The sequence below is a fragment of the Arachis hypogaea genome, chromosome 16 (assembly GCF_003086295.3).
Source record: "Arachis hypogaea cultivar Tifrunner chromosome 16, arahy.Tifrunner.gnm2.J5K5, whole genome shotgun sequence".
NCBI lineage: Eukaryota > Viridiplantae > Streptophyta > Magnoliopsida > Fabales > Fabaceae > Arachis > Arachis hypogaea.
In genome coordinates this window covers 36898676-36970764 of record NC_092051.1, presented here as the reverse complement: position 1 = coordinate 36970764, position 72089 = coordinate 36898676, and the positions used below count along the sequence as shown (strand labels likewise).

The 72089-nt window shown below is 38.6% G+C and overlaps 2 non-coding genes across 2 annotated transcripts; one reads left to right on the top strand and one right to left on the bottom strand.

Annotated features, from left to right (window-relative positions):
* Positions 1–21171: 21171 nt before the first annotated feature.
* Positions 21172–21279, bottom strand: LOC112761561 (small nucleolar RNA R71). Its single transcript, XR_003181951.1, has one exon. It is a non-coding gene; the product is annotated as a small nucleolar RNA R71 (small nucleolar RNA).
* A 21065-nt stretch (positions 21280–42344) lies between these two features.
* LOC112760887 (small nucleolar RNA R71) lies at positions 42345–42452 on the top strand. Its single transcript, XR_003181303.1, has one exon. It is a non-coding gene; the product is annotated as a small nucleolar RNA R71 (small nucleolar RNA).
* Positions 42453–72089: the final 29637 nt, after the last annotated feature.

The window sequence follows — 72089 nt, the reverse complement described above, 5'->3', positions numbered from 1 at the left end:
ACCTTAATCTATGGAGTGTAGAAACTCTACCATTGAAAATACATAAGTAAAAGGTCCAGGCATGGCCGAGATGGCCAGCCCCCAAAACGTGATCAAAGGATCATAAGGTAATCCAAAGATGGTCAAAAAGACGTCTAATACAATAGTAAGAGGTCCTATTTATAATAAACTAGCTACTAGGGTTTACATGAGTAAGTAATTGATGCATAAATCCACTTCCGGGGCCCACTTGGTGTGTGTTTGGGCTGAGCCTGAGTGTTCCACGTGCAGAGGCCATTTGTGGAGTTGAACGCCAGTTTTTGTGCCAGTTTGGGCGTTCAACTCTGGTTTTGGATCCTTTTCTGGCGCTGGACGCCAGATTTGGGCAGAGAGCTGGCGTTGAACGCCAGTTTACGTCGTCTATTCTTGGCCAAAGTATGGACTATTATATATTGCTGGAAAGCCCTGGATGTCTACTTTCCAACGCAATTGGAAGCACGCCATTTCGAGTTCTGTAGCTCCAGAAAATTCACTTTGAGTGCAGGGAGGTCAGAATCCAACAGCATCAGCATTCCTTTTTCAACCTCTGAATCTGATTTCTGCTCAAGTCCCTCAATTTCAGCCAGAAAATACCTGAAATCACAGAAAAACACACAAACTCATAGTAAAGTCTAGAAATGTGAATTTAACATAAAAACTAATGAAAACATCCCTAAAAGTAACTAGATCCTACTAAAAACATACTAAAAACGATGTCAAAAAGCGTATAAATTATCCACTCATCACAACACCAAACTTAAATTGTTGCTTGTCCCCAAGCAACTGAAAATCAAATAGGATAAAAAGAAGAGAATATACTATAAATTCCAAACTATCAATGAAACAGAGCTTCAATCATATGAGCGGGACTTATAGCTTTTTGCCTCTTGAATAGTTTTGGCATCTCACTCTATCCATTGAGGTTCAGAATGATTGGCATCTATAGGAACTCAGAGTTCAGATAGTGTTATTGATTCTCCTAGTTCAGTATGATGATTCTTGAACACAGCTATTTTATGAGTCTTGGCCGTGGCCCTAAGCACTTTGTTTTCCAGTATTACCACCGGATACATAAATGCCACAGACACATAATTGGGTGAACCTTTTCAGATTGTGACTCAGCTTTGCTAAAGTCCCCAATTAGAGGTGTCCAGGGTTCTTAAGCACACTCTTTGCTTGCTTTGGACCTTGATTTTAACCGCTCAGTCTCAAGATTTCACTTGACACCTACACGCCACAAGCACATGGTTAGGGACAGCTTGGTTTAGCCGCTTAGACCAGGATTTTATTCCTTTAGGCCCTCCTATCCACTGATGCTCAAAGCCTTGGGATCCTTTTTATTTGCCCTTGCCTTTTGGTTTTAAGGGTTATTGGCTTTTTCTGCTTGCTATTTCTTTTTCTTTCTTTTTTTTTTCGCCTATTTTTTTTCTTTTTTTTTTCTGCAAGCTTTGTTCTTTGCTGCTTTTTCTTGCTTCAAGAATCATTTTTATGATTTTTCAGATTATCAAATAACATGTCTCCTAGTCATCATTCTTTCAAGAGCCAACATATTTAACATTCTTAAACAGCAACTTCAAAAGACATATGCACTGTTCAAGCATACATTCAGAAAACAAGAAGCATTGTCACCACATAAATATAATTAAGCTAAGTACAAGGATAAATTCGAAACTCATGTACTTCTTGTTCTTTTGAATTAAAACATTTTTCATTTAAGAGAGGTGATGGATTCATAGGACATTCATATCTTTAAGACAAAGTTACTAACTACTAATGATCATGTAATGAAGACACAAACATAGATAAGCACATAACATAGAAAACAAAAAATAGAAGAATTAAGAACAAGGAATGAATCCACCTTAGTGATGGTGGCGTTTCCTTCTTGAGGAACCAATGATGTCCTTGAGCTCTTCTATGTCTCTTCCTTGTCTTTGTTGCTCCTCCCTCATTGCTTTTTGATATTCTCTTATTTCATGAAGCATGATGGAGTGTTCTTGATGTTCCACCCTTAGTTGTCCCATATTGGAACTCAATTCTCCTAGGGAGGTGTTGATTTGCTCCCAATAATTTTGTGGAGGAAAGTGCATTTGAGGCATCTCAGGGATCTCATGGAAATGAGCTTCTTGCGCCTCTTGAGCTCCATGACTGGGCTCTCTTGCTTGCTCCATCTTTTTCTTAGTGATGGGCTTGTCCTCTTTAATGAGGATATCTCCCTCTATGTCAATCCCAGCTGAATTGCATAGGTGGCAAATGAGGTGAGGAAAGGCTAACCTTGCCATAGTGGAAGACTTGTCAGCCACCTTGTAGAGTTCTTGAGGTATAATCTCATGAACCTCCACCTCTTCTCCAATCATGATGCTATGGATCATGATGGCCCGGTCTATAGTAACTTCAGACTGGTTGCTAGTGGGAATGATTGAGCATTGAATAAACTCCAACCATCCTCTAGCTATAGGCTTGAGGTCCAATCTTCTTAGTTGAACCGGCTTGCCTTTGGAGTCAATCTTCCATTGAGCTCCTTCTACACATATGTCCATAAGGACTTGGTCCAACCTTTGATCAAAGTTGACTCTCCTTGTGTAGGGGCGTGCGTTCTCTTCCATGTATGGCAAGTTGAATGCCAACCTCACATTTTCCGGACTAAAATCTAAGTATTTCCCCCGAACCATTGTAACATAGTTCTTTGGATCCGGGTTCTTACTTTGATCATGGTTCTTGGTGATCCATGCATTGGCATAGAACTCTTGAACCATTAGGATGCCGACTTGTTGGATGGGATTTGTTAGAACTTCCCAACCTCTTCTTTGAATTTCATGTCGGATCTCCGGATACTCATTTCTTTTGAGTTTAAAAGGGACCTCAGGGATCACCTTCTTCTTGGCCACAACGTCATAGAAGTGGTCTTGATGGGCTTTGGAGATAAACCTTTCCATCTCCCATGACTCGGATGTGGAAGCTTTTGTCTTCCCTTTCCCTCTTCTAGAGGATTCTCCGGTCTTAGATGCCATCAATGGTAATGGAAAAACAAAAAAAGCTATGCTTTTACCACACCAAACTTAGAATATTGCTCGCCCTCAAGCAATAAACAAAAGAATAGAAGGAGAAGAAGAAGAAATATGGAGAGGGAGAGGGAGATGTGTTTTCGGCCAAGAAGGGTATAGAGGGGTTGTGTTGTGTGAATTTGATGAAGAATAGAGGGCTTTATATAGGGAAGGAAGGGGAGGTTAAGGTTCGGCCATATGGGTGGGTTTGGGTGGGAAATTGGTTTTGAATTTTGAAGGTAGGTGGAGTTTATGAGGTAGGTTTATGGGGAAGAGTGGATGGATGTGAGTGGTGAAGAGGTGATGGGGAAGAGAGTTTGAGGTGATTGGTGAAGGGTTTTTGGGTAAGAGTGTTTATAGGGTTGTGTGAAAGAGAGTGGTGAGAAGAGGTGAGTGGAGGTAGGTGGGGATCCTGTGGGGTCCACAGATCCTGAGTGGATCCTGTGGGGTCCACAGATCCTGAGTGACAGATCCTGAGGTGTCAAGGATTTACATCCCTGCACCCATTAGGCATGTAAAAATGCCTTTGTACACAACTCTGGGCGTTCAGCGCCAGGTTGGTGGCCATTTTGGGCGTTCAACGCCCATTTGTGTGCCATTTCTGGCGTTGAACGCCAGAACCATGCCTGTCTTGGCGTTCAGCACCCAGAAGCTGCCCATTTTGGGCGTTCAGCGCCAGAACCATGCTCTGTTCTGGCGCTGAACGCCAGACAGATGCTCCTCCAGGGTGTGATTTTTCTTCTGCTGTTTTTGATTCCGTTTTCAATTTTTATATTTGTTTTGTGACTCCACATGATCATGAACCTAAGAAAACATGAAAAACAATAAAAATAAGAATTAGATAAACATTGGGTTGCCTCCCAACAAGCGCTTCTTTAATGTCAATAGCTTGACAGTGGGCTCTCATGGAGCCTCACAGATGTGCAGAGCTTTGTTGAGACTCTCCAACACCAAACTTAGAGTTTGACTGTGGGGGCTCTGGTTGACTCTGCTTGGAGAGAAGCTTTTTCTGCTTCCTCTCCATGGTTGCAGAGGGGGATCCTTGAGTTTTAAACACAAGGGAGTTCTCATTCCATTGAAGGAATATTTCACCTCTGTCAACATCAATCACAGCTCTTGCTGTGGCCAGGAAAGGTCTTCCTAGGATGATGGATTCATCCTCTTCCTTTCCAGTATCCAGGACTATGAAATCAGCAGGGATGTAAAGGCCTTTAACCTTTACTAACACGTCCTCTACTTGTCCATAAGCCTGTTTTCTAGAGCTGTCTGCCATCTCTAATGAGATTTTAGCAGCTTGCACCCCATAGATTCCCAGTTTCTCTATTACAGAGAGGGGCATGAGGTTTATTCCTGAACCAAGGTCACACAGAGCCTCAAAGACCATGGTGCCTATGGTGCAGGGTATTATGAACTTTCCAGGGTCCTGTCTCTTCTGAGGCAATGTCAGTTGATCCAGATCACTTAGTTCATTGATGAACAAGGGAGGTTCAACTTCCCAAGTATCAATGCCAAATAGTTTGGCATTCAGCTTCATGATTGCACCAAGAAACTTGACAGTTTGCTCTTCAGTAACATCCTCATTCTCTTCAGAAGAGGAATACTCATCAGAGCTCATGAAGGGCATAAGGAGGTTCAATGGAATCTCTATGGTCTCTAGATGAGCCTCAGAGTCCTTTGGTTCCTCAGAGGGAAGCTCCTTATTGATCACTGGACGTCCCAGGAGGTCTTCCTCCTTGGGATTCACGTCCTCTCCTCTCCTCACAGGTTCGGCCATGGCGCTTATGTCAATGGCCTTGCACTCTCCTTTTGGGTTCTCTTCTGTATTGCTTGGGAGAGTACTAGGAGGGATTTCAGTGATCCTTTTATTCAGCTGGCCCACTTGTGCTTCCAGATTTCTAATGGAAGACCTTGTTTCATTCATGAAACTTACAGTGGCCTTAGATAGATCAGAGACTAGATTTGCTAAATTAGAAGCATTTTGTTCAGAGTTCTCTGTCTGTTGCTGAGTTGATGATGGAAAAGGCTTGCTATTGCTAAACCTGTTTCTTCCACCATTATTAAAGCCTTGTTGGGGCTTTTGATCCTTCCATGAGAAATTTGGATGATTTCTCCATGTTGAGTTATAGGTGTTTCCATAAGGTTCACCTAAGTAATTTACTTCTGCTATTGCAGGGTTCTCAGGATCATAAGCTTCTTCTTCAGGAGAAGCCTCTTGAGTACTGTTGGATGCAGCTTGCATTCCATGCAGACTCTGAGAGATCATATTGACTTGCTGAGTCAATATTTTATTCTGAGCCAATATGGCATTCAGAGTATCAACTTCAAGAACTCCCTTCTTCATAGGCGTCCCATTATTCACAGGATTCCTTTCAGAAGTGTACATGAACTGGTTATTAGCAACCATGTCAATGAGTTCTTGAGCTTCTGCAGGCGTTTTCTTTAGGTGAATGGATCCACCTACAGAAGTGTCCAGTGACATTTTTGATAGCTTAGATAAACCATCATAGAATATATCCAGGATGGTCCATTCTGAAAGCATGTCAGAAGGACACTTTTTGGTCAACTGTTTGTATCTTTCCCAAGCTTCATAGAGGGATTCACCTTCTTTCTGTCTGAAGGTTTGAACATCAGCTCGAAGCTTGCTCAGCTTTTGAGGAGGAAAGTACTTGGCTAAGAAAGCCGTGACCAGCTTATCCCAAGAGTTCAGGCTGTCTTTGGGTTGAGAATCCAACCATAATCTAGCTCTGTTTCTTACAGCAAAAGGGAAAAGCATGAGCCTGTAGACTTCAGGATCTACTCCATTAGTCTTAACAGTATCACATATCTGCAAGAATTCAGTCAAGAACTGAAAATGATCTTCAGATGGAAGTCCATGAAACTTGCAGTTCTGCTGCATCAGAGAAACTAATTGAGGTTTCAGCTCAAAATTGTTTGCTCCAATGGTAGGAATGGAGATGCTTCTTCCATGTAAATTGGAATTAGGTGCAGTAAAGTCACCAAGCATCTTCCTTACATTATTATTATTTTCGGCTGCCATCTCCTCTGCCTGTTCGAAAATTTCTGAAAGGTTATCTCTGGAATGTTGTATTTTAGCTTCTCTTAATTTTCTCTTCAGAGTCCTTTCAGGTTCTGGATCTGCTTCCACAAGAATGTTCTTATCCTTGCTCCTGCTCATATGACAAAGAAGAAGGCACATAATAATAATAATAATAATAATAATAATGGAGATCCTTTATACCACAGTATAGGGATTCCTGTGTGAGTGGAAGAAGAGGGGGAGACAAAGAATGTAATATAATGGAAGAAACACAACTATGAGGATGGAAGAGAGGTGAGATGAGATGTTAGGATATGAATGAATAAATAGAATGAGATGGGGGAGGGATAATTTTCGAAAATTATTTTGAAAAAGAGTTAGTGATTTTCGAAAATGGTTTTTGAAAAATGTTAGTAATTTTCGAAAATTTTTGAAATCAAAAATAAAAAATAAAAATAATTAGTTAATTAAAAAGAAATTTTGAAAAAGAGGGAAGATATTTTCGAAAATTAGAGAGAGAGAGAGTTAGTTAGGTAGTTTTGAAAAAGTTAAGAAACAAACAAAAAGTTAGTTAGTTAGTTGAAACAAATCTTTAAGAAGATAAGAAGTTAGGAAGTTAGAAAAGATATTTTGAAAAGATATTTTTGAAAAAGATAAGATAAGAAGATATTTTTGAAAAGATATGATTGAAATTAGTTTTGAAAAAGATTTGATTTTTAAAATCTCAATTAATGACTTGATTCATAAGAAATCACAAGATATGATTCTAGAACTTAAAGTTTGAATCTTTCTTAACAAGCAAGTAACAAACTTCAAATTTTTGAATCAAAACATTAATTGTTTATGTTATTTTCGAAAATTTGATTAAAAATAAGAAAAAGATTTTTGAAAAATATTTTTGAAATTTTCAAAAATAACTAAGAAATTTGAAAAAGATTTGATTTTTGAAAAAGATTTTGAAAAAGATAAGATTTTCAAATTGAAAATTTGATTTGACTCATAAGAAACAACTTGATTTTAAAAATTTTTGAAAAAGTCAATCCAAATTTTCGAATTTGATGAGAGAAAAAGGGAAAGATATTTTTTTTTTATTTTTGAATTTTTATGATGCAAGAGAAAAACACTAAAAAGATGCAATGCATGAAATTTTTAGATCAAAACAATGAATGCATGCAAGAATGCTATGAATGTCAAGATGAACACCAAGAACACTATGAATGTCATGATGAACATCAAGAATATATTTTTGAAAAATTTTTAATGCAAAGAAAACATGCAAGACACCAAACTTAGAATTCTTTAATGCTTAGACACTAAGAATTCAAGAATGCATATGATAAACATTATACAACACAAAACAAAAAATCATCAAGATCAAACAAGAAGACTTACCAAGAACAACTTGAAGATCATGAAGAACACTATGAATGCATGAAATTTTCGAAAAATGCAAGATGCACATGCAATTGACACCAAACTTATAACTTGACTCAAGACTCAAACAAGACACACAAAATATTTTTGATTTTTATGATTTTCTAATTTTTTTGGATTTTTATTTTATATTTTTCGAAAATTATTTTAAAAAAAAGAGAAAAATAAGGATTCCAAAATTTTTAATATGAATTCCAGGAATCTTATGCTCTAAAGCTCCAATCAAAGGGTCAGGCATGGCTTAATAGCCAGCCAAGCTTTAGTATGTAACTCAGACATGACACGCCTGACATACTCATTCCCAAAGGAATTAGACATGGCTTTACAGCCAGCCAGGCTTCAACATGCTCCATGAAACACTAGAATTCATTCTTAAAAATTCTGAAGACAAATATATTTTTGAAAACATTTTTATTTTTATTTTTTTTTCTTTTTTTCGAAAACAAAGGAGAAATTTTTGACAGATTTTTGAAAAATTTTTGAAAAGAAAATAAAAAGAAAATTACCTAATCTGAGCAACAGGATGAACCGTCAGTTGTCCAAACTCAAACAATCCCCGGCAACGGCGCCAAAAACTTGGTGCTGTTGCCGGATCAAACTTGGCACTGATGTTACCGGACCAAAAGCTTGCCGAAAACTCAAACAATCCCCGGCAACGGCGCCAAAAACTTGGTGCACGAAATTGTGATCTCCAGGCTCAAACAATCCCTGGCAACATGAGCAAAGCTTGGTGCTCTGATCTTAATTCATAATTGTCACAACTTCGATACAACTAACCAGCAAGTGCACTGGGTCGTCCAAGTAATACCTTACGTGAGTAAGGGTCGAATCCCACGGAGATTGTTGGTATGAAGCAAGCTATGGTCACCTTGCAAATCTCAGTCAGGCAGATATAAAGTGATAATGGAGTTTTCGAAATTAAATAATAGAATAGGGATAGAGATACTTATGTAATTCATTGGTGAGAATTTCAGATAAGAGAATGGAGATGCTTTTCGTTCCTCTGAACCTCTGCTTTCCTGCTGTCTTCATCCAATCAGTCTTACTCCTTTCCATGGCTAGCTTTATGTGATACATCACCACTGTCAATGGCTACTTTCGGTCATCTCTCGAGAAAATGATCCAATGCCCTGTCACGGCACGGCTAATCGTCTGGAGGCATCACCCTTGCCAATGGCTTCATCTTATCCTCTCAGTGAATAATATGCTCACGCACCCTGTCACGGCACGGCTATTCATCTGTCGGTTCTCGATCATGCTGGAATAGGATTTACTATCCTTTTGCGTCTGTCACTAACGCCCTGCAATCGCGAGTTAGGAGCTCGTCACAGTCATTCAATCATTGAATCCTACTTGGAATACCACAGACAAGGTTTAGACCTTCCGGATTCTCTTGAATGCCGCCATCATTCTAGCTTACGCCACAAAGATTCTGGTTAGGAGATCTAAGAGATACTCATTCTAGCTTATTTCATGTAGAACAGAAGTGTTTGTCAGGCACGCGTTCATAAGGGAGAAGGATGATGAGCGTCACACATAATCATCACCTTCATCACGTTCTTGGGTGAGAATGGATATCTTAGAAGCGAAATAAGAAGAATTGAATAGAAAACAGTAGTACTTTGCATTAATCTTTGAGGAACAGCAGAGCTCCACACCTTAATCTATGGAGTGTAGAAACTCTACCATTGAAAATACATAAGTAAAAGGTCCAGGCATGGCCGAGATGGCCAGCCCCCAAAACGTGATCAAAGGATCATAAGGTAATCCAAAGATGGTCAAAAAGACGTCTAATACAATAGTAAGAGGTCCTATTTATAATAAACTAGCTACTAGGGTTTACATGAGTAAGTAATTGATGCATAAATCCACTTCCGGGGCCCACTTGGTGTGTGTTTGGGCTGAGCCTGAGTGTTCCACGTGCAGATGCCATTTGTGGAGTTGAACGCCAGTTTTTGTGCCAGTTTGGGCGTTCAACTCTGGTTTTGGATCCTTTTCTGGCGCTGGACGCCAGATTTGGGCAGAGAGCTGGCGTTGAACGCCAGTTTATGTCGTCTATTCTTGGCCAAAGTATGGACTATTATATATTTCTGGAAAGCCTTGGATGTCTACTTTCCAACGCAATTGGAAGCACGCCATTTCGAGTTCTGTAGCTCCAGAAAATCCACTTTGAGTGCAGGGAGGTCAGAATCCAACAGCATCAGCAGTCCTTTTTCAACCTCTGAATCTGATTTCTGCTCAAGTCCCTCAATTTCAGCCAGAAAATACCTGAAATCACAGAAAAACACACAAACTCATAGTAAAGTCTAGAAATGTTAATTTAACATAAAAACTAATGAAAACATCCCTAAAAGTAACTAGATCCTACTAAAAACATACTAAAAACGATGTCAAAAAGCGTATAAATTATCCACTCATCAAATAACAACAACAGACAGCAGAATCAGAACCAGCCTTACAAAGCACCTCACCTAAGACAATCTCAAGGATCCCAGCATAACCAACAAGTTCCTCAGATCACCTATCTTAATTCCTCATCAAATGACGAGATGCTAAGTTCTCTTGCACAAGGACAACAAGACATGCATACGCAGCTAAACTCTACTTTAAATGGTCTGAATGCCACTTTACAAGCTCTCACCTCCAGGATAGATTCATTACCTAATTCCACTAACCAACCTTTAAGCTCCAGTAAAATTCCTTCTCAACCCTTACCTAACCCCAAGTGTGGCATCAATGCCATTACTTTGAGGTCCGGAACCACACTGCCAGAGAGGAATCAAGAGGAGCCAAGCCCAATAGTACACGCCCCAGCTGAGGATGTGATAGAAGTAGAAGATGCTGAAATAGAAGACGTTGAAGAAGAAGATAAGGTACAAGACAAGGTTGAAGAAGAAATAGCTCCGCAAAGGAATGGACCACCAAAGGATACAGAAGCTGTACAAGACGTCGTTCCTATCCCATTGCTGCACCTTGCAAAAAAATCTAGAAAGCAGATGGAACTTGATCCCAAAATGGTAGAAATATTCAAAAAGGTTGAGGTAACTGTTCCCCTTTTTTATGTCATTCAGCAGGTACCTAAATACGCAAAGTTTCTAAAGGATTTACGCATTCATAAAGATAAAATTAATGAGTTAGAAACTATTCCTTTAGGTAGTTCTATATCTGCTTTAATGGGAGGTATACCTAAAAAATGTAGTGATCCAGGTCCATGCATGGTTAACTGTACCATGGGAGGTGTAATATTTTCTGATTGCATGTGTGACTTAGGAGCGTGTGCTAGTATAATGCCATTGTCTATATATGATACTTTGAGGCTCCCTCCCTTAAAAAGGTCGGCAGCTCGTTTTGTGTTAGCAGATAAAAGTATTATTACAGTAGTTGAAATTGCTGAAGATGTATTAGTGAGCATTAACGGACTCACATTTCCTATTGACTTCTATATCCTGGAAATGCCCCCTAATGACTCAGGCAGACCATCATCAATCCTATTTGGAAGACCATTCCTGAAGACTTCAAAGTTCAAGCTGGATGAATTCTCAGGAACTTACTCCTTTGAGATAGATGGCAGAGCAGTGAGTTTCAGTTTAAATGAATCTATGAAGCACCCTTGATGGTGGCGGAAATTGGCAAGTTAAGAATGATTATAAAATATGCGTTGCAAGTATAGTTCTCAACCAACCAGAAATTTGCTTATCAATTTAGAAGGGTGTCACAGAAATTAAAATTGAAATACTGGGAGTATGAATCCCAGGTCGTCTCCCAACGAGTTGCAGAAAAGTGTGCTATTTTATTAATCAGATGTTTTCAAAAAGGTTTGAGTTGAATGGCAGAAAATTAAATTAGAGAATTTATATAAATTTAAATAAAAGCCTTGACTGGGAGTTGATTAGCTGGAAGCCCTATTCTTGTTGGAGTACTCTCAAGATTAATTGACAATTGAGGGTTATTATGTTTAGTTGTCCCTCACTAAGTAAGGGAAAGTTAAACAAGTTGGAATGCTGTTTCTATCCACAAGTTCTAATTCGCTCTTGGGAGGATTGGTGTTAGTGACTAGAGAGCAATCCAACTATAAACCCAATTACAATCTTTCTCTTGAGCATCCCAACTCAAGGGTTCCTTTCAATCAACTCCCCATCAAGTTAGGGAACTACTCGCTCATTGTAAATGTAAAATTCATAACATAAGAAAGGGAATTAAAGAAAGACATGATAAATAATGATCAAAAGATTAATTAAAAATAAAAGTAATTCTTGTATTAATAAATGCTAAAATAATCCAATAGTAAAATTAAGTAAATTAAGGAATATGGAAGAGTAAGAGACAAGTAAAGAGAACGAACTAGAATGTCGAAGTCTTGATGAGGCAATAACTCTTCTCAATATCCCAATGCAAAAATAATGAAAATAACAAATCCTAAAAACTATGAATGTGTAGAGAGAAAACCTAGAGAAGAGGAAAACTAGATCTCCAAACTAAAACTATGCGGAATGAATGTTGTTGTTGGTTTCTGCATGTTTCCTGGCTCTAGTCTGCTTTTCTGGGTCGAAAACTAGGTCAAAATAGGGCCCGAAATCGCCTTCAGCGATTCTGCAGATTATGCAGATCGCGCACGTCACGCGATCGCGTCATTCATGCGGACGCGTTACTCGGTGTTTTGCTTCTCCACACGGACGCGTCGTCCACGCCTCCGCGTCACTTATGCTATTCCAATCCGCGCGGTTGCGTGAGCCATGCGGCCGCGTCACTGCAATTTCCTCTCTTTCGCACGGTCGCGTAAGCCTTGCGGCCGCGTCGCTTCTCGCTGGTCATCTCCTCAATTTCTTGTGTTCCTTCCATTTTTCGCAAGCTTCCTTTCCAATCTCTAACTCATTCACGCCCTATAAAGCCAGAAACACTTAACACACAGATCACGGCATCGAATGGAATAAAGGAGAAATAAAATACATAATTAAAAGTCTCTAGGAAGCAAGTTTTCAATCATGCAATAACTTTAGGAAGGAATTATAAATGCATGCTTATTTAATGAATACGTGGGTAAAGATCATGATAAAACCACATAATTAAACACAATATAAACCATAAAATAGTGGTTTATCAACCCTCCAGAAGATTATTCTATCTTCCAGTGTGACATCATTGATGAAACTGTAGCTGAAGTTCACCAAGAAGAAATAGAAGAGAAACACATGGAGCAAGGTCCAAGTGTGGGGACACCCTCTGAACACAATAAGGACCCTTTACCATTATCATTAGCTCAAGATGATCCAGAACCTAGCCAAGAGCCTAAATCAGAATTAAAGCCTCTTCCTCCACACCTCAAGTATGCTTACTGATGAACGGATAATTTATACGCTTTTTGGCATTGTTTTTAGGTAGTTTTTAGTATGTTTTAGTTAGTTTTTATTATATTTTTATAAGTTTTTAAATAAAAATCACATTTCTGGATTTTACTATGAGTTTGTGTGTTTTTCTATGATTTCAGGTATTTTCTGGCTGAAATTGAGGGACCTGAGCAAAAATCTGATTCAGAGGCTGAAAAAGGACTGCAGATGCTGTTGGATTCTGACCTCCCTACACTCGAAGTGGATTTTCTAGTGCTACAAAAGCCTAATTGGCGCGCTCTCAATTGCGTTGGAAAGTAGACATCTTGGGCTTTCCAGAAATATATAATAGTCTATACTTTTTCTGAGATTTGATGGCCCAAACCGGCGTTCCAAGTCAGCATAAAAATTCTGGCGTCAAAACGCCAGAACTGGCATAAAAGCTGGAGTTAAACGCCCAAACTGGCACCAAAGCTGGCGTTTAACTCCAAGAAAAGTCTCTACATGTGAAACCTTCAATGCTCAGCCTAAGCACACACCAAGTGGGCCCGGAAGTGGATTTCTGCATCATTTACTCATTTCTGTAAACCCTAGGCTATTAGTTCTTTATAAATAGGACCTTTTGCTATTGTATTTTCATCTGATCATGGATCAATCTTGGTTATTCTGGTTCCTCCTCTGGGGCTGAAGCCAATGAACACTATTTGTTCTTATGTATTTTTAACGGTGGAGTTTCTACACACCATAGATTAAGGTGTGGAGCTCTGCTGTTCTTCATGAATTAATGCAAACTACTATTGTTTTTCTATTCAATTCAAGCTTATTCTTATTCCAAGATATTCACTCGCACTTCAACCTGATGAATGTGATGATCCGTGACACTCATCATCATTCTCACCTATGAACACGTGCCTGACAACCACTTCCGTTCTATCTGCAATAGCTTGAGTGTGTATCTCTTAGCCTCCATTCCGAAAAATCGGAGTCTTCGTGGTATAAGCTAGAATTATTGGCGGTCATTCCTGAGATCCGAAAAGTCTAAACCTTGTCTGTGGTATTCTGAGTAGGATCTGGGAATGGATGACTGTGACGAGCTTCAAACTCGCGAGTGTTGGGCGTAGTGACAGACGCAAAAGGATCAATGGATCCTATTCCAACATGATCGAGAACCGACAGATGATTAGCCGTGCAGTGACAGCGCATTTGGACCATTTTCACTGAGAGGATGGGAGGTAGCCATTGACAACAGTGAAACCCAACATACAGCTTGCCATGGAAAGGAGTATGAATGATTGGATGAAGACAATAGGAAAGCAGAAGTTCAGGAGGAACAAAGCATCTTCATGTGCTTATCTGAAATTCTCACCAATGAATTACATAAGTATTTCTATCTTATTTTATACTTTATTCATCTTTTAATTATCAATTCTCCATAACCATTTGAATCCGCCTGACTGAGATTTACAAGATGACCATAGCTTGCTTCAAGCCAACAATCTCCGTGGGATCGACCCTTATTCACGTAAGGTTTATTACTTGGACGACCCAGTGCACTTGCTGGTTAGTTGTGCGAAGTTGTGAAAAAGAAGTGAGATTACAATTGTGCGTACCAAGTTGTTGGCGCCATTGAAGAATCACAATTTTGTGCACCAAGTTTTTGGCGCTGTTGCTGGGGATTGTTCGAGTTTGGACAACTGACGATTCATCTTGTTGCTTAGATTAGGTAATTTTATTTTATGTTTAAGCTTTTACTTTTTATTTTCAAAAAAAAAAGTTTCTATTTTATTCTTCAAAATTTTTAAGAATGAATTCTAGAGTTTCATGATGATATGTTGAAGTCTGGCTGGCTGTGAAGCCATGTCTAATCTTTTGGACCGAGATTTCAACTTATCATCACAAAAGCTTGTTGATTTCTATCAATCTTGCTGTTGTATGTAATGTTTTGCTGAAGCTTTCACTGAAAGCTTGGTTGGCTAGTAAGCCATGTCTAATTCCTGGACCGGAGTTTTAGACTAACATTGGATGATTCCTGGAATTCTCATTAAAAATTTTGAATTCCTTATTTTCTCTTTTTCCAATTAATTTTCGAAAAACTACAAAAAAAAATAAATAAAATGATAAAAATAAAAAATAATTTGTGTTTTTTGTTTAAGTCTAGTGTCAATTTTTAAGTTTGGTGTCCTGCATGTTTTATTTAATTCCCTGCATTTTTCGAATGTATGAATTTTGTTCTTCATAAATCTTCAAGTTGTTCTTGATGATTTCCTTGCTCTGATCTTTAAAATCTCTTGTTTTGTGTGTTTTGTTGTTTTTCATATGCATTCTCAATTTGTTAGTGTCTCTTTTCTGCATTGTTTATTTGATCTTAGTTTTACATGATTAGTTTTATTTTGTTGTTTTTCATCATTAAAATTCAAAAATTTTCAAAATTGTGTCTTTTCAAGTCAATAATACAGAGAATTGAAGATTCAGAACATTCAGTAGAGGAATTACAGAGAAAAAGCTGGGCGTTCAACACGCCCAGTGAGGAAGGAAAACCCTGGCTGGGCGTTAAACGCCCAAAAAGGTAGTATTTTGGGCATTAAACGCCAGAATGTATACCATTCTGGGCGTTTAATGCCAGGATGGCACAGGAGGGAAGATTTTGTTTTTAATTCAAATCTTTTTCAAATTTTCATAATTTTTCAAAATTAAATCTTTTTCAAATCATATCTTTTCAATCATATCTTTTCAAAATCAAATTCTTTTCATTTTTTTCTTACTATTTTCGAAAATCCTTGCTAACAGTTAATGATTTGATTCAAAAATTTCAAGTTTGTTACTTTCTTATTAAGAAAGGTTCAACAATTGAATTTTAGAATCATATCTTTTAAATTTCTTGTTAGCCAAGTCAAATCAAATCTTTTTAATTGTTTGTCAATCATATCTTTTTAAAAACCATATTTTCTCAATCATATCTTCTCAATGACATCTTTTTCAAAAATGATTTTCAATCCTATCTTTTTTATTTCTAATTTCAAAATCTTTTTCAAAATCACTTAACTACTTTCTCAATTTTAATTTTTGAAAATCATCAACCAAATTTTCAAAATTTCTTTTAATTATTTCAAAATCTTTTTAAAATTAATTTCAAAAATTCTTCCCCCCCTCCTCACCCTCTTCTATTTAAGGGACTAACACTCCTCCTCAATGTGCAATTCAGACTCCTTCTCACTATAAGTTCAAATTCTCTCCTCTCTACCTCATCCTTCCATTCTTCTTTTCCTCTGACACATCAAGGAATCTCTATACTGTGACATAGAGGATTCCATACTTTCTTCTTCTCTCTTTCATATGAGCAAGAGCAAAGACAAAGGTATTCTTGTTGAAGCTGATCCTGAACCTGAAAGGACCTTGAAGAGAAAGTTAAGAGAAGCTAAAGCACAACTCTCTGTAGAGGACCTAACAGAAATTTTCAAACAAGAAGAAGACATGGAAGCCAAAAATAACAACAATGCCAACAATGCAAGGAAGGTGCTTGGTGTAACGACCCAACTTCCAATACGTCATGTTCGTACCAAAAGTAAGGAGTTACTAACCTAATTCTTTTATTAACTACTTAATATTGAGCCTTTAGTTCGATATCGCGTTTCTATTTTATTGAAAATTCCAGAAAATTTTGTTTTTATTTATCAAATCATATATCAAGCATCACCAATTAATAATAATCATATAATTATAAAATATAGTTCAAACTCAATATTAATCATTCAAATTAAATGACATAACTTCTCATTATTTTTCTATCACTAGACTTTAATTTCAATTTATAAAATAACCAATTATAATAAAAATTATACATAAATATTAATTGACGTAAACTTAAAGTATTTATAAATATCAATCTAATCATTTCTAAAAATAATTTCTAGGAGTTCAAATTAATAACATAATTCATTCAAAATAGAATTTATTTAAATTAAATTATACAATTCTTCTTATTTTTCAATTATCAAAATTATAATTTCAATTATACCAAATATCTAATAAAGATTATATAAGAATTCTAATTAATTTAAACTCCAATTATCATGAAACTCCATTTAATTACCTTTAGTAAAATAATTTTCTTAAAATAAATCACAAATAACTAATTATTTGATTTTCAAAAACTAGGGTTGTTACATTCTACCCACCTTAGAAAAATTTTCGCCCTCGAAAATTTCTAGAATAAAATAAGTTCAAACTAAAATCAAAGAAAGCAGAATATATGGACAAAAGTATAGGCATTGTCAAGGATGAATATTCAAAGAGTTATGTAAGCAATCAGATTCATAGGCAAGCAAAGGTATACAAGAATGACAAAGTATGGTTGGGAAACAAGCAAATCACATTCTAAGAAGGAAATTCAAACCAGAGAATTCCAATGAAAGCAACGAAGAAAAAGATGGCATGAGTTCATGTGGCACGAATAAAGATTATACGTCGAATTGAAGCTAACTTCATAACCTCTAACGCTCCCAAACCCCGTGAATCGCATTACCTATTACTTCTATTTCGTCTATGATAACCTGTTAGTGTTGCCATGTACATAAATCATTAGTATTAAGTTGGCCAGACCTAATACCATGAGGCATGCAATGGTAAACCAACAGTGTTAATAATCAGACAGTCATGCAAATAAAACTCAAACTCTTGTTATCAGAACAAGTCACTAAGCATGACAGACACTCAGAGTATGCAATGAAGCATAGTCAGTCCATTCCCAAGGCTCTAACAGGAACGAACCAGGCTCTGATACCATTTGTAACGACCCAACTTCTAATACGTCGTGATCATACCAAAAGTAAGGAGTTACTAACCTATTTCTTTTATTAACTACTTAATATTGAGCCTTTAGTTCGATATCGCATTTCTATTTTATGGAAAATTCCAGAAAATTTTGTTTTTATTTATCAAATCATATATCAAGCATCACCAATTAATAATAATCATATAATTATAAAATATAGTTCAAACTCAATATTAATCATTCAAATTAAATGACATAACTTCTCATTATTTTTCTATCACTAGACTTTAATTTCAATTTATAAAATAACCAATTATAATAAAAATTATACATAAATATTAATTGACGTAAACTTAAAGTATTTATAAATATCAATCTAATCATTTCTAAAAATAATTTCTAGGAGTTCAAATTAATAACATAATTCATTCAAAATAGAATTTATTTAAATTAAATTATACAATTCTTCTTATTTTTCAATTATCAAAATTATAATTTCAATTATACCAAATATCTAATAAAGATTATATAAGAATTCTAATTAATTTAAACTCCAATTATCATGAAACTCCATTTAATTACCTTTAGTAAAATAATTTTCTTAAAATAAATCACAAATAACTAATTATTTGATTTTCAAAAACTAGGGTTGTTACATTCTACCCACCTTAGAAAAATTTTCGCCCTCGAAAATTTCTAGAATAAAATAAGTTCAAACTAAAATCAAAGAAAGCAGAATATATGGACAAAAGTATAGGCATTGTCAAGGATGAATATTCAAAGAGTTATGTAAGCAATCAGATTCATAGGCAAGCAAAGGTATACAAGAATGACAAAGTATGGTTGGGAAACAAGCAAATCACATTCTAAGAAGGAAATTCAAACCAGAGAATTCCAATGAAAGCAACGAAGAAAAAGATGGCATGAGTTCATGTGGCACGAATAAAGATTATACGTCGAATCGAAGCTAACTTCATAACCTCTAACGCTCCCAAACCCCGTGAATCGCATTACCTATTACTTCTATTTCGTCTATGATAACCTGTTAGTGTTGCCATGTACATAAATCATTAGTATTAAGTTGGCCAGACCTAATACCATGAGGCATGCAATGGTAAACCAACAGTGTTAATCATCAGACAGTCATGTAAATAAAACTCAAACTCTTGTTATCAGAACAAGTCACTAAGCATGACAGACACTCAGAGTATGCAATGAAGCATAGTCAGTCCATTCCCAAGGCTCTAACAAGAACGAACCAGGCTCTGATACCATTTGTAACGACCCAACTTCTAATACGTCATGATCATACCAAAAGTAAGGAGTTACTAACCTATTTCTTTTATTAACTACTTAATATTGAGCCTTTAGTTCGATATCGCATTTCTATTTTATGGAAAATTCCAGAAAATTTTGTTTTTATTTATCAAATCATATATCAAGCATCACCAATTAATAATAATCATATAATTATAAAATATAGTTCAAACTCAATATTAATCATTCAAATTAAATGACATAACTTCTCATTATTTTTCTATCACTAGACTTTAATTTCAATTTATAAAATAACCAATTATAATAAAAATTATACATAAATATTAATTGACGTAAACTTAAAGTATTTATAAATATCAATCTAATCATTTCTAAAAATAATTTCTAGGAGTTCAAATTAATAACATAATTCATTCAAAATAGAATTTATTTAAATTAAATTATACAATTCTTCTTATTTTTCAATTATCAAAATTATAATTTCAATTATACCAAATATCTAATAAGGATTATATAAGAATTCTAATTAATTTAAACTCCAATTATCATGAAACTCCATTTAATTACCTTTAGTAAAATAATTTTCTTAAAATAAATCACAAATAACTAATTATTTGATTTTCAAAAACTAGGGTTGTTACATTTTACCCACCTTAGAAAAATTTTTGCCCTCGAAAATTGCTAGAATAAAATAAGTTCAAACTAAAATCAAAGAAAGTAGAATATATGGACAAAAGTATAGGCATTGTCAAGAATGAATATTCAAAGAGTTATGTAAGCAATCAGATTCATAGGCAAGCAAAGGTATACAAGAATGACAAAGTATGGTTGGGAAACAAGCAAATCACATTCTAAGAAGGAAATTCAAACCAGAGAATTCCAATGAAAGCAACGAAGAAAAAGATGGCATGAGTTCATGTGGCACGAATAAAGATTATACGTCGAATCGAAGCTAACTTCATAACCTCTAACGCTCCCAAACCCCGTGAATCGCATTACCTATTACTTCTATTTCGTCTATGATAACCTGTTAGTGTTGCCATGTACATAAATCATTAGTATTGAGTTGGCCAGACCTAATACCATGAGGCATGCAATGGTAAACCAACAGTGTTAATCATCAGACAGTCATGCAAATAAAACTCAAACTCTTGTTATCAGAACAAGTCACTAAGCATGACAGACACTCAGAGTATGCAATGAAGCATAGTCAGTCCATTTCCAAGGCTCTTACAGGAACGAACCAGGCTCTGATACCATTTGTAACGACCCAACTTCTAATACGTCATGATCATACCAAAAGTAAGGAGTTACTAACCTATTTCTTTTATTAACTACTTAATATTGAGTCTTTAGTTCGATATCGCGTTTCTATTTTATGGAAAATTCCAGAAAATTTTGTTTTTATTTATCAAATCATATATCAAGCATCACCAATTAATAATAATCATATAATTATAAAATATAGTTCAAACTCAATATTAATCATTCAAATTAAATGACATAACTTCTCATTATTTTTCTATCACTAGACTTTAATTTCAATTTATAAAATAACCAATTATAATAAAAATTGTACATAAATATTAATTGACGTAAACTTAAAGTATTTATAAATATCAATCTAATCATTTCTAAAAATAATTTCTAGGAGTTCAAATTAATAACATAATTCATTCAAAATAGAATTTATTTAAATTAAATTATACAATTCTTCTTATTTTTCAATTATCAAAATTATAATTTCAATTATACCAAATATCTAATAAAGATTATAGAAGAATTCTAATTAATTTAAACTCCAATTATCATGAAACTCCATTTAATTACCTTTAGTAAAATAATTTTCTTAAAATAAATCACAAATAACTAATTATTTGATTTTCAAAAACTAGGGTTGTTACACTTGGTGACTTTACTGCACCTACTCCCGACTTCTATGGGAGAAGCATCTCAATTCCTACCATTGGAGCAAACAACTTTGAGCTTAAGCCTCAATTAGTTTCTCTAATGCAACAGTATTGCAAGTTTTATGGACTTCCATTGGAAGATCCTCATCAGTTCTTAGCTGAATTCTTGCAAATTTTTAACACTGTCAAGACCAATGGGGTTGATCCCGAGGTCTACAGGCTTATGCTTTTTCCCTTTGCTGTAAGAGACAGAGCTAGAATATGGTTGGAGTCACAACCCAAGGAAAGCCTGAACTCTTGGGAAAAGCTGGTCAGTGCTTTTCTGGCCAAATTCTTTCCACCTCAAAAATTGAGTAAGCTTAGAGTGGAAGTCCAGACCTTCAGACAGAAGGAAGGTGAATCCCTCTATGAAGCTTGGAAAAGATACAAGCAATTGATCAGAAGGTGTCCTTCTGATATGCTTTCAGAATGGAGCATCATAGGTATCTTCTATGATGGTCTGTCTGAACTGTCCAAGATGTCTTTGGACAACTCTGTAGGTGGATCTCTTCATCTGAAGAAGACACCTGAAGAAGCTCAAGAACTCATTGAAATAGTTGCAAATAATCAATTCATGTACACTTCTGAAAGAAATCTTGTGAATAATGGGACAACTTAGAAAAAAGGAGTTCTTGAGATTGATACTCTGAATGCCATATTGGCTCAGAAAGTCAATATGATTTCTCAAAGTCTGTTTGGAATGCAAGCAGCAACAGGTAGTACAAAAGAAGCTTCATCTGAAGAAGAAGCTTATGATCTTGAGAACCCAGCAATGGAAGAGGTGAATTACATGGGAGAACCCTATGGAAGCACCTATAATCCTTCATGGAAAAATCGTCCAAATTTCTCATGGAAGGATTAACAGAAGCCTCAACAAGGCTTCAATAATAATGGTAGGAGAAATAGGTTTAGCAATAGCAAGCCTTTTTCATCATCTTCTCAGCAACAGACAGAGAATTTGGAACAAAGCTATTCCAGCCTGGCAAGCATAGTCTCTGATCTATCCAAGACCACACTAAGTTTCATGAATGAAACAAGGTCCTCCATTAGAAATTTGGAGGCACAGGTGGGTCAGCTGAGTAAGAAAATTACTGAAACTCCTCTCAGTACTCTCCCAAGCAATACAGAAGAAAATCCCAAGAGAGAGTGCAAGGCCATAAACACGTCCCACATGGCCGAATGCATAGAGGAGGGAAAGGCAGTGATTTCCACTGAGGAAGACCTCAATGGACGTCCACTGGCCTCCAAGGAGTTCCCTAATGAGGAACCATGGGAATCTGAGGCTCATACAGAGACCATAGAGATTCCATTGAATTTCCTTCTGCCATTCATGAGCTCTGATGAGTATTCTTCCTCTGAAGAGGATGAAGATGTTACTGAAGAGCAAGTTGCTAAGTACCTTGGAGCAATGATAAACCCATATTTTATGATATATTTTGTGCTTAATTTGAGTGATTTATTCAATCCTTCACCCACTTATTCATATTAATTGCATGGTTTTACTTTCCTTTCCTTATTATGTGATGTATGTAAAAAAACATGTTTCCTATGCTTAAAAATAATTATTTTGATTACCCTTTATTTCCATTCGATGTCGTGATTCGTGTGTTGAGTAGTTTCAGATCTTCTAAGGCAGGAATGACTTAAAGGATGGAAAGGAAACATACAAAATTGGAAGGAAAGCATAAAACGGAGTTTTTGAAGAAACTGGCAACGACGTGATCGCATGGACGACGTGGCCGCATGCCAGCGCAAACCAACAGCGACGCGACCGCGTGATTGACACGATTGTGTGCCTTAAGCGAAACACATATGACGCGGACGCATGATTGACACGACTGCGCGACAAGGAAAACTCCAATTGACGCGACCGCGTGACCCACACAGCCGCGTGACAGAGGCCACATACCAGAAATTATAGAAAACGCTCCCAGCAATTTCTGAAGCCCTTTTTGGCCCAAATCCAAGTCCAGAAGGCACAGATCAGAGGTTATGAAGTGGGGGAATGCATCCATTCAAGGAGAGTCTCTAATTTAGTTACTATTCATGATTTAGATGTAGTTTTGAGGGAGAGGCTCTCTCCTCTCTCTTTTAGGATTTAGATTTAGGATTTTAATCACTTTCAGGATTATCTCTTTCTATCAGGTTCAACATTCCTTTTTATTTATCTTTTCAATCTAATTTATGAATTCTTCTATGTTACAGATTACTCTTTTGAATTAATGTTATTTGAGGTATTTCAGTTTACAATTGTTTCTTTTATTTATATTGCTGTTGCTTTCCATCTGAAGACAATTTTATTCCGGTAGCTTTACTTTTCCCTTTTTGGTCTTGGTTAAGAAATCAGTAACTCAGGAGTTATCAAACTCAAACATGATTGATAATTGTTATCTTTGCTAAGTGAATTGAACTTCAATAATCCCAATCTTTCCTTAGGGATTAACTAGGATTTGAGGATCTAACTAATTAGTCACTTGACTTTTCTTTACTTTAAGTAAAGACTAACTGAGTGGAATTAAGATTCAATCTTCATCATCATTGATAAGGATAACTAGGATAGGACTTCTAATTTCTCATACCTTGCCAAAATTTTATTTTATAGTTATTTATTTACTTTATAGTCCTTTACTTAATTCAATTGCAATCTAAATTACTTGCTCCTCATTTTCAAAACCCCAATTTACAATCTTCATAACCAATAATAAGAACATACTTCCCTGCAGTTCCTTGAGAAGACGACCCGAGGTTTGAATACTTCGGTTATCAATTTATTTAGGGGTTTGTTACTTGTGACAACCAAAACTTTTGTAAGAAAGGTTGATTGCTTGGTTTAGTAACTATACTTGCAACGAGAGTTTACCATAACTTCTAAACCATCAATCTTCAGTTCTTTCAAAATGGCACTGTTGCCAGGGAACTGCAATCGTGTGCCTTATTATTGGTTATTATAAATATTTTTCTTTTCCTTGTTTATTTTTCTTTATTTTCCCTTTTTACTTCCATTAGCTACTATGAATTCTCACCCCTCTCGCTTCGAGTTTGGTTCTAACATTGTTGAAAGGAATGATAGTTATAACAGGAACATGCATCAAGGTCAGAGCAATCAAAGATGGATGGAGCCAAGAGGATCTGATCAACCCTTTAGGCAACAATACCCTCCAAGATATCATGGACCAAGACCATTCTACAATGCATACCAAGCAAATAGACATGGTGGACAACCTTGTAGCTACCAACAAGTCCCACCCTGTGCTTATAGGCCATCCTCTCAACATAACTTTGAACCACCACACTCACAAGCTTCTTTTCACCATTCGCCACCATACGATCCTCATTAACCCCGATTCCAATCTAATTACTCCCAAAGACCACCACTTCCCAATGTACCACGTCCAAATTCAGCACCCCGAGAATCAGATATTCGCCTCAAGGAAACAGTAGATCAACTTCAAATAACCCTTTATCAACTGGAGCAAGCAATAAGTCAATTATCTTCTAGACGTTCGAACATTCAAGGACCTCCCACAACTCCGTGTGGACAATCTAATGATGAGCGTAACATGAAGGAGATACTAGAAACTCCCGTGGACAGAACAGAGCATGACTTCGTACTAGAACAAGTAGAGGAAGCTGTCATTACACAAGAAGAAGAGTTGGTTGAAGACTTAGGAGACACTGAGCCTCCATGGGAATCCAGAGTTATGGAGAATTCTGTCAATGACGTTACAATTAATGCTAAGGAGGATAGTACACAGCCCCCAAGGCAAGTCTTTTATGAAGAACTGGACAGAATAATCCAAGAAGCAAGTTTCCTTGATGATGATGATCTCAAGTCAAGTTCTCCCAGTAGTGAACTTGCACCAGCAAGTGAATTCTCTGAGATCGAAGAATCTTCTCCAAGTGAATACGAAGATGATGCGAAGGTAGATTTCTCCCAACCTCCCACTTATGACTTGAGTGATGAGGAAGACATAGAAGACTTTGATCAGAAAGACGTTGCATTTGAAGAATTTTGCAAGGAAGTGAAGAAATTCACAGAAGGGCACAAGGGAGTAGAACTCACAGAACCACTGGAAACACCTATCCCAAGGCCATTACCACCTAATACAAGCTTTAAGTGGGTATAATCCTTAACCTTTATCTTTAATTTTCCGCTTGAATATGGTTTGCTTGAAACAGATGGCCAGCTTAGAGCTCTCTGCGGCTTTAAGAGTAAGAGGGAAATGGCTCGTGCTCAGAGCTGGTGCACAAGGTTCAATAAGGTTCCACGCTTCAACTTGAAGTGTGCGGATTGGCATCATGATCTATCAAATGGATCTCGGAAAACATTTGGTCACCTTGGTAAAAATCTACTTTCTAAACCGCCCGGATGGAAAAATATAGATCAAGACGAAGGCGGATTTAAAAGCCAAGTTTGGGATCCTGGAATCTATTCTGACATTCGTCACCCCGGGAGCCTGAAAATCTATTTGAAGCTGCTCAGAAGCTTTACATGCCTAGTTTGGGACCCCGGAGGCTATTGGCATTCCAAGCATTGGTGAAGATTTCTGGATGAATTTAAGCATAAGCCACCATAACAGGAAGCTCATCCAATGTCCAACTTAAGGACTTTAACTAAAAGTGCTAGGTGGGAGACAACCCACCATGGTATGATCGTTCTTATTTTCATTATTTTTATTTAGTTTTACTTGTTTTCAAGTTTTATTTTATTTTATTATATTGAACCTGGAGTTTTGCATAGCATTCATATTAAGCATTGCATTCTGAATATTGCATAAAAAAAATGGTGTGCGACGCGACCGCATCACCCATGCGATCGCGTCAAGTTGCGAAAACACTCCCCATGCGTCCGCGTCATTCACGCAGCCGCGTTATCTGGAGATCGGCATAAATCCCCAACGTCCAGAGAGTTAGGTTGGAATCGTGCGGCCATTGTACGTTTTGCACAAAACGCCCACGCGATCGCGTCCCTAACGCGATCGCGTCACTTGCACAACATCAAGCCCACGTGACAGCGTGAGCGACGCGATCGCGTCACATGGATTACACAACACCCCAAAAGGAGACAGAGAGTTGCACTGAAATGACGCTGGAATCGTGCGTTTAGCACAATTTCTAGTGACACGATCGCATGCCCCAAGCGATCGCGTCATTCACTCTTTTAGCCAATCCATGCGATCGCGCCACCCACGCGATCGCGTCGACCCTCATTTCACCCCAGCCACGCGACCGCGTGCCCCATGCGATTGCGTGGATTCAAATTAATAACCCCAGCCATGCGAAACCCTACCCATTCGCGCCCCCAGCCCCCTCTCCTCCCTCTCTTCTCTCCACAACCACCACCCACAACTTCCAACCACCACCCAGCCACCCTACGCCACCGCCGCACTGCCAACCACCCCCCAGACCTCACCGTACCACCACCCCCTCCCCCATTCTCCCCCTCTTTCTTCTTCTTTCTTCCTCTTCCTCCCTCCACCGCCACTGCCCCCCTCCGCGACCACCATCCACTGCCGCCGCTCTGTCCCAGCCGCGCCATCCATCCGCCACCCACGCCCCCTTCCCTTCCTTCCCCTTCCCCCCATTCCCTACCCGAAACCCTACCTCCGAATAGCCGCCACCGCCGTCGTGCCACCCTCAACCGCCGCATCTGCCGCCACCACCGCCATTCCCCAGCCACCTCTCTGCCCCACTTTCATTCCTACGCCTTCCAGGTTCCGCTGAACGCCACCCTTCTTTCCTTTCATCGTTAATTTCCTATTTTTCTGTTTATGTTCATCATTAGGCTAGTTAGATATGCATGTTGTAGTGGATTCTAGGTTGTTAGGTAGCTTAAGATGTGGTTAGTGGATTTAGGCCTGTTTAATTGCGCTGTTCATGTTTCTTGTTTTCTAATTTTTGCAATTCTGCTATTGCTGTGTTGTTACTATTGTTCATATGCTGTAATTTCTTGTTTATGCTGCTTTTTACACTGCTTTTCCATGTTCATATTCCTTTTATGTAATTGAAGCTATATTTTAATTCATATGAGCTATTTTGATTGCTATTTATTTTCCGGGAACATCCAATTTTAGCCGGGATGCTGCCCAAATTTCTGTAAGCTATTTTCATTTTCATTCATGTTTTGGTTTTGGCATTTTGAACTCTGCTTTCCTCTGCTTTTACCAAACCAATTCATGAATGCCAGGGCAAGCTTTCTTATTCTTTTTGATTTCCTGGTTCTTAATCTGCATTTTTGATGTTTAGATTCCAATTTTTGCTATTTCTATATCTATCTGAATCATCATCAACCTAACTTCCTTGTTTGAATTTGAGTTATCTATTGCTTTAATTTGCGAATGCTTGTTACTTGGAATATAATCATTATGCCACTTACTTTAACCCACTTTTTACTAACTCACTAATTTTAACTTCTTAAACTCTTTTTCAATTCTAACCAAACCTAACCTTTCAAAATATCTCTTCTGATTTTTCACTTTCTTTTAACATTCTAACCAAGGCATGATGATACTTTTTCTAATTAACTTGACTGGAAGTACATTTTGGATTGTGACATTTTTCTTCTCCGTATTCTAACTCTTATACAATCCTTAATGCAAATTTACTTAACTCAATTTCCTCTTCTATTGCTCCTTTGCCACTTTGTGTTTCTTTTGATTATTTGCCTATTTGTTTTCCTATTTTTTTTATATCCTGGTTTTTTGTTTTTCAGGATGTCAGCCACCCAGAGAAAAGGAAAAGGAAAGGCTACCACTGGCAAACGGAAACGAGGAGAAGCCTCCATGTCCATACTGGACCTCATGCATGATGACGCCTGGCGGGAGAAACACTTTACCCCACAGGAGAAGGCTGACCAGCTACTCCCTACCACTGATCCCATTAGATTTGCAAACCGATACTGCGAGTTTAAGTATTCGGTGTTTGAAAACTCCAGGAACCTGTACCTGGAGAGGACTCTGAAGATCCCAGAAGAACTCCAGCAATACACCTCTGATCAGATCAAATAAAGAGGCTGGTTCTTCCTGGAGAGAAACCTGACTGAGGTTAATGCATCTTGGGTAAGGGAATTCTACTGCAATTACTTCAAAACTTCCCTAGATTAAGTGAACCTAAGAGGGAAGCATATTCTGGTTACTGAAGAGGCTATAGAGGATGTTTTGAAGCTTCTGCCTAAATCCGATCATCCAGATGGATATCAAAAGGCTGAGGAGGACATGCGCTTCATGAAATTTGACTAGGATGCAGTCAAGGCCAGGATAGCCCTTGACCCGACCGTTCCATGGATCATGGGTTAGAACACCACCATACCAAAGGGAATCAAGCGGATTTACTTGAATGATGAGGCTCGGCTATGGCATCAGATACTTAGCAACTTCATTATGCCGAGTACCCATGAGACTGAGATACCTGTCGCTATGATCACCGTCCTATAGTGTGTGATGGAGGGTAAGGACTTGTACCTGTCACGCTTTATCTGGTACTATATGGCCAGGGTCCACGTCCGAGGCACTCTCCCCTTTCCTTATCTGATTACACAGCTAGGCCGTCGAGCTGACGTGCCTTGGGAGGATGCTGATGAGAAGCCACCTACTGCAGAATGCAAGAAGATTATCCCTCACAGCAGGAAATTTCTGGCTTTGGGCTACAGACCTCCATTCCTCACTGCTACTGCTGCGACAGCCACACCATCTGCCGGCCCCTCTTCCTCCACAGCTACCCCAGCCACCCCTGCTACCACTACTGTACCTCCACCTGCCTCAGAGCCAGTTTATCACCTAGTGCACCGCCTATTTTGGCAGCTCGACCAGATGGAGCGTCGCAACCGGCACTGATATGAGAGAGCTGAGCGTCGCAGCAAGTGACGCTATGAGCACCTGAAGCTAATGATACGATCTGGCGATATCCCCTCCGAGCCTGACACACCATCAGAGCCATCTGAGGAGGAGGCAGATGATTATGAGGCAGATACCCACCCCCAGAGAGAGGCTGAGCAGGTAGGCACAGAGCAGGCAGGCACAGAGCAGGCTGCATCACATCAGGAGGCCCCACATCAGATTCAGGTTTCCGATCCTGAGATCCCTATTCAGTTAGCACCTCCTCTGCAACAGGCAGATCCTCAGACCCACCCCACAGAGACTCCAGCTACCCACCCTTCCAGTGATGACACCCCTTCACACCATACTTGAGTGAGCATCAGGAACGATGCTTCATTTTAAGTGTGGGGAGGTCGCCATCTCTGGCGTATTTTTTTTGGTGAACCACTACAGACTCTTTCATTTCATTTTGCTATTTTTCTGTATTTTTCTCTTTATTTTTATTTTCTCAGCACTTATACATTGCTATTTTCATGTATTTTTACTCTATTTCTGCATGTTGCACCTTAGTTCATATTTTAGCCATTTAGTTTAGTTGCAATTCTAACTTATTAGTTATAGAAATTGTGGATTAATTAGTATAGTTTACCCTTTTTAGCATAAGATAGCTTAATTTATATTGACAATATAAAAAGGAAGTAAACTAGAATCTTGGGCATAATAAAAACATCCCACACCTTGTATATATAGCATTCCATGTTAGTTAGTTAACAACATTTCATCAAGGAGAAACACAAACTTTAAAGCCACTTAAAATAAGTTTTACATTGAGAATAATGGGAACTTTTAATTTTACTTGCATGACATACATAACTGATATATGATTTTTGAGTTAGAGAACACACAGCCTGTGAGTTTTGAACTTAATTGTATGGTTACATTCAAACCATAATTTTTATTCCTGTGTGTTCCACCCTTCTTATTTATTCTGGTGTTCTTTACTTTGTTTTAATCTATATGTCCGATTATAGAATAGAAATACATACCAAGAGAGTGATTGAGGCCATTGTTGATTTTAGCTCACTTATCCCAAATTAGCCTACCTTTTACATCACCCTTGTTAGCCCCCTTAAGCCTTTAAATCCCCTCTTATTCTACAAACCACATTACTAGCTTTAAGCAGAAAAACAAAATAAAAATCCCAAGTTGAATTCTTGGTTAGCTTAAGATAGAAATTGTGTAATTGTTTAAGTGTAGGAAACCTATTGGGGACAGGGATGATAAAAACAAAGGGTAGAAAGTTGAAAAGAATAAAATAATTCAAAATAAAAATTTTTGGGAAGCATGCTCATGTGAAATCAAAATAATTGAATCACCATGTGCATTCAAAAAAAAATATTTATTTTTCAGTATTTAAATAAAGGGGATACAAAAGAATTCCCCACATGCAAATTAAAGCAAAGCACATGGGACAAGATAAAAATTAAAATATGAGCATGTATCAAAAGTGGGAAAAATATGGGGAAATAGGTAAAGAAGCTCTACTTTACAAAGTATGTATGTTAGGTGAGATCTTAGACTAATCAAGGATTCACTTAATTAGCTCACTTAGCCTTATACATATACCATTGCCTTTACCTTGGCCCCATTACAACCTTAATTAAAGACCTCATGATTTTTGGTATGTCTATATTCTATAATTATTGATTAGTTAGATGAAGAACAAAGTTGTAGAAAGAAAGGATAAAAAGAAGAATAGGGTGATTAACCCAATAAACACTGAGTGACTAGAGAGTAAACACAAAATCCAGTGAGGGTTCAATAGCTCATTAACATATATCTCTGCTTGAATTATTAATTGTCTTGCAAGTTTATAAAATGTTTTTCTCTCCCATCTCAATTGTAAAAGTGCATTATCATTATCTAAGGTTTGGCTATATATATGTGATTCCTTGAGAATGTGAATTAATTCAACTATATGTAAGCTTTATATATAAGTAAATAACAATTAAGAATTGCATGATGCATGTAGGTAGTGCATTTAGAATAGATTGCATTGCATGAGATTCTACCACTTTAACCTTACATTACTCTTTATCTTGGACTTAGCATGAGGACATGCTATTGTTTAAGTGTGGGGAGGTTGATAAACCCATATTTTATGATATATTTTGTACTTAATCTGAGTGATTTATTCAATCCTTCACCCACTTATTCATATTAATTGCATGGTTTTACTTTTCCTTCCTTATTATGTGATGTATGTAAAAAAACATGTTTCCTATGCTTAAAAATAATTATTTTGATTACCCTATATTTCCATTCGATGCCGTGATTCGTGTGTTGAGTAGTTTCAGATCTTCTAAGGCAGAAATGACTTAAAGGATGGAAAGGAAACATACAAAATTGGAAAGAAAGCATAAAACAGAGTTTTTGAAGAAACTGGCAACGACACGATCGCATGGACGACGCGGCTGCATGCCAGCGCGAACCAACAGCGACGCGACCGCGTGATTGATGCGACCGCGCGACAAGAAAAACTCCAATTGACGCGACCGCGTGACCCACGCGGTCGCGTGACAGAGGCCACGCACCAGAAATTACAGAAAATGCTCCCAGCAATTTCTGAAGCCCTTTTTGGCCCAAATCCAAGTCCAGAAGGCACAGATCAGATGTTATGAAGTGGGAGAATGCATCCATTCAAGGAGAGTCTCCAATTTAGTTACTATTCATGATTTAGATGTAGTTTTTAGGGAGAGGCTCTCTCCTCTCTCTTTTAGGATTTAGATTTAGGATTTTAATCGCTTTCAGGATTATCTCTTTCTATCAGGTTCAACATTCCTTTTTATTTATCTTTTCAATCTAATTTATGAATTCTTCTATGTTACAGATTACTCTTTTGCATTAATGTTATTTGAGGTATTTCAGTTTACAATTGTTTCTTTTATTTATATCGCTGTTGCTTTCCATCTGAAGACAATTTTATTCCGGTAGCTTTACTTTTCCCTTTTTGGTCTTGGTTAAGAAATCAGTAACTCAGGAGTTATCAAACTCAAACATGATTGATAATTGTTAGCTTTGCTAAGTGAATTGAACTTCAATAATCCCAATCTTTCCTTAGGGATTAACTAGGATTTGAGGATCTAACTAATTAGTCACTTGACTTTTCTTTACTTTAAGTAAAGACTAACTGAGTGGAATTAAGAGTCAATCTTCATCATCATTGATAAGGATAACTAGGATAGGACTTCTAATTTCTCATACCTTGCCAAAAGTTTATTTTATAGTTATTTATTTACTTTACATTCCTTTACTTAATTCAATTGCAATCTAAATTACTTGCTCCTCATCTTCAAAACCCCAATTTACAATCTTCATAACCAATAATAAGAACATACTTCCCTGCAGTTCCTTGAGAAGACGACCCGAGGTTTGAATACTTCGGTTATCAATTTATTTAGGGGTTTGTTACTTGTGACAACCAAAACTTTTGTAAGAAGGGTTGATTGCTTGGTTTAGTAACTATACTTGCAACAAGAGTTTACCATAACTTCTAAACCATCAATCTTCAGTTCTTTCAAGCAATCATGAAGCTAAATGCCAAGTTATTTGGTAATGAGACTTGGGAGGATGAACTCCCTTTGCTCACCAAAGAACTGGATGACTTGACTAGGCAGAGATTACCTCAGAAGAGACAGGATCCTGGAAAGTTCTCAATACCTTGTACCATAGGCACCATGACCTTTGAGAGCGCTCTATGTGATCTAGGGTCAAGTATAAACCTCATGCCACTCTCTGTGATAGAGAAGCTAGGGATCCTTGAGGTACAAGCTGCAAGAATCTCACTAGAGATGGCAGACAATTCAAAGAAACAGGCTTATGGACGTGTAGAGGATGTCTTGGTAAAGGTTGAAGGCCACTACATCCCTGCTGATTTCATAATCCTAGACATTGGAAAGTGTATGGATGAATCCATCATCCTTGGTAGACCCTTCCTAGCCGCAGCAAAAGCTGTGATTGATGTTGACAAAGGAGAATTGGTCCTTCAAGTGAATGAGGACTCCCTTGTGTTTAGAGCCCCCACATTCAAACTCTAAGTTTGGTGTTGGGAGGTCATCATCATGCTCTGAGTATCTGTGAGGCTCCATGAGAGCCCACTGTCAAGCTATTGACATTAAATAAGCGCTTGTTGGGAGGTAACCTAATTTTATTTAATTTTATCTATTTATTGTCCATTGTTATTTTATGTTTTCTGTAGGTTAATAATCATGTGAAGCCACAAAAACAACTGAAAAAGCAAAAACAGAATGAAAAATAGTATTAAAAATAGCACACCCTGGAGGAAAAGCTTACTGGCATTTAAACGCCAGTAAAGGTAGCAGAATGGGCGTTAAATGCCCAGTCTGGCACCATTTTGGGCGTTTAACACCAGAAATGGGCACCAGACTGGCGTTTAACGCCAGAAAGGGGCACAAAGCTGGCGTTTAATGCCGGAAAAGGGCAAAAAGCTGGCGTTTAGCGCAAAAAAAGGAAGATAAGCTGGCGTTAAATGCCAGAAATGGGCAGCAACCTGGTGTTTAACACCAGGATTGGCAATCAAGGGGGCGTTTACACGCCACATGGTGCATGGATGAGAAATCCTTGACACCTCAAGATCTGTGGACCCCACCGGATCTCCACCTACCTCACCTCTCTCTCTCTCTCTTCTTCACACCTTCCTATAACACCCTTCCCCAAATATCCTTCACCAATCACCTCAATACCTCTTCCCCAAAAACCCCTCACCTATCAAATCCTACCCTCTTCTCCATAATCTCTTCACCAATCCACATCCATCCATCATAAAATCCCACCTACCTCACCATTCAAATTCAAACCACTTTCCCTCCCAAACCCACCCATACATGGCCGAACCCTACCCCTCTCTCCACTCCTATATAAACCAATATTCACTCCTTCATTTTCATACATCATACACACTACCTCTCCCCCTTGGCCGAACCACTAAACCCCCTCCATCTAATCCATCTTCTTCTTCTACTCTTTTCTTTCTTCTTTTGCTCGAGGACGAGCAAACCTTCTAATTTTGGTGTGGTAAAAGTGTTGCTTTTTATTTTTCCATAACCATTTATGGCACCAAAGGCCGGAGAAACCTCAAGAAAGAGGAAAGAAAAGGCAAAAGCTTCCACCTCCGAGTCATGGGAGATGGAGAGATTCATCTCAAGGGTGCATCAAGATCACTTCTATGAAGTTGTGGCCAAGAAGAAGATGATCCCCGAGGTCCATTTCAAACTCAAAAAGGGTGACTATCTGGAGATCCAACATAAGATTCGAAGAAGAGGTTGGGAAGTTTTTACCAATCTCATTCAACAAGTCGGGATCTTAATGGTTTAAGAGTTCTATGCCAATGCATGGATCACCAAGAACCATGATCAAAGTGTGAACCCAGACCCAAAGAATTGGCTTACAATGGTCCGGGGGAAATGCTTAGATTTCAGTCCGGAAAATGTAAGGTTGGCATTCAACCTGCCCATGATGCAAGGAGATGCATGCCCCTACACTAGAAGGGTCACTTTGATCAAAGGTTGGACCAAGTCCTCATAGACATTTGTGAAGAGGGCGCTTAATGGAAGAGAGATTCAAGAGGGAATTCGGTTCAACTAAGAAGGCATGACCTCAAGCCCGTGACTAGGGGATGGTTGGAGTTCATCCAACGCTCAATCATTCCCACTAGCAACCGGTCTGAAGTTACTATAGACCGGACTATTATGATCCATAGCATCATGATCGGAGAGGAAGTAGAAGTTCATGAGGTTATATCCCTAGAACTCTACAAGGTGGCGGACAAGTCCTCTACTTTGGCAAGGTTAGCCTTCCCTCACCTCATTTGTCACCTCTGCAATTCAGCTGGAATTGACATAGAGGAAGACATCCTCATTGATGAGGACAAGTCCATCACTAAGAAAAGGATGGAGCAAGCAAGAGAGTCCACTCATGGACCTCAACAAGAGCATGAGGAAATTCCTCATCATGAAATCCCTGAGATGCCTCAAGGGATGCACTTTCCTCCACAAAATTTTTGGGAGCAAATCAACACCTCCCTAGGAGAATTAAGTTCCAATATGGGACAACTAAGGGTGGAGCACCAAGAGCATTCCATCCTCCTCCATGAAATTAGAGAAGACCAAAGAGTCATGAGGGAGGAGCAACAAAGGCAAGGAAGAGACATTGAGGAGCTCAAGCACTCCATAAGATCTTCAAGAGGAAGAACAAGCCGCCATCACTAAGGTGGACCCGTTCTTTAATTTCCTTGTTCTTATTTTTCTGTTTTTCGGAAATTATGCTTTGTTTTATTTATGTTTGTGTCTTTATTACATGATCATTAATGTTTACGTGTCTATGCCTTAAAGCTATGAATGTCCTATGAATCCATCACCTTTCTTGAATGAAAAATGTTTTAACCACAAAAGAACAAGAAGTACATGATTTCGAATTAATCCTTGAAATTAGTTTAATTATTTTGATTTGGTGACAATACTTTTTGTTTTCTGAATGAATGCTTGAACAGTGCATATTTTTGAATTTTTTATTTATGAATGTTAAAATTGTTGACTCTTGAAAGAATAATGAAAAAGGAGAAATGTTATTGATGATCTGAAAAATCATAAAATTTATTCTTGAAGCAAGAAAAAGCAGTGAAAAAGAAGAAGCTTGCGAAAAAAAATGGCGAAAAGAAAAAGAAAAAGCAAGCAGAAAAAGCCAATAGCCCTTTAAACCAAAAGGCAAGGGAAAAATAAAAAGGATCCAAGGCTTTGAGCATTAATGGATAGGAGGGCCCGCAGGAATAAAATCCTGGCCTAAGCGGCTAAACCAAGCTGTCCCTAACCATGTGCTTGTGGCGTGAAGGTGTCAAGTGAAAAGCTTGAGATTGAGCGGTTAAAGTCGTGGTCCAAAGCAAAAAGAGTGTGCTTAAGAGCTCTGGACACCTCTAATTGGGGACTCTAGCAAAGCTCAGTCAGAATCTAAAAAGGTTCACCCAGTTATGTGTCTGTGGCATTTATGTATCCGGTGGTAATATTGGAAAACAAAGTGTTTAGGGCCATGGCCAAGACTCATAAAGTAACTGTGTTCAAGAATCAACAATACTGAACTAGGAGAATCAATAACACTATCTAAATTCTGAGTTCCTATAGATGCCAATTGGTGCACGAAATTGTGATGTCCAGGCTCGAACAATCCCTGGTAATGGCTCCAAAGCTTGGTGCTTTGATCTTAATTCATAATTGTCACAACTTCGATACAACTAACCAGCAAGTGCACTGGGTCGTCCAAGTAATACCTTACGTGAGTAAGGGTCGAATCCCACGGAGATTGTCGGTATGAAGCAAACTATGGTCACCTTGTAAATCTCAGTCAGGCAGATATAAAGTGATAATGGTGTTTTCGAATAATAAATAAAAGACTAGGGATAGAGGTACTTATGTAATTCATTGGTAGGAATTTCAGATAAGCGAATGGAGATGCTTTTCGTTCCTCTGAACCTCTGCTTTCCTGCTATCTTCATCCAATCAGTCTTACTCCTTTCCATGGCTGGCTTTATGTGATACATCACCACTGTCAATGGCTACTTTCGGTCATCTCTCGGGAAAATGATCCAATGCCCTGTCACGGCACGGCTAATCATCTGGAGGCATCACCCTTGTCAATGGCTTCATCTTATCCTCTCAGTGAATAATATGCTCACGCACCCTGTCACGGCACGGCTATTCATCTGTCGGTTCTCGATCATGCTGGAATAGGATTTACTATCCTTTTGCGTCTGTCACTAACGCCCTGCAATCGCGAGTTAGGAGCTCGTCACAGTCATTCAATCATTGAATCCTACTCGGAATACCACAGACAAGGTTTAGACCTTCCGGATTCTCTTGAATGCCGCCATCATTCTAGCTTACGCCACGAAGATTCTGGTTAGGAGATCTAAGAGATATTCATTCTAGCTTAATTCATGTAGAACAGAAGTGTTTGTCAGGCACGCGTTCATAAGGGAGAAGGATGATGAGCGTCACACATAATCATCACCTTCATCACGTTCTTGGGTGCGAATGGATATCTTAGAAGCGAAATAAGATGAATTGAATAGAAAGCAGTAGTACTTTGCATTAATCTTTGAGGAACAGCAGAGCTCCACACCTTAATCTATGGAGTGTAGAAACTTTACCGTATGAAAATACATAAGTGAAGGTCCCGGCATGGCCGAGATGGCCAGCTCCCAAAACGTGATCACAGGATCAGAATACAATCCAGGATCCAGGATGCCTAATACAATAGTAAGAGGTCCTATTTATAATAAACTAGCTACTAGAGTTTACATGAGTAAGTAATTGATGCATAAATCCACTTCCTGGGCCCACTTGGTGTGTGTTTGGGCTGAGCCTGAGTGTTGCACGTGTAGAGGTCCCTCTTGGAGTTGAACGCCAGCTTTTGTGCCAGTTTGGGCGTTCAACTCTGGTTTTGGCTCCTTTTCTGGCGCTGGATGCCAGATTTGGGTAGAAAGCTGGCGTTGAACGCCAGTTTACGTCGTCAATTCTTGGCCAAAGTACGGACTATTATATATTGCTGCAAAGCCCTGGATGTCTACTTTCCAACGCAATTGGAAGCGCGCCATTTCGAGTTCTATAGCTCCAGAAAATCTACTTTGAGTGCAGGGAGGTCAGAATCCAACAGCATCAGCAGTCCTTCTTCAACCTCTGAATCAGATTTTTGCTCAAGTCCCTCAATTTCAGCCAGAAAATACCTGAAATCACAGAAAAATACACAAACTCATAGTAAAGTCCAGAAATGTGAATTTAACATAAAAACTAATGAAAACATCCCTAAAAGTAACTAGATCCTACTAAAAACATACTAAAAACAATGTCAAAAAGCGTATAAATTATCCGCTCATCACAACACCAAACTTAAATTGTTGCTTGTCCCCAAGCAACTGAAAATCAAATAGGATAAAAGAAGAGAATATACTATAAATTCCAAACTATCAATGAAACAGAGCTTCAATCATATGAGCGGGACTTATAGCTTTTTGCCTCTTGAATAGTTTTGGCATCTCACTCTATCCATTGAGGTTCAGAATGATTGGCATCTATAGGAACTTCAGATTTCGAATAGTGTCATTGACTCTCCTAGTTCAGTATGATGATTCTTGAACACAGCTTCTTTATGAGTCTTGGCCGTGGCCCTAAGCACTTTGTTTTCCAGTATTACCACCGGATACATAAATGCCACAGACACATAATTGGGTGAACCTTTTCAGATTGTGACTCAGCTTTGCTAAAGTCCCCAATTAGAGGTGTCCAGGGTTCTTAAGCACACTCTTTTTTTGCTTTGGACCTTGACTTTAACCGCTCAGTCTTAAGTTTTCACTTGACACCTACACGCCACAAGCACATGGTTAGGGACAGCTTGGTTTAGCCACTTAGACCAGGATTTTATTCCTTTAGGCCCTCCTATCCATTGATGCTCAAAGCCTTGGGATCCTTTTTATTGCCCTTGCCTTTTGGTTTTAAGAGCTTTGGCTTTTTCTGCTTGCTTTTTCTTTTTCTTTCTATTTTTTTTTTGCAAGCTTTGTTCTTTGCTGCTTTTTCTTGCTTCAAGAATCATTTTTATGATTTTTCAGATTATCAAATAACATGTCTCCTAGTCATCATTCTTTCAAGAGCCAACATATTTAACATTCTTAAACAACAACTTCAAAAGACATATGCACTGTTCAAGCATACATTCAGAAAACAAGAAGCATTGTCACCACATCAATATAATTAAACTAAGTTCAAGGATAAATTCGAAACTCATGTACTTCTTGTTCTTTTGAATTAAAACATTTTTCTTTTAAGAGAGGTGATGGATTCATAGGACATTCATATCTTTAAGACAAAGTTACTAACTACTACTGATCATGTAATGAAGACACAAACATGGATAAGCACATAACATAGAAAACGAAAAACAGAAGAAATAAGAACAAGGAATGAGTCCACCTTAGTGATGGTGGCGTTTCCTTCTTGAGGAACCAATGATGTCCTTGAGCTCTTCTATGTCTCTTCCTTGTCTTTGTTGTTCCTCCCTCATTGCTTTTTGATCTTCTCTTATTCCATGAAGCATGATGGAGTGCTCTTGATGTTCCACCGTTAGTTGTCCCATATTGGAACTCAATTCTCCTAGGGAGGTGTTGATTTGCTCCCAATAATCTTGTGGAGGAAAGTGCATTTGAGGCATCTCAGGGATCTCATGGAAATGAGCTTCTTGCGCCTCTTGAGCTCCATGACTGGGCTCTCTTGCTTGCTCCATCTTTTTCTTAGTGATGGGCTTGTCCTCTTTGATGAGGATATCTCCCTCTATGTCAATCCCAGCCGAATTGCATAGGTGGCAGATGAGGTGAGGAAAGGCTAACCTTGCCATAGTGGAGGACTTGTCAGCCACCTTGTAAAGTTCTTGAGGTATGATCTCATGAACTTCCACCTCTTCTCCAATCATGATGCTATGGATCATGATGGCCCGGTCTATAGTAACTTCAGACCGGTTGCTAGCGGGAATGATTGAGCATTGAATGAACTCCAACCATCCTCTAGCTACAGGCTTGAGGTCCAATCTTCTTAGTTGAACCGGCTTGCCTTTGGAGTCAATCTTCCATTGAGCTCCTTCTACACATATGTCCATAAGGACTTGGTCCAACCTTTGATCAAAGTTGACTCTCCTTGTGTAGGGGCGTGCATTCTCTTCCATGTTCGGCAAGTTGAACGCCAACCTCACATTCTCCGGACTAAAATCTAAGTATCTCCCCCGAACCATTGTAACATAGTTCTTTGGATCCGGGTTCTTACTTTGATCATGGTTCTTGGTGATCCATGCATTGGCATAGAACTCTTGAACCATTAGGATGCCGACTTGTTGGATGGGATTTGTTAGAACTTCCCAACCTCTTCTTTGAATTTCATGTCGGATCTCCGGATACTCATTTCTTTTGAGTTTGAAAGGGACCTCAGGGATCACCTTCTTCTTGGCCACAACATCATAGAAGTGGTCTTGATGGGCTTTGGAGATGAATCTTTCCATCTCCCATGACTCGGATGTGGAAGCTTTTGTCTTCCCTTTCCCTCTTCTAGAGGATTCTCCGGTCTTGGGTGCCATCAATGGTAATGGAAAAACAAAAAAGCTATGCTTTTACCACACCAAACTTAGAATATTGCTCGCCCTCGAGCAATAAACAAAAGAATAGAAGAAAAAGAAGAAGAAATATGGAGAGGGAGAGGGAGATGTGGTTTCGGCCAAGGAGAGTGTGGAGGGGTGTGTTGTGTGAATTTGATGAAGAATGGAGGTCTTTATATAGGGAAGGGAGGGGGGGTTAAGGTTTGGCCATATGGGTGGGTTTGGGTGGGAAATTGGTTTTGAATTTTGAAGGTAGGTGGAGTTTATGAGGTAGGTTTATGGGGAAGAGTAGATGGATGTGAGTGGTGAAGAGGTGATGGGGAAGAGAGTTTGAGGTAATTGGTGAAGGGTTTTTGGGGAAGAGTGTTTATGGGGTTGTGTGAAAGAGAGTGGTGAGAAGAAGTGAGTGGAGGTAGGTGGGGATCCTGTGGGGTCCACAGATCCTGAGGTGTTCAAGGATTTACATCCCTGCACCCATTAGGCATGTAAAAATGCCTTTGTACACAACTCTGGGCGTTCAGCGCCAGGTTGGTGGCCATTTCGGGCGTTCAACGCCCATCTGTGTGCCATTTCTGGCGTTCAGCGCCCAGAAGCTGCCCATTTTGGGCGTTCAGCGCCAGAACCATGCTCTGTTCTGGCGCTGAACGCCAGACAGATGCTCCTCCAAGGTGTGATTTTTCTTCTGCTGTTTTGATTCCGTTTTCAATTTTTATATTTATTTTGTGACTCCACATGATCATGAACCTAAGAAAACATGAAAAATAATAAAAATAAGAATTAGATAAACATTGGGTTGCCTCCCAACAAGCGCTTCTTTAATGTCAATAGCTTGACAGTGGGCTCTCATGGAGCCTCACAGATGTGCAGAGCTTTGTTGAGACTCTCCAACACCAAACTTAGAGTTTGACTGTGGGGGCTCTGGTTGACTCTGCTTGGAGAGAAGATTTTTCTGCTTCCTCTCCATGGTTGCAGAGGGGGATCCTTGAGTTTTAAACACAAGGGAGTCCTCATTCCATTGAAGGAATATTTCACCTCTGTCAACATCAATCACAGCTCTTGCTGTGGCCAGGAAAGGTCTTCCTAGGATGATGGATTCATCCTCTTCCTTTCTAGTATCCAAGACTATGAAATCAGTAGGTATGTAAAGGCCCTCAACCTTTACTAATACATCTTCTACTTGTCCATAAGCCTATTTTCTTGAGCTGTATGCCATCTCCAGCGAGATTTTAGCAGCTTGCACCCCATAGATTCCCAGTTTCTCTATTACAGAGAGGGGCATGAGGTTTATCCCTGAACCAAGGTCACACAGAGCCTTAAAGATCATGGTGCCTATGGTACAGGGTATTATGAACTTTCCAGGATCCTGTCTCTTCTGAGGCAATGTCAGTTGATCCAGATCACTTAGTTCATTGATGAACAAGGGAGGTTCAACTTCCCAAGTATCAATGCCAAATAATTTGGCATTCAGCTTCATGATTGCACCAAGAAACTTGGCAGTTTGCTCTTCAGTAACATCCTCATTCTCTTCAGAAGAGGAATATTCATCAGAGCTCATGAAGGGCATAAGGAGGTTCAATGGAATCTCTATGGTCTCTAGATGAGCCTCAGATTCCTTTGGTTCCTCAAAGGGAAGCTCCTTATTGATCACTGGACGTCCCAGGAGGTCTTCCTCCTTGGGATTCACGTCCTCTCCTCTCCTCACAGGTTCGGCCATGGCGCTTATGTCAATGGCCTTGCACTCTTCTTTTGGGTTCTCTTCTGTATTGCTTGGGAGAGTACTAGGAGGGATTTCAGTGATCTTTTTACTCAGCTGGCCCACTTGTGCTTCCAGATTTCTAATGGAAGACCTTGTTTCATTCATGAAACTTACAATGGCCTTAGATAGATCAGAGACTAGATTTGCTAAATTAGAAGCATTTTGTTCAGAGTTCTCTGTCTGTTGCTGAGTTGATGATGGAAAAGGCTTGCTATTGCTAAACCTGTTTCTTCCACCATTATTAAAGCCTTGTTGGGGCTTTTGATCCTTCCATGAAAAATTTGGATGATTTCTCCATGATGAGTTATAGGTGTTTCCATAAGGTTCACCTACGTAGTTCACCTCTGCTATTGCAGGGTTCTCAGGATCATAAGCTTCTTCTTCAGGAGAAGCCTCTTGAGTACTGTTGGATGCAGCTTGCATTCCATTCAGACTCTGAGAAATCATATTGACTTGCTGAGTCAATATTTTGTTCTGAGCCAATATGGCATTCAGAGTATCAACTTCAAGAACTCCCTTCTTCATAGGCGTCCCATTACTCACAGGATTCCTTTCAGAAGTGTACATGAACTGGTTATTAGCAACCATGTCAATGAGTTCTTGAGCTTCTGCATGCGTTTTCTTTAGGTGAATGGATCCACCTGCAGAATTATCCAATGACATCTTAGATAACTCAGACAGACCATCATAGAATATATCCAGGATGGTCCATTCTGAAAGCATGTCAGAAGGACACTTTTTGGTCAACTGTTTGTATCTTTCCCAAGCTTCATAGAGGGATTCACCTTCTTTCTGTCTGAAGGTTTGAACATCAGCTCTAAGCTTGCTCAGCTTTTGAGGAGGAAAGTACTTGGCTAAGAAAGCCGTGACCAGCTTATCCCAAGAGTTCAGGCTGTCTTTGGGTTGAGAATCCAACCATAATCTAGCTCTGTCTCTTACAGCAAAAGGGAAAAGCATGAGCCTGTAGACTTCAGGATCTACTCCATTAGTCTTAACAGTATCACATATCTGCAAGAATTCAGTTAAGAACTGAAAAGGATCTTCAGATCGAAGTCCATGAAACTTGCAGTTCTGCTGCATCAGAGAAACTAATTGAGGTTTCAGCTCAAAGTTGTTTGCTCCAATGGCAGGAATGGGGATGCTTCTTCCATGTAAATTGGAATTAGGTGCAGTAAAGTCACCAAGCATCTTCCTTACATTATTATTATTTTCGGCTGCCATCTCCTTTTCCTGTTCGAAAATTTCTGAAAGGTTATCTCTGGATTGTTGTATTTTAGCTTCTCTTAATTTTCTCTTCAGAGTCCTTTCAGGTTCTGGATCTGCTTCCACAAGAATGTTCTTATCCTTGCTCCTGCTCATATGACAAAGAAGAAGGCACAGAAAAATAATAATAATAGAGATTCTCTTTACCACAGTATAGAGGTTCCCTTATGTGAGTAGAAGAAAAGAGGAAGAAATTCAAACACAGATAGAAGAGGGGGTTCGAATTTGGTGATGATGTGAGGGAGAGATGTTAGTAGATAAATAAATAAATAGAATAAGATGAGAGAGAAGGAGAGATAATTTTCGAAAATTTTTGAAAAGGAGTTAGTGATTTTTGAAAATGGTTTTTGAAAATTGTTAGTATTTTTTTTCGAAAATTTTTGAAATTAAAAATAAAAATAATTAGTTAATTAAAAAGAAATTTTGAAAAAGGGGGAAGATATTTTCGAAAAATGAGAGAGAGAGTTAGTTAGGTAGTTTTGAAAAAGTTAAGAAACAAACAAAAAGTTAGTTAGTTAGTTGAAACAAATTTTTAAGAAGATAAGAAGTTAGGAAGTTAGAAAAGATATTTTGAAAAGATATTTTTGAAAAAGATAAGATAAGAAGATATTTTTGAAAAGATATGATTGAAATTAGTTTTGAAAAAGATTTGATTTTTAAAATCTCAATTAATGACTTGATTCATAAGAAATCACAAGATATGATTCTAGAACTTAAAGTTTGAATCTTTCTTAACAAGCAAGTAACAAACTTCAAATTTTTGAATCAAAACATTAATTGTTTATGTTATTTTCGAAAATTTGATTAAAAATAAGAAAAATATTTTTGAAAAATATTTTTGAAATTTTCAAAAATAACTAAGAAATTTGAAAAAGATTTGATTTTTGAAAAAGATTTTGAAAAAGATAAGATTTTCAAATTGAAAATTTGATTTGACTCATAAGAAACAACTTGATTTTAAAAATTTTTGAAAAAGTCAATCCAAATTTTTGAATTTGATGAGAGAAAAAGGGAAAGATATTTTTTTTTATTTTTGAATTTTTATGATGCAAGAGAAAAACACTAAAAAGATGCAATGCATGAAATTTTTAGATCAAAACAATGAATGCATGCAAGAATGCTATGAATGTCAAGATGAACACCAAGAACACTGTGAATGTCATGATGAACATCAAGAATATATTTTTGAAAAATTTTTAATGCAAAGAAAACATGCAAGACACCAAACTTAGAATTCTTTAATGCTTAGACACTAAGAATTCAAGAATGCATATGATAAACACTATACAACACAAAACAAAAAATCATCAAGATCAAACAAGAAGACTTACCAAGAACAACTTGAAGATCATGAAGAACACTATGAATGCATGAAATTTTCGAAAAATGCAAGATGCACATGCAATTGACACCAAACTTATAACTTGACTCAAGACTCAAACAAGAAACACAAAATAATTTTTTTTATTTTTATGATTTTCTAATTTTTTTGGATTTTTATTTTATATTTTTCGAAAATTATATGAAAAAGAAAAATAAGGATTCCAAAATTTTTAATATGAATTCCAGGAATCTTGCATTCTTAGTCTAAAGCTTCAGTCTAGGAATTAGACATGGCTCACTAGCCAGCCAAGCTTTCAATGAAAGCTCCGGTCCAAAACACTAGACATGGCCAATGGCCAGCCAAGCTTTAGCATGTAATTCAGATATGACATGCCTGACATACTCATTCCCAAAGGAATAGACATGGCTTTACAGCCAGCCAGGCTTCAACATGCTTCATGAAACACTAGAATTCATTCTTAAAAATTTTGAATAAAAATTTTTTGAAAACATTTTTTTTTTCGAAAACATATGAGAGATTTTTGAAAATATTTTTGAAAGATTTTTGAAAACAAAATAAAAAGAAAATTACCTAATCTGAGCAACAAGATGAACTGTCAGTTGTCCAAACTCGAACAATCCCCGGCAACGGCGCCAAAAACTTGGTGTTGTTGCCGGGATTGGGATCTTAGACGATTCTTGGCGCCAAACAGGAACAATTAAGTCCACGGCAACGGCGCTAAAAACTTGGTGCACGAAATTGTGATGTCCAGGCTCGAACAATCCCTGGTAATGGCTCCAAAGCTTGGTGCTTTGATCTTAATTCATAATTGTCACAACTTCGATACAACTAACTAGCAAGTGCACTGGGTCGTCCAAGTAATACCTTACGTGAGTAAGGGTCGAATCCCACGGAGATTGTCGGTATGAAGCAAACTATGGTCACCTTGTAAATCTCAGTCAGGCAGATATAATGTGATAATGGTGTTTTCGAATAATAAATAAAAGACTAGGGATAGAGGTACTTATGTAATTCATTGGTAGGAATTTCAGATAAGCGAATGGAGATGCTTTTCGTTCCTCTGAACCTCTGCTTTCCTGCTATCTTCATCCAATCAGTCTTACTCCTTTCCATGGCTGGCTTTATGTGATACATCACCACTGTCAATGGCTACTTTCGGTCATCTCTCGGGAAAATGATCCAATGCCCTGTCACGGCACGGCTAATCGTCTGGAGGCATCACCCTTGTCAATGGCTTCATCTTATCCTCTCAGTGAATAATATGCTCACGCACCCTGTCACGGCACGGCTATTCATCTGTCGGTTCTCGATCATGCTGGAATAGGATTTACTATCCTTTTGCGTCTGTCACTAACGCCCTGCAATCGCGAGTTAGGAGCTCGTCACAGTCATTCAATCATTGAATCCTACTCGGAATACCACAGACAAGGTTTAGACCTTCCGGATTCTCTTGAATGCCGCCATCATTCTAGCTTACGCCACGGAGATTCTGGTTAGGAGATCTAAGAGATATTCATTCTAGCTTAATTCATGTAGAACAGAAGTGTTTGTCAGGCACGCGTTCATAAGGGAGAAGGATGATGAGCGTCACACATAATCATCACCTTCATCACGTTCTTGGGTGCGAATGGATATCTTAGAAGCGAAATAAGATGAATTGAATAGAAAGCAGTAGTACTTTGCATTAATCTTTGAGGAACAGCAGAGCTCCACACCTTAATCTATGGAGTGTAGAAACTCTACCGTATGAAAATACATAAGTGAAGGTCCAGGCATGGCCGAGATGGCCAGCCCCCAAAACGTGATCACAGGATCAGAATATAATCCAGGATCCAGGATGCCTAATACAATAGTAAGAGGTCCTATTTATAATAAACTAGCTACTAGGGTTTACATGAGTAAGTAATTGATGCATAAATCCACTTCCTGGGCCCACTTGGTGTGTGTTTGGGCTGAGCCTGAGTGTTGCACGTGTAGAGGTCCCTCTTGGAGTTGAACGCCAGCTTTTGTGCCAGTTTGGGCGTTCAACTCTGGTTTTGGCTCCTTTTCTGGCGCTGGACGCCAGATTTGGGTAGAAAGCTGGCGTTGAACGCCAGTTTATGTCGTCAATTCTTGGCCAAAGTATGGACTATTATATATTGCTGGAAAGCCCTGGATGTCTACTTTCCAACGCAATTGGAAGCGCGCCATTTCGAGTTCTGTAGCTCCAGAAAATCCACTTTGAGTGCAGGGAGGTCAGAATCCAACAGCATCAGCAGTCCTTCTTCAACCTCTGAATCAGATTTTTGCTCAAGTCCCTCAATTTCAGCCAGAAAATACCTGAAATCACAGAAAAATACACAAACTCATAGTAAAGTCCAGAAATGTGAATTTAACATAAAAACTAATGAAAACATCCCTAAAAGTAACTAGATCCTACTAAAAACATACTAAAAATAATGTCAAAAAGCGTATAAATTATCCGCTCATCACCAATCATTCTAAACTTGAAAGGATAAAGTGAGATGCCAAAACTGTTCAGAGGCAAAAAGCTACTAGTCCCGCTCATCTAATTGGAGCTAAGTTTCATTGATAATTTATAATTTATAGTATATTCTCTTTTTTTATCCCATTTGATTTTCAGTTACTTGGGGACAAGCAACAATTTAAGTTTGGTGTTGTGATGAGCGGATAATTTATACGCTTTTTGGCATTATTTTTAGGTAGTTTTTAGTATGTTTTAGTTAGTTTTTATTATATTTTTATAAGTTTTTAAATAAAAATCATATTTCTGGACTTTACTATGAGTTTGTGTGTTTTTCTATGATTTCAGGTATTTTCTGGCTGAAATTGAGGGACCTGAGCAAAAATCTTATTCAGAGGCTGAAAAAGGACTGCAGATGCTGTTGGATTCTGACCTCCCTGTACTCGAAGTAGATTTTCTGGAGCTACAGAAGCCCAATTGGCGCGCTCTCAATTGCTTTGAAAAGTAGACATCCTGGGCTTTCCAGCAATATATAATAGTCTATACTTCACCCGAGATTTGATGGCCCAAACCGGCGTTCCAAGTCAGCATAAAAATTCTGGCATCAAAACGCCAGAACTGGCATAAAAGCTGGAGTTAAACGCCCAAACTGGCACCAAAACTGGCGTTTAACTCCAAGAAAAGTCTCTACATGTGAAAGCTTCAATGCTCAGCCCAAGCACACATCAGGTGAGCCCGGAAGTGGATTTCTGCATCATTTACTCATTTCTGTAAACCCTAGGCTACTAGTTCTCTATAAATAGGACCTTTTGCTATTGTATTTTCATCTAATCACGGTCAATCTTGGTTATTCTGGTTCCCCCTTTGGGACCGAAGCCAATGAACACTATTTATTCTTATGTATTTTCAATGGTGGAGTTTCTACACACCATAGATTAAGGTGTGGAGCTCTACTATTCTTCATGAATTAATGCAAAGTACTATTGTTTTTCTATTCAATTAAAGCTTATTCTTATTCCAAGATATTCACTCGCACTTCAACCTGATGAATGTGATGATCCGTGACACTTATCATCATTCTCACCTATGAACGCGTGCCTGACAACCACTTCCGTTCTATCTGCAATAGCTTGAGTGTGTATCTCTTAGCCTCCATTCCGAAAGATCGGAGTCTTCGTGGTATAAGCTAGAATTATTGGCGGTCATTCCTGAGATCCAGAAAGTCTAAACCTTGTCTGTGGTATTCCAAGTAGGATCTGGGAAGGGATGACTGTGACGAGCTTCAAACTCGCGAGTGTTGGGCGTAGTGACAGACGCAAAAGGATCAATGGATCCTATTCCAACATGATCGAAAACCGACAGATGATTAGCCGTGCGGTGACAGCGCATTTGGACCATTTTCACTGAGAGGATGGGAGGTAGCCATTGACAACGTTAAAACCCAACATACAGCTTGCCATGGAAAGGAGTATGAATGATTGGATGAAGACAATAGGAAAGCAGAAGTTCAGGAGGAACAAAGCATCTTCATGCGCTTATCTGAAATTCTCACCAATGAATTACATAAGTATATCTATCTTATTTTATACTTTATTCATCGTTTAATTATCAATTCTCCATAACCATTTGAATCTGCCTGACTGAGATTTACAAGATGACCATAGCTTACTTCAAGCCAACAATCTCCGTGGGATCGACCCTTACTCACGTAAGGTTTATTACTTGGACGACCCAGTGCACTTGCTGGTTAGTTGTGCGAAGTTGTGAAAAAGAAGTGAGATTACAATTGTTCGTACCAAGTTGTTGGCGCCATTGAAGAATCACAATTTCGTGCACCACTTACCTTGAGGATAATCAGAAGTTCCCAGTTATCATTGCAAGGGAACTCACTTCGCAATAAGAAGAACAACTGCTCAGTGTGCTGAGAAAACATAAGAAAGCAATTGGATGGAGCCTGGTGGATACAGTAGGCATCAGCCCTCAAATTTGTGAACACAGAATATATTTAGAAGAGGAATCGAAACCTGTCCGTCAGCCTCAAAGAAGATTGAATCCCACCATCTTAGAAGTTGTCAAGAAAGAAGTAACCAGGCTACTTGAAGCAGATATCATTTACCCCATCTCAGACAGTGAATGGGTCAGTCCAATACAAGTGGTGCCTAAGAAGTCTGGAGTGACAATAGTAAAGAATGAGTGATGAGCGGATATTTTATACGCTTTTTGGGGTTAATTTCATATAGTTTTTAGTATGTTTTAGTGAGTTTTTAGTTTATTTCCATTAGTTTTTAGGAAAAATTCATATTTCTGGACTTTACTATGAGTTGTGTGTTTTTCTGTAATTTCAGGTATTTTTCTGGCTGAAATTGAGGGAGCTGAGCAAAAATCTGATTCAGGCTGAAAAAGGACTGCTGATGCTGTTGGATTCTGACCTCCCTGCACTCAAAGTGGATTTTCTAGAGCTACAGAACTCGAAATGGTGTGCTTCCAATTGCATTGGAAAGTAGACATCCAGAGATTTCCAGCAATATATAATAGTCCATACTTTGCTCAAGGATAGATGACGTAAACTGGCGTTCAACGCCAGTTCTCTGCCCAATTCTGGCGTCCAGCGCCAGAAAAGGATCAAAAGTTGGAGTTCAACGCCAGAAATGGATCCAAACCTGGCGTTGAACGCCCAAAACAGCCTTATGCACGTGAATTACTTAAGTCTCAGCCCCAGCACACACCAAGTGGGCCCCAAAAGTGGATCTCTGCACCATCTGTCATAGTCTACTCACTTTTTGTAAACCTAGGCTACTAGTTTAGTATTTAAACAACTTTTAGAAACTTATTTGCATCTCATGACATTTTAGATCAAAACTTTGTACTCTTTAATGGCGTGAGTCTCTAAACTCCATTGTTGGGGGTGAGGAGCTCTGCTGTGTCTCAATGAATTAATGCAAGTATTTCTATTTTCCATTCAAACATGCGTGTTCCTATCTAAGATATCCATTCACGCCTAACTATGGAGAAGGTGATGATCAGTGACACTCATCACCTTCCTCAATCCATGAATGTGTGTCTGACAATCACTTCCGTTCTACATCAGATTGAATGAATATCTCTTAGATTCCTTAATCAGGATCTCCGTGGTATAAGCTAGATTGATGACGGCATTCATGAGAATCCGGAAAGTCTAAACCTTGTCTGTGGTATTCCGAGTAGGATTCAGGGATTGAATGACTGTGACGAGCTTCAAACTCGTGAGTGCTGGGCGTAGTGACAGACGCAAAAGGAGGATGAATCCTATTCCAGCATGATCGGGAACCTTAGATGATTAGCCTTGCTGTGACAGAGCATTTGGACCATTTTCACAAGAGGAGGGGATGTAACCATTGACAACGGTGATGCCCCAACACACAGCTTGCCATAGAAGGACGTGCGTGCGTGAATCAGAGGACAAAGGAAAGCAGAGATTCAGAAGACAAAGCATCTCCAAAACTCCAACATATTCTCCATTACTGCATAACAAGTAACCTTTAACCCATGCTCTCTTGTTTATTCGCAATTCAACTGATAAATACAATTGACTTCCTGACTAAGAATTGCAAGATAACCATAGATTGCTTCAAACCAACAATCTCCGTGGGATTCGACCCTTACTCACGTAAGGTATTACTTGGACAACCCAGTGCACTTGCTGGTTAGTGGTACGAGTTGTGAAAAGTGTGATTCACAATTCGTGCACCAAGAAATAAATTAATAAAATAAAAAAAAGAAAAAAATAAATAATATTTTCTCTATTTTACATCATCTCCCTTTCTCCATCATGGACCTAAGCGAAAATGAACAGTCCAGGAGGACTCTGGGGTCATATTCTAACCCCTCTACTGCTTCATATGGGAGTAGCATCTACATACCCTCCATTGGAGTCAGTAGCTTTGAGTTGAATCCTCAGCTCATTATCATGGTGCAGCAAAATTGCCAGTATTCCGGTCTTCCACAGGAAGAACCTACAGAGTTTCTGGCACAGTTTTTACAAATTGCTGACATAGTGCATGATAAGGAAATAGATCAGGATGTCTACAGACTATTACTATTTCCATTTGCTGTGAAACATCAAGCTAAGAGGTGGTTAAATAACCAACCTAAGGCCAGCATAAGGACATGGAAACAACTGACAGAAAAATTCCTGAATCAATACTTTCTCCCAAAACGGATGACACAGCTAAGGCTGGACATCCAAGGCTTTAAACAAGGAGATAATGAATCTCTTTATCATGCCTGGGAGAGATACAGAGAGATGCTACGAAAATGCCCCTCTGAAATATTTTCAGAGTGGGTTCAGTTAGACATCTTCTATTATGGGCTTGCAAAAGGAGCTCAGATGTCTCTAGATTACTCAGCTGGTGGATCTATCCACATGAGAAAGACAATTGAAGAGGCTCAAGAGCTCATTGATACAGTTGCCAGGAATCAGCATCTGTACCTAAGCAGTGACCCTTCCATGAAAGAAGAGGTTAAGACAGTAACTGCTGAACTCAGTCCTGTAAAACAAGCTGCTGAATTCAATCGGCAATTGGACTTTCTAACAAAGCAGTTAGCCGAATTCAAAGATAGAATACAAGAGACAAGGATGGCTAATATACATACGGAAGAACAGTTTAAGCAAATAAAGCAACAGCTGTCAAGACAAATAACAGAAGAATGCCAAGCAGTTCAATTAAGAAGTGGGAAAACATTAAATACCCCACCTCAAGGCAGCAAAAAGCTAAGAAATGAGCAAACCACCCAAAATTCACCTGAGGACAGTAAGAGCCCAGGGAAAAGTAATTCTGGAACTAAAACGCCAGAAATTTGGTGAAAGGCTGGCGCTGAACGCCCAGACCATGCTCAGGACTGGCGTTCAACGCCAGAAATAGGCAAGGATCTGGCGTTGAACGCCCAAAATGGGCACATTTCTGGCGTTCAGACGCCAGGAACAGACAAGGAGCTGGCGTCCAATTTCACTCCCGCTTCTAACCCTGGCACTCAATTACCAGTAAGGGATCAGACATACACAAATGCTGATAACAACCCCTCTAAAAAGGCTTCTTCAACCACTTCTGTAGGCAATAAACCTGCAGCAACTAAGGCTGAGGAATATACAGCCAAGATACCTTATCCTCAAAAACTCCTGAAAGAGGAGCAGGATAAGCAATTTGCTCTCTTTACAGATTACCTCAGGACTCTTGAAATAAAGATTCCATTTGCAGAAGCACTTGAGCAAATACCTTCTTATGCCAAGTTCATGAAAGAGATCTTGAGTCATAAAAAGGATTGGAGAGAAACAGAAAGAGTTCTCCTCACTGAAGAATGCAGTGCAGTCATTCTGAAAAGCATTCCTGAGAAGCTTAAAGACCCTGGGAATTTTCTGATACCATGCATATTAGAAGGTCAATGCACCAAGACAGCCTTATGCGATCTTGGGGCAAGCATCAACCTAATACCTGCATCCACTATCAGAAAGCTTGGCTTAACTGAAGAAGTTAAACCAACCCGGATATGTCTCCAACTTGCTGATGGCTCCACTAAATACCCATCAGGCGTGATTGAAGACATGATTGTCAGAGTTGGGCCATTCGCCTTTCCCATTGACTTTGTTGTGCTGGAAATGGAGGAGCACAAGAGTGCTACTCTCATTCTAGGAAGACCCTTCCTAGCAACTGGACGATCCCTCATTGACGTCCAACAGGGGGAAATAACCCTGAGAGTCAATGATGATGAGTTCAAATTGAATGCTGTTAAAGCCATGCAGCATCCTGACACATCAAAAGACTGCATGAAAGTTGATCTTATTGACTCTTTGGTAGAAGAGATCAACATGGCTGAGAGTCTCGAATCAGAGTTGGAAAACATCTTTAAAGATGTTCAGCCTGATTTAGAGGATTCAGAGGACATGAAAGAGCCTCTGAAATTTCTTCTGGAAGAAGAAAAACCTCCTAAACCCGAGCTCAAGCCATTACCACCATCCTTGAAATATGCATTTCTGGGAGAAGGTGACACTTTTCCAGTGATCATAAGCTCTGCCTTAAATTCACAGGAAGAGGAAGCACTTATTCAAGTGCTAAGGACACACAAGACAGCTCTTGGGTGGTCCATAGGTGACCTTAAGGGCATAAGCCCAGCTAGATGCATGCACAAAATCTTATTGGAGGATAATGCTAAACCAGTGGTTCAACCACAGAGACGGCTAAATCCAGCCATGAAGGAAGTGGTGCAGAAAGAGGTCACCAAACTACTAGAGGCTGGGATTATTTATCCTATTTCTGATAGCCCCTGGGTGAGCCCTGTCCAAGTCGTCCCAAAAAAGGGAGGCATGACAGTGATTCATAATGAAAAAAATGAACTGGTTCCTACAAGAACAGTTACAGGGTGGCGCATGTGTATTGACTACAGAAGGCTCAATACAGCCACCAGAAAGGATCATTTTCCTTTACCATTCATAGACCAGATGCTAGAAAGACTAGCAGGTCATGATTATTACTGCTTTTTGGATGGCTACTCAGGCTATAACCAGATTGCAGTAGATCCTCAGGATCAAGAGAAAACAGCATTCACATGTCCATCTGGAGTGTTTGCTTATAGAAGGATGCCATTTGGGCTGTGTAATGCACCTGCAACCTTCCAGAGATGTATGCTCTCTATTTTCTCTGATATGGTGGAAAAATTTCTGGAAGTCTTCATGGATGACTTCTCAGTATATGGAGACTCATTCAGCTCCTGTCTTGATCACCTGAAACTTGTTCTGAAAAGATGCCAAGAGACCAACCTAGTTTTAAACTGGGAAAAGTGTAACTTCATGGTGACTGAAGGGATTGTTCTTGGGCATAAAATCTCAAACAAGGGAATAGAGGTGGATCAAGCAAAAATAGAGGTAATTGAAAAATTACCACCACCTGCCAATGTTAAGGCAATCAGAAGCTTTCTGGGGCATGCAGGATTCTATAGGAGGTTTATAAAGGATTTTTCAAAAATCGCAAAACCTCTAAGCAATCTGCTAGCTGCTGACACGCCATTTGTGTTTGACACAGAGTGCCTGCAGGCGTTTGAAACGCTGAAAGCTAAGCTGGTCACAGCACCAGTTATTTCTGCACCAGACTGGACATTACCATTTGAGCTAATGTGTGATGCCAGTGATCACGCCATTGGTGCAGTGTTGGGACAGAGGCATGACAAGCTTCTGCACGTCATTTATTACGCTAGTCGCGTTCTAAATGATGCCCAGAAAAATTGCACAACCACAGAAAAAGAATTACTTGCAGTGGTTTACGCCATTGACAAGTTCAGATCATACTTAGTAGGATCAAAAGTGATTGTGTATACTGATCATGCTGCTCTTAAATATCTACTCACATAGCAGGATTCAAAACCCAGGCTCATCAGATGGGTGTTGCTTCTGCAAGAGTTTGATATAGAAATAAGAGACAGAAAAGGGACAGAGAACCAAGTGGCTGATCATCTGTCCCGGATAGAGCCAGTAGAAGGGACGCCCCTCCCCTCTCTTGAGATCTCTGAGACTTTTCCGGATGAGCATTTATTTGCCATTCAGGAAACACCATGGTTTGCTGATATTGCAAACTATAAAGCTGCAAGGTTCATACCCAAGGAGTACAACAGGATACAAAAGAAGAAATTAATTACTGATGCAAAGTACTACTTGTGGGATGAACCTTATCTCTTTAAGAGATGTGCAGACGGAATAATCCGTAGGTGTGTGCCTAGAGAAGAAGCACAGAGGATCTTGTGGCATTGCCATGGATCTCAATACGGAGGCCATTTCGGAGGTGAGCGAATAGCCACCAAGGTCCTCCAATGTGGCTTCTATTGGCCCACACTCTATAAAGATTTCCGAGAGTTTGTACGTAACTGTGACAGTTGCCAAAGAGCTGGTAATCTGCCTCATGGTTACGCCATGTCTCAACAAGGAATCTTGGAAATTGAGTTGTTTGACGTATGGGGAATTGACTTCATGGGACCTTTCCCACCATCATACTCAAACACTTATATTCTGGTGGCAGTTGACTATGTATCAAAATGGGTTGAGGCCATTGCCACACCCACCAATGATACTAAAATAGTGTTGAAGTTCCTCCAGAAACATATCTTTAGCAGGTTTGGTGTCCCTAGAGTACTAATCAGTGATGGGGGCACTCACTTCTGCAATAAACAGCTTTACTCTGCCGTGGTTCGGTATGTAATTCGCCATAAGGTGGCTACTCCATATCATCCACAAACTAATGGGCAAGCTGAAGTCTCTAACAGAGAATTAAAGAGAATCCTAAAACGGACAGTAAGTACCCGTAGAAAGGATTGGGCACGGAGCTTGGATGATGCTCTGTGGGCTTACAGAACAGCATTCAAGACCCCTATAGGGACCTCTCCATACCAACTTGTGTATGGTAAGGCATGTCACCTGCCCGTGGAACTGGAACATAAAGCCTACTGGGCAACCAGATTCCTAAACTTTGATGCCAAATTAGCAGGAGAAAAAAGATTGCTCTAGCTAAATGAGCTAGAGGAATTCAGATTCACAGCTTTCGAAAATGCCAAGCTTTATAAAGAGAAATAAAAAAAGTGGCATGACAGAAAGCTGTCATCTAGAATCTTTGAGCCAGTTCTGCTGTTCAACTCTAGACTCAGGCTATTCCCCGGGAAATTGAAATCCCGGTGGAGGGGACCATACGTGATTACAAGTGTATCACCATATGGTTATGTGGAGCTTCAAGATATTGATTCTGACAAGAGGTTCATTGTCAATGGACAGAGAATCAAGCACTATCTTGAAGGCAACGTTGAGCAAGAGTGCTCAAGGCTGAAGCTAGACTAAAAGCTCAGCAAGGTCCAGCTAAAGACAATAAATAAGCGCTTGCTGGGAGGCAACCCAGCCATGGGGCATCAATCCTCTAAGCATTTTGCCCTATTTCTATTTTTATTTTTATTTGTTTATATAGAGTTCATTGATAACAAGGTAAAGAATCAATTGCATAAGTTCACAGGGTTACAGAAGGAATCTGCACACAAAAAAGAGAAAAAGAGCTCACTGGCAAGAAAACGCCAGTAAGAGCCTATTTTGGGCGTTCAGCGCCCAAAAGGGGCAGCCAGTGGGTGCTGAACGCCAGTAAGGATAGCAATCTGGCGTTCAACGCCAGAAAAGGGCAACAACTGGGCGTTGAACGCCAGGATGATGGGAAGGAGGCAAATTCATTTTTCTTCATATTTTTTCATTCTAATCTTAATTTTCATACTTCAATTCATGATTTCTTGCATAAACATGTTAAGAACCTTGATTTCTAAAATCCCTAATTTCTAAAAATCCTACCTTAAAAATATCAAATGTATCTTAATCCATAAGCACCAAGCCTCTTTGCAAATTCAATCCAACTCTTTTCAAATCCTTTTTTTTAAAACAAATCTATCTTTTCAACTCATCAATATCTTTTTCAAAATCTCCACATTATCTTTTTCAAAATCTAGATTTATCTTTTTCAAAAAAAAATTTTCATATCTTTTCAATTTTAAACTATATCCTCTCTTATCATATCTTCTATCTTATCTTTTCCAAATCAATCTTTTTATCATATCTTTTCAAAATTTTCGAACCCACCCCCCTCCCTTTATATATGGGTTCGGCCTCCACCCTCCTCCATCAACAATTGCACCTAGCTCTCCTTCTATCCCTCTCCTTTCTTTTCTTTTGCTTAAGGACAAGCAAACTTCTAAGTTTGGTGTGTTTATCCGTGATCACTAAGATCATGGCTCCTAAAGGAAAACAACCCACTCTAAGAGGCAAGAAAGAGGGCGTTCCAAAACCACTTTGGAATCAAGGGAAGTTCTTATCTAAAGAATATTCAGACCATTATAACAAAATAATGGGTCTGAGATCAGTGATCCCGGAAGTTAGATTCGATCTGAAAGAAGATGAATATCCGGAGATCCAGGAGCAAATTCGAATCAGGAATTGGGAAGTCCTAGCTAATCCTGAAACGAAAGTGGGAAGGAATATGGTCCAGGAGTTCTATGCTAATATGTGGCAGACTGACAAGCAAAAACTATCTGGAACTGCTTTCTATGAATATCGGACCATGGTCAGAGGAAAGATTGTTCATACCACCCCTGACAAGATCAGAGAGATCTTAAAGCTACCTCAGCTGAAAGATGATCCAGACTCCTTCAACAGGAGAATGATGAGAACAGACAAGGGCCTGGATAAGATTCTAGAAGACATATGTATCCTTGGAGCCAGGTGGACCACCAACACAAAAGGTGTCCCAAATCAACTCAAGAGAGAAGATCTCAAACCAGTCGCCAGAGGATGGCTGGACTTCATTGGGCATTCTCTGTTGCCTACTAGCAACCGTTCTGAAGTCACAGTTAAAAGAGCAGTGATGATCCATTGCATCATGATGGGAAAAGAAGTGGAAGTTCATCAGCTAATCTCAGCTGAACTCTACAAAATTGCTAACAAAAATTCTAAAGAGGCCAGGTTGGCTTATCCAAGCATGATTTCTCTGCTCTACAAGGACGCTGGAGTAAGGATGGGAATAACTGAGTATATCTCAGTTGAGAAACCAATCACCAAAGCATCAATGGAAAAACAACAAGCACAGGATGATCCCACCAAGAAGAAAACACAGGAATTTCTCCCAGAAATCCCTCAATCTGAATACTGGGAGTATCTTGAGACGTCTGTTACCAAGATACGAGAAGCTATGGAACAAATAATAAAAGAACAGAAGGAACACAGTCAAATTCTTACCTATATGTTTAAAGAACAAGAGGAGCAAGGGCGTGACTTAAGGGAATTGAAGCGCCAGAAGTTATCTCTTGAAGGACCAAGCACCCCACGGATCAGAGGAACACCCACTTCCCAGAACAAAGGTTGTTAAATTCTAATTTCTGCTCTAACTCTGTGATAGTGTCATTATAGAAGTTCACCTTAGGAGTCATATAGTAGTAATTAGTATCCATTTTGATTTTATCTCCAATTAAGCCATAGTTTATTTTTCTCATCATCAGCAAACATAAATAAAATAGTAGATCTTTTGAATAAGAGGCAATAAAATTTCGAGTTTTAATAAGAGAAATTCTAATTAGTTACATGTGGTGGCAATACTTTCTGTCTTCTGAATGAATGCTTGAACAGTGCATATATCTTTTGAATTTGTTGTTTAAGACTGTTAAATATGTTGGCTCTTGAAAGAATGATGAACATGAGACATGTTATTGATAATCTGAAAAATCATAAAAATGATTCTTGAAACAAGAAAAAGCAGCAAAAAAAAAAAGCCAATAGCCCTTAAAACCAAAAGGCAAGGGTAATAAAAAGGATCCCAAGGCTTTGAGCATCAGTGGATAGGAGGGCCTAAGGGAATAAAATCCTGGCTTAAGCGGCTAAACCGAGCTGTCCCTAACCATGTGCTTGTGGCGTGAAGGTGTCAAGTGAAAACTTGAGACTGAGCGGTTAAAGTCAAGGTCCAAAGCAGAAAGAAGAGTGTGCTTAAGAACTCTGGACACCTCTAATTGGGGACTTCAGCAAAGCTGAGTCACAATCTAAAAGGTTCACCCAATTATGTGTCTGTGGCATTTATGTATCCGGTGGTAATACTAGAAAACAAAGTGCTTAGGGCCACGGCCAAGACTCATGAAATAGCTGTGTTCAAGAATCATCATACTGAAATAGGAGAATCAATAACACCATCTGAAATCTAAGTTCCTATAGATGCCAATCACTCTGAGCTTCAATGGATAAAGCGAGATGCCAAAACTGTTCGGAAGCAAAAAGCTACTAGTCCCACTCATCTAAGTAGAATCTGAGCTTCACTCAAAAACTCTGAGATATTATTGCTTCTCAACCTATTAGTCTTCTATTTTATTTGTCTAGTTGCTTGAGGACAAGCAACAGTTTAAGTTTGATGTTGTGATGAGCGGATATTTTATACGCTTTTTGGGGTTAATTTCATATAGTTTTTAGTATGTTTTAGTGAGTTTTTAGTTTATTTCCATTAGTTTTTAGGAAAAATTCATATTTCTGGACTTTACTATGAGTTGTGTGTTTTTCTGTAATTTCAGGTATTTTTCTGACTGAAATTGAGGGAGCTGAGAAAAAATCTGATTCAGGCTGAAAAAGGACTACTGATGCTGTTGGATTCTGACCTCCCTGCACTCAAAGTGGATTTTCTGGAGCTACAGAACTCGAAATGGCGTGCTTCCAATTGCGTTGGAAAGTAGATATCCAGAGATTTCCCGCAATATATAATAGTCCATACTTTGCTCAAGGATAGACGATGTAAACTGGCGTTCAACGCCAGTTCTCTGCCCAATTCTGGCGTCCAGCGCCAGAAAAGGATCAAAAGTTGGAGTTCAACGCCAGAAATGGATCCAAACCTGGCGTTGAACGCCCAAAACAGCCTTATGCACGTGAATTACTTAAGTCTCAGCCCAGCACACACCAAGTGGGCCCCAGAAGTGGATCTCTGCACCATCTGTCATAGTCTACTCACTTTTTGTAAACCTAGGCTACTAGTTTAGTATTTAAACAACTTTTAGAAACTTATTTTGCATCTCATGACATTTTAGATCAAAACTTTGTACTCTTTGACGGCATGAGTCTCTAAACTCCATTGTTGGGGGTGAGGAGCTCTGCTGTGTCTCAATGAATTAATGCAAGTATTTCTGTTTTCCATTCAAACATGCGTGTTCCTATCTAAGATATCCATTCGCGCCTAACTATGGAGAAGGTGATGATCAGTGACACTCATCACCTTCCTCAATCCATGAACGTGTGTCTGACAATCACTTCCGTTCTACATCAGATTGAATGAATATCTCTTAGATTCCTTAATCAGGATCTCCGTGGTATAAGCTAGATTGATGACGGCATTCATGAGAATCCGGAAAGTCTAAACCTTGTCTGTGGTATTCCGAGTAGGATTCAGGGATTGAATGACTGTGACGAGCTTCAAACTCGCGAGTGCTGGGCGTAGTGACAGACGCAAAAGGAGGGTGAATCCTATTCCAGCATGATCGAGAACCTCAGATGATTAGCCTTGCTGTGACAGAGCATTTGGACCATTTTCACAAGAGGAGGGGATGTAACCATTGACAACGGTGATGCCCCAACACACAGCTTGCCATAGAAGGACGTGCGTGCGTGAATCAGAGGACAAAGGAAAGCAGAGATTTAGAAGACAAAGCATCTCCAAAACTCCAACATATTCTCCATTACTGCATAACAAGTAACCTTTAACCCATGCTCTCTTGTTTATTCGCAATTCAACTAATAAATACAATTGACTTCCTGACTAAGAATTGCAAGATAACCATAGATTGCTTCAAACCAACAATCTCCGTGGGATTCGACCCTTACTCACGTAAGGTATTACTTGGACAACCCAGTGCACTTGCTGGTTAGTGGTACGAGTTGTGAAAAGTGTGATTCACAACTCGTGCACCAATGAGCATGGAGAGCTCTTGACAACTAGAGTGTAGAATTCATGCAGGGTTTGCATTGACTATAGGTGTCTCAACCAAGCCACTTGCAAGGATCACTACCCCTTGCCATTTATTGATCAAATGCTTGATCGCCTGTCAGGTAAATCCCATTATTTTTTAGATGCCTATACAGGATATTTTCAAATTCATATAGCTCCTGAAGATCAGGAGAAGACCACTTTTACATGTCCCTTTGGAATGTATGCATACAAAAGGATGCCTTTTGGCTTATGTAATGCACCGGCTACTTTCCAAAGATGCATGATGAGTATCTTTTCAGATCTTATTGAGAACTGTATGGAAGTTTTTATGGATGATTTTAGCGTATATGGTGATTCGTTTAGCCTTTGCTTGGATAGTTTGTCTAGAGTATTAGACAGGTGTGTTAGTACAAACCTTGTATTGAATTTTAAAAAATGTCATTTTATGGTAAAACAAGAAATTATACTAGGACATGTTGTGTCTAATACTGGTATTTCTGTAGATCCAGCAAAGGTAGATGTCATTTCTAGTTTACCTTACCCCTCCTTTGTAAGGGAAGTCCGTTCGTTCCTTGGCCACGCAGGTTTTTACAGGAGATTCATTAAAGACTTCAGTAAGGTAGCATTGCCTTTATCCATATTGCTGCAAAAAGATATTGAGTTCGTGTTCAGTGAGGATTGCATGGAAGCGTTTGATAAGTTGAAGACCGCCCTGACTCAAGCTCCGATTGTGAGAGGACCAGACTGGAGCCAGCCATTTGAAATTATGTGTGATGCCTCCAACCATGCAGTAGGAGCGGCGCTGCCTCAGTGCGAAGGTAAAGACCTTTTTGTGATTGCTTATGCATCTAAGACTTTAGATGCTGCTTAGTCTAATTACACTACTACTGAAAAAGAGCTGCTTGCTATTGTTTTTGCTCTGGATAAATTTTGAGCCTATTTACTTGGTACTAAGGTAGTAGTATACTCAGACCATGCAGCTCTAAAATATTTATTAGCTAAAAAAGAGTCCAAACCAAGGCTAATACGTTGGATACTGTTGCTGCAAGAATTTGATTTAGAAATTAAGGATATGAGTGGTAACCAGAATTTAGTGGCAGACCATTTGAGTCACCTTGAGCACATTAAGCATGAATCCACTCCTATAAATGATACTTTTCCATTTGATAACTTGCATGCAGTATCTGAAGTAACTCCTTGGTATGCACCTGTAGCTAATTATCTAGTTAGCCATACTTTTCCTCCAAATTTTACTAAGCATCAAAGGGACAAGCTGAAAAGCGAGTCTAAATATTTTATATGGGATGACCCATATCTATGGAGGTGTGGTGCTGACCAGGTAATTAGAAGATGTGTACCACAATCAGAATTCCAGTCCATTTTAGAGGCATGCCACTCTTCTGAGAGTGGAGGACATTTTGGCCCTTAAAGAACAGCTAGAAAAATCTTAGACTGTGGATTCTGGTGGCCTACTCTTTTTAAAGATGCTGCTAAATTTTGTAAATCTTATTCCCCATGCCAAAGGTTTGGTAATATATCCAAGAGGGATGAGATGCCTCAACAGATTATGCTTTAATGTGAAATTTTTGATGTTTGGGGAATTGACTTCATGGGTCCATTTCCAAACTCTAATGGTTACCTTTATATACTGTTAGCTGTAGATTATGTTTCTAAATGGGTAGAAGCAATTCCTACCCATACTGATGATGCTAACACTATTGTTTCCTTTATTAGAAATCATATTATTTGTCGCTTTGGGTCACCACGAGCAATCGTGAGTGATCAAGGCACTCACTTTTGTAATAGGAGACTGACATGATTACTGAAAAAGCATGGGATTATTCATAAAGTAGCAACAGCTTATCATCCCCAAACCAATGGACAAGCAGAAGTGTCTAACAGGGAGATTAAACGCATTTTAGAGAAGATAGTAAAACCTCATAGAAAAGACTGGAGTGCCAGGCTACAAGATGCACTCTGGGCATATAGAACAGCATACAAGACACCCATTGGGATGAGCCCCTTCCGCTTAGTATACGGAAAGGCTCGCCACCTTCCAGTAGAGGTGGAACACAAAGCTTTCTGGGCTGTGAGGGAGTGCAGTATGAATTTTGAAGAAGCTGGTGCTGAAAGGAAGCTGCAACTAGCAGAATTGGAGAATATTCGCCTAGAAGCATATGACAATTCCAGGCGATACAAAGAGAAGATGAAGGCTGTCCATGACAAGCACATAAAAATGAGAGAATTCAGACCAGGAGAGTTAGTTCTTCTATATAACTCCAGGCTGAGGCTCATGCCAGGTAAACTGAGATCAAGATGGGAAGGTCCCTACAGAGTAGAAAAGGCAGAGCCATACGGAGTTTTTCACCTGCGTCATCCTTCTAGCTCCAAATTCCTATAGGTCAATGGAAATCGCCTGAAGCTTTACCATGGAGAGAAGATGAAGGATCACAAAGAGTTAGAGGTTTTCCTCTTGGAAGACCCACCAACAGAAGTAGAATGAGTCTGAAGAACGTCCAACTTAAGGACGTAAAAGCAAAGTGCTAGGAGGGAGACAATCCACCATGGTATGATCGTTCTGATTCAGTCTTAGTTTTATTTTATTTTATTCTATTTTTATTTTTGTTAATGACTCTTCTCATCATCTCTGCATATAGCTGCATATAGCCTGCATTTACATTTGCATACTCGCATATTCAAAAAAAAAAAAAATGCACGCGATGCGCAAGCGTCGCTGACGTGTCCGCGTCATAGGTGCATTCGGAAGAAAAGAGAATTGAACAGAAAGTCATGCGAAAGCGTGGTTGGAGGCGTGCCTTAGGCACAAGCGTACCCACGCGACCGCGTCACCCACGCGTCCGCGCCATTCTGAAAAAGAGCCTCCCACGCGACCGCGTCACCCACGCGAACGCGTGGCCCTGCAAAATCGACGTAAAGAGGTGTATGGCAGAGAGTTATGATGGAGCTGGGCTGGAACGATGCTAGAAGCACAAGCCCTATCACGCAAACACGTGCCCCACGCGTCCGCGTCATTTTCAAAATATGGCCATTCACGCGACCGCGTGACCCACGCGTTCGCGTCACCCAGATTTTTTGGCAAAATGCATTCAAAATAGAGAGTTGTGCGAACGCGAAGCTGCACTCGCGCCAATAGCACAAATCAGGTCACGCGATCGCGGGACCCACGCATCTGCGTCACCTGAAAAATATCACACACCACGTGATCGCGTGACCCACGCGTCCGCGTCACATGCGATGCACAACTTATCCAGATTAGCCAAATATCTTATCTTTTCTTCCCCAAATCCAAATCTTTTCTTTCCCTTCTTATTTCTTTCTTCTCTCTTCTTCCTTCCTTATTCTTTTTCACTTTTCACTTTCTCCTCCCTTATTTTTCACATCCATTAATGTTTTTCTTTTCCTTTTTTTCTCTTTACTTTCATTATCTATATTTTCTTTTCTTTTCTTTTCTTTTCTTTTTTTCCTATAATTGGTGCTAGAAATTTATTTGGTTGATTATTTTCTTTTATATTTTGCTTGTGGATTATTGTGGAATTGTTTGACAATTAATATTACTTCTAAAAGGGTTGCTTGCATGTTCAAATTAATACTTTCCATAACATATTCACCATGCATGCTATGTGTTTGTGAAAAATCCCGTATGGGATTGTCCATTATTTTTATATTACTACTACTCTAATGCCTGTTTTTTCACAAAACCCCTTTTATATTTTATTGATTAAATATAATTGTCAATACAAACAGGTTGCTAGTTTGAAAGAGTTGATAATCTAACTTGGACATTTAATGCTTGATCTATGCTACTCATGCCTTTGCCGGCATGCCAATAAACATCTTGTATTTAATTGTCATCACATGCACTCTCTATATTTCCAGTGATGAACTTCTCACATGTAGTCATGACCATGTGTTAACGACATCCTTCTTTACCGTGCATTGATTATCATCTAAACTATCTACTCCCTTGCTCGAACCCTTAGCTTTACATATTACTTTCTTTTTCCCTTTTCAGGATGGCCACCAAGAAAGGTAAAGAGAAAGCTACTCCCAAACCACCGACAAGAAAAGGAACAAAAAGAGCACTAATGACAGAGCCATCTTCAACAGCGGTAAAACCCTCAACAAAGCGAATCAAGAGGATAATCAAGGTCGATGAAAAAGAAAAAGCTTTTCCAGCAAAGGACACTGCGCGGTTCACTAACCGCTACTATGAGCAGATATTCCCCATCATGGCTGAAAGGAACTATAACAATGAGTACCTTCTCATCCTACCGACCAACATTGCTGAATTTGTTTGAGCCCCGCATTGAGCAAAGATAATGGGGATTCCTACGGAGACAGTAACGGCAGGTTAATCTATCATGGGTAGTTAAATTCTACTCCAATTTTCACATGCCAATAATGCAATCTGTCTATGTCCGTTAGAAGCAAGTCCCCATAACAGAAGAAGCCATTCAGCGAGCTTTAGATCTTCCTCCTGCTCCAGAAGGATTGGACGCATTCCAAGAAGCCTCATTCAAGCACCAGACATACCAATTTGACTGGGACACCGTTCTCAGAGTAATAGCACAACTTGGCAGTAGATGGATCTACGGATACCATCGATCCCGACCTAAGGGCATATTGGCTTCAGCACTCACCTTGGAGGCTCGAGTATGGGCACAGATCTATCCCATTACGTCTTTTCGAGCACTCATGAGTCCTTCACTGCAGACATGGCTGTTCTACTCTGGTGTATCCTTACAGACCAGCACCTCAATTTACCAAGACACATTCGGCATGCTATGTGAAACGTACAAATTGCAGGCAACTTACCTTTTCCCGCCCTGGTTTCAGATCTAGTCTCAACAGCTAGAGTCTTCTACAGAGCTGGGGACACCAAAGCCATGATTCCACGAGATGATCAGTACGTCCCTAACAGGAAGTATATCAGACCTCCAGCAGCCACTGCTAGCCGGCCTGCAGATCCGGCCGAAGATATTCCTACTCCTTCCACATCACAAGCACCTACAACAAATCAGCTACTCCTACAGATAATTCAAAAGTTAGATCGGCTTGAGCAGAAAGGAAAGCAAAGAGAGTGCCGTAACAAGCGCTGATTTACATACCTCAAGGAGCTGATTATTGGTAACAACCCACCTGAAAAAAACCCAGACACTCCGGACTCCACTTCATTTACGAGCACAAGGAGCCATGACGGTTCCGATGGTGGAGATGCTACTACCAGACCCCCTTTGTTCCTGACAGATGGCACCGAGGACGGTGTAAAGCTTTAAGTGTGGGGAGGTCGGTCAGTACCTGGCTTTCGGAGGTAATTTTTTTTTCTTAGCACCAATAAAATAGGATATTTATTTATTTAGGATATGATAAATTGCATAGAAATAGGTAGTTGCATGCAGGTTCTATTTGGTTGAAATAGAAGTAATAAGTTTCTTTTTTAAGACCCTATTTTTGAAAAATTTCACTAATTTAAATCAAAATTTTTTGTGTTAAAATTGTCAGAAGTTGTATTTGGAACATAGTTTAAAAAGCTAAGAACACACAACCTGTGAGATTTGAGCCTAATTACATGGTTACACTATTTAACCATAAATATTTTTATTCTTGTGTGTTTACTTCTCTATGATTGTGATCTGCTATATTTTGTTCCATCCTATATGTCCAATATTTAATGTGTTATATGCATGCAGATGATTGAGGCCATTATTTGTTTTAAGCTCACTTATCCCAAAATAGCCTACCCTTTCAATTACCTTTGTTAGCCACTTTGAGCCTTTTAAATCCCTTTGTTCTATATTTTACCACATTACTAGCCTTAAGCGGAAAAATAATTAAATATCCCAATTGAATCTTTGGTTAGCTTAAGATAGAAATTGTGTGTCAATTGAGTTTGGGAAGATTGTGGGAATATGGGTTAATAAAGGAATGTGTCATGATAAAATAATAGAAATTTGGGTACCTACTCATGTGAAACTAGAAAAATTGAAAATCCATGTGCATTGATAATGTCATGTTTATTTTTATGCTTTCAAAAAAAATCCAAAAAAGTATTCAAGTAGTTAAGTAATTAAAGGGGAAAAAATTACCCCAATACTAAGTTAAGTTAATGAAAAGATCAATGCATATGTGATAAAAATTAAAAGAAAAGTTGATGCATGAGTATGTAATGCAAAAGTGAGACTTTTGGGTAGCTAGGCATGAATTTAAAAGTATATAGAGTATATATAGGTAAGAGCTTAGGTTAATCAAGGATTCAATTTATAGCTCACTTAGCCATATATATACCCTCACCTTTACCTTGGCCCCATTACAACCTTGAAAAGACCTCATGATGTTTGCATTGGTACATTAAATATTTGTTGATTGGTTAGGTAAAGAACAAGGTTTAGAAAGCATGATTAGAGAAGAGTAGAGTGATTACCCTATACACTAGAGAGACTAGAGTGCATATACACCACCAGTGAGGGTTCAACACTTAATTCTATGTTCCCTGCTTTCATGAGCTATCTTCTTACAAGTTTACTTGTCTTTACTGTATAGTTTGAATTAGTGAAGTTTGAGTTATTTTTGTCTAGAAGAACTTATTTATTTTAACCAAGTAGACAGAATCATATAGTTGCATTTATATACATAGGTTGCATTGCATTGCATGAGTCTTACTTTTCCCTACTCATTTATTTTATCTCCTTAAGCTAAGCATGAGGACATGCTAATGTTTAAGTGTGGGGAGGTTGGTAAACCACTATTTTATGGTTTACATTGTGTTTAATTGAATGGTTTCATCAAGTCTTCACCCACTTATTCATACTAATTGCATGATTTTATAATTCCTTCCTAATATTGTTTTATGGTTGAAAACTTGCTTCCTAGAGATCTTTAATTAGAATATTTTAATTCTCCTTTATACCATTCGATGCCGTGATCCGTGTGTTAAGTATTTCAGGCTTCATAGGGCAGGAATGGCTTAGAGAATGGAGAGGAAGCTTGCAAAAAATGGAAGAAACACAAGAAACTAAGGAGATAACTAGCGAACACTTACACGCACGCATGGCTCACGCAACCGCGCAGAATGGAAAAATTGCATCGACGCGTGCACGTGCCTAACGCGTACATGCGAATTGGAATCTACACAAATGACACGAAGCATGGATGACGCATACGCGTGACAAGGAAAATCGCTGAATGACGCGAACGCGTAGACGATGCATACGCGTGACCTGTGCGATCTGCAGAATTAACAGAAAATGCTGGGGGCGATTTTGGGCCGCGTTTTGACCCAGTTTTCGGTCCAGAAACACAGAATAAAGCCAGGGAACATGCAGAGACTCAACACACATCTTAGACATAATAGACATACAGTTTTAGATACATTAGGATAGTTTTTAGGTTTTTAGATCTGAATTTGGAGAGAAACTACTTTCCCTCTAAGTTCACTTTACATTCATTGCTTTTGCTTTCAGATATTGAAGAGTCATTATCTCCATTGAAGACATTATTCTAGTTTGTTTCTTTACTTACTCTTTTATTTATTTATAACATATTCTTAATTCTTGCTTAAAGTAGTAATTGGATTATTTTCATGAATTGTTAGTGAAGAGGATTACTTTTACTTTTAATAAATTTCAAAGTTTTATTTAATTCATGATGTCTTCTTCTTATATTTTTCTGAGTATTATACTTATGTCAATGAAGTAGATTTTCCAAACTTGACAGGGTTGCGAATAAGGATTAGCTCAATCACTTGACTTTCCTTTATTTAGTAAGGGTTAACTAAGTGAAAACAACAACCTTTTTGATACTACACTTAAGAGATCCCAACAAGGATAGAACTTCCAATTAATCATTCCCCCAGTCAAGGCTCTTTATATTAATAATAATTCTTAGTTTTATTGCTTTAATTTATGATTATTTAATTGCTCATTATCCAAACTCAAACTCTCTTGAAAATTCCCGATTAATAAGTTAGCACCCTTTCCTGCAACTCGTTGGGAGACGACCTGGGATTCATACTCCCAGTATTTTTATTTCTAAATTTTGTGACAACTTTTATAAATTGACAAGGCGGATCTTAGTTGGTTAAGAACTATACTCTCAATGCATTCTCTATATTGATTTCTTAATTAGCCGACCTCTGCCTCACTCGTCACTTGATTATAATTAAGTACTTGAATTTGTGGAAACTGTTAAATTTGAGTTTTGGGGCTGTGTTGGTTGTGAGGGCAACTCAGAATAACTAAAGAAAGGTTAGGTATGTGATTTTGGAAAGGTTATAAGTTTAGATGTGGGTTAGGGTATGTAAGGTTGTTGGCAAAGTTCAAGGCAGAAAATTTTGCATAATTTACAGTAAAGTAAATCAGTTTCTGGGAGCATTCCCAGTCATAACTTTGAATGAAACTATTTTTCCATTAAAATTTAAGATGTTTTGAGCATCTCATAAACAATTTAGGGTTTATTGATGAGTGATTCGGGAGAAACAAATTTTTGAAGATTGATGGTTTCTGCAAAAAATTCTATTTCTCTACTGCAGAAGCACCAAGTTCCAACCCACTTAATTTACAATTCTGATTCAAGCTTTGTGTGTCTATAAACTCATGTCAAAACTCTTTTTAACCAATTAGATATGTTGCAAAGAGTGTGGGTTGCTCGCTGGATTTTGAAAATAGAATTCTAAAAGGCAGGGATGTGTTTCTAACCTCATAACTTTTTCATATGACATGGTAATAATTTGAAATTTGATTTTCTAAAAATATGGAAGAGTCTTGTTTAAGGTCATAAATTTTGAAAGGCAATGAATAAAAATTGGATTTTTAGTGAATTTAACGAATTTACTGCCCCTGCTGTTATTTTCTGCATTTTCTTACAAACAATAACAGCATTTTTTAAGGGAAATAGTACAAGTTTAAACTATGACCAAATTAGTTCAACACCAAGTTTTGGGTTCTAAATCAGTAGCATTAGAACAACCAAGAAAGGTTTAAGGTTAATTGGTGATGCGGAGGTACGTGTATATAATTGGTGATGTGGAGACATAATACAGAGAAAGACAATGAGAAGCCATGTATAAAAAAGATAACTGAAACGGATAATGAATCGTGAAAATTGTATGTCGAATGGGCCTTGTGCCAAAGTGCTAACGCCAAAGTGCCCGCCTGACTGATAGCCTAAGATTGCTAATGCAGGAATGTCCGCCTAACTGATAGCATATGGAATGTGAATGGGCCTTGTGCCAAATTGCTAATGCGAAAGGGCCCGCCTAACTGATAGCCTGAGATTGCTAATGCGGGAATGTTCGTCTAACTGATAGCCTGTTTCTACCGTGATGCCAAGATATCCTAACTGACATATCCATGATTATAATTGTGCCTTACTGACACGGTAAAGAAACCATATTCGGGGTTCACCCCGAGTAACATCGGGTTGCGGGTAGACAACCAATGCGTGATCTCATGGCCTGCTTAGGATAGACATGCATCATATTATTTGTGCATTTACAATGTGTTTTGCTTGTTGTATTTTCTCTGTGATTGTGCTGGTTGACTTACTCTGCCTTGCTTGTGTGTTCAATTGGATCTCTAGTACTATTAGTTATGTGTTAAAGTGTTTGAGAATTATTATTGTAAATGAGTTTTGTTTTAAGTTTAGAAATTTTAAAGAAAGCAATTAATTGTCTAAAGTAAAATTAAAAAGTATTTTCAAAGGCTTGATAAAAGAATAGTTTTATCGAGTAAAGTTAATTATTCGCATTTCGTTCATTACCTTTACGGCATTCACTTTCCCTACTGAGAACATGCGAGGACGACGTTCTCACCCCCTACAGATTTTTCTTTCAGCAACAGGTTCAGGAATCCTTGGCGCGGAGCCGTGACTTTACAACGGAGCTATATGTGTAAATATGTATCTGTATTTTTCATTGTTGGTTTAGCGTTAGGCTTTTCCCTCGCTATTTATTGTCTTTAATTTTTAGAGGGGTAGGACTTGTATTTGAGAATCTTGGAATAAGTCTATGGATATATTGCTCTGTGAGCATATATATTTTTGTGGTTAAGAGTTTTAAAGTAAAGACCTTTCATTTTCTTGATTAAAATTTCGATTCGTATTCACGAAAGCTCAATATTAAATAAAGATAATATAAAATAAAATGGGTTAGAGGTAAGTAACGCCTAAACTTTTAGTACGATCATGAGGTGCTAAAAGCTAGGGTGTTACATTATGGTATCAGAGCAGTTCGTTCCTGTTAGAGCCTTGGAAATAGACTGACTATGCTTCATTGCATACTCTGAACGTCTATCATGCAGTAAGACTTGTCCTAGTGACAAGAATTTGAGTTCCAGATGCATGATTATCTATTGATTAATGTTGTTAGTTGACCGTTACATCTCTCATGGTATTAGGTCTGGCCAACTTAATATTAATAATTCATGTATATGAAAACACTAATAAATTATCATAAACAAAATAGAAATAACAGGTTATGCAAATCACGGGATTTAGAAACGCTAGAAGTTACTTTTCAAAGGTTCGTTCAGTTTTGACTTATGATTCTTCATGCAAGAGTTGGCACATTGTTTCTTGTTTTACCATTTTCATTGGAGTTCTTTGTTTCAGATACCTTCCCTAAACCATGCTTTGATTCCCTTTCGATCATATTTCATCTTTTGCATATATCTTTGCTTGATCATGTTTGTAACACCCTACCATACTTAATCTTATGCTTAAGTCATAAGACTGAGATAGTAAGGTATTACGATCTCTAAAAATAGAAATATATATATATATATAATAATAGGAGAAGAGGTACTTAACTAGGAGCCTTGAAAAATGGGTAACACAATATCGCAAAATAAAAAGCGCAACGCTCAAGAAACAGAACTACTTGCGTGCTAAAAAACCTAAAGATTATAGATATAAATAAGCAAAAGAACGAAAAGAGAGCCAATAATACAGTGAAACTAGCTCCTGACTCAGTCTGCGAAGCCAAGGCTGGCCAGAGAATATTTACATATAGGGTAAAGTACTAAATTGGTCCCCTAGGTTTGGGCGTAATTCTGTTTTGGTCCTTAAGGTTTAAAGTGTTCTATTTGAATCCAAAAAAGTTTCATTTAGCATCAATTTAGTCCCACAGTAAGGTCAAAATTAAATAATTAACAAAATGTCCTACATAACAACAGTTCAAGAACAAAATCGATAATCTGGAGAACAAGTACAAGCTCCAGAGGCACAAAATCAATCATTGATGCATCAATACATTTATTTATCATTTTCTTTATTTTTATAGAAAATATTTTATTTATATTATAAAAAAATTATGAATAAATGTATTGATGCATCAATGGTTGATTTTGTGCCTCTGGAGCTTGTACTTGTTCTCCATATTATCGATTTTGTTCTTGAACTGTTGTTATGTAGGACATTTTATTAATTATTTAATTTAACCTCACTGTGGGACTAAATTGATGCTAAATAAAACTTTTTTGGATTCAAATAGAACACTTTAAACCTTAAGGACCAAAACAGAATTACGCCCAAACCTAGGGGACCAATTTAGTACTTTACCCTTACATATATATACCAGCATCCCAAAATACCCAAAATACAGAAATAAAGTCTTAACTCTCCTGTAACCTCTATGAGGAACAAAATAACAAGTTTCTTGGAGAGCAAGCTAAGTAACTAAGTACATATATACATAAACTGATAAACCAAAACACCCCAGGGACTACTCCGCTTTAGGAATCCAGATGCCTAGCGAGGAGCCTCTCGACCTGCATCTGTAAACAGCAACACAGTATGGGATGAGAACCGGAGGTTCTCAGCATGGTAAAGGTGCCACGCGTATAATAAATAAGGTCCTGGGAATGCCAGATGTAATCCTAGAA